The sequence below is a fragment of the Heptranchias perlo genome, chromosome 19, assembly GCF_035084215.1.
Source record: "Heptranchias perlo isolate sHepPer1 chromosome 19, sHepPer1.hap1, whole genome shotgun sequence".
Lineage (NCBI taxonomy): Eukaryota > Metazoa > Chordata > Chondrichthyes > Hexanchiformes > Hexanchidae > Heptranchias > Heptranchias perlo.
Genome location: NC_090343.1, coordinates 48,092,890 through 48,153,837, shown reverse-complemented (window position 1 = coordinate 48,153,837; position 60,948 = coordinate 48,092,890). Strand labels below are relative to the sequence as shown.

Genomic DNA, 60,948 nt, shown 5'->3' with positions numbered 1-60,948 from the left:
GTACTTTATACCAGGATTTTTGTGCCACATTTATGCTGCTTTGGTTTAAATACAGCGTCTAAATCCCAATTATAGAGCTGTCAAATCAAAGTGAAGCAGTTCCATTGTATTAGCTATATCATACCCACCCAAGGTGGTTGTGTAGCATCGTGTGAACCGCAGTGTGACATCAGGAAAATACATCCTAGCACTAACTGGAGCTGCTGTTCATACCTACCTCAGTCCAGCAGATGATGTGCCAGTAGTTGGCTGTACCTTGTATGCGGCTACACATGCTGGGTGCTGTGGCTGTGACGAATAGGGTGTTTCAGTCACATTTATAATTTTTAGAAAGAAAGACATTGCATTTGGTTATTTCCGATCACAACCTCGGGACATCCTAATGAATTACTTTGTAAGTGTAGTCACTGTTGTAATGTAGGAAATGCGGCAGCCAATTTGCACACAGCAAAATCCCACAATGAGATAATGGCCATTATCTATTTTAGTGATATTGGTTGAGTGATAAATGTTGGCCAGGACAATGGAAGAACTCCCCTGCTCTTCTTTAAATAGTACAGTGGGATCTTTTACATCCGCCTGAGAAGTCAGACAGAGTCTCGGTTTAATGTCTTATCCAAAAGACGGCACCTCCAACATTGCAGCACTCCCTCGGTACTGCACTGAAGTGTCAGCCTGGATTATGTGCTTAAGTTTCTGGAGTTGGGCTTAAACCCACCACCTTCTGACTCAGGTGAGAGTGATACCACTGAGCTAAGGCTGACACTAGAAAATCAATATATATTTAACATCTGTGTTTAGGAAACTGACAGTCACATTCAATGTTACTGCTTCCTTGGGCTGCATAGAATACACATTACAATCATGTGCAAGAGCTCATTTCAAAGGCTTGATTCCTTACAAGCATTTCTGATACCTATCTGCTTGGGAGTCAGTTTATTCAGTCTGACTGTTTCCTTGATACCTCGGTTGGGAAGGGGTAGCCAGGCTACGAAATCAGTCAGATGTCTTTAAACCCTACTGTAAGTTGCAGCTGTAATTGTGTAGGCAAACACTGTTTTGACTCACTGGGAAGCAAGTGTAGACGAATCACATTTTTTGGGGGGTTGCCATTTCTTTGTTTGAAAGACAGCTCTGCAGTCAGGAAGTACCTGGTCTGGTTTGAATTTTGGCATCCTTCACCCAACTCACCAGTTTCAACTGCGCCCTTCAGGTGATGGGATGGAAGCTCCGTGAAAAGTAAGGAGTGAACCCCACATAACGTTATGGTCGGGGACACTGTCTCATGTCCCGTTTATTACTTTGAGTTTTAGTGCAGGGGCCTGACAGGTTAACATTTTCTACAGTTGAGGAGGGATCGTTATAGTCTGTGTATTGCTGTGAATCTAAGTTCTCGTACAATTTTAAGCATAACTGAAGCAAAACTCAAATAATCAAATATCACTCGAATAATTAAAACTATATATTAAACCATCAATTTCAAAAATTGGGATCAAACATTTTCTTTTCCTCTACAGAGCCAACAATACATTTATATAAAACATTAAATATTCTAAGTGTTGCTGCAACTACCAACGCTGGGGTCGTTTTGAATTCTGGAGTACATTCGCGGACCGTGCAGTCGATGTGCGGGTTCCGGCTTCCGTCCGGCTAATCGTCATCGAGAGCCGCCGGCGGGGAGGCCGTGACCCAGTAACCGAGGCCGGGGAGCAGCGTGAGCCGGGGACCAGTCACCGAGGCCGGGGAGCAGCGAGAGCCGGGGACCAGTCACCGAGGCCGGGGAGCAGCGAGAGCCGGGGACCAGTCACCGAGGCCGGGGAGCAGCGAGAGCCGGGGACCAGTCACCGAGGCCGGGGAGCAGCGAGAGCCGGGGAAGGGGATCAACGGGGGACGGAGCCCAGTAACTGTGAGCCGGGAGGCAGCAAGAGCCGACTGTGTGTAGCAACCAGCCGCAGGTAGGGATCGGAGGCTAGGGAGGGTGATGGAGATCCAGCACTAGCCGTGGGAAGCTCTCACTGGGATCTGTGTGCCCCCCCCCCCGTCTCTCACTGGGATCTGTGTGCCCCCCCCCCGTCTCTCACTGGGATCTGTGTGCCCCCCCCCCGTCTCTCACTGGGATCTGTGTGCCCCCCCCCCGTCTCTCACTGGGATCTGTGTGCCCCCCCCCCGTCTCTCACTGGGATCTGTGTGCCCCCCCCCCCGTCTCTCACTGGGATCTGTGTGCCTGCCCCCCCCCCCCCCGTCTCTCACTGGGATCTGTGTGCCCCCCCCCCCCCAAACTCTGTCTCTTACTGGGATCTGTGTGCGCCCCCCCCCCAACCCTGTCTCTTACTGGGATCTGTGTGCGCCCCCCCCCCCCAAACCCTGTCTCTCACTGGGATCTGTGTGGCCCCCCCCCCCCCCAAACTCTGTGTCTCACTGGGATCTGTGTGCGCCCCCCCCCCCCCAAACCCTGTCTCTCACTGGGATCTGTGTGCGCGCCCCCCCCCAAACCCTGTCTCTCACTGGGATCTGTGTGCGCGCCCCCCCCCCAAACCCTGTCTCTCACTGGGATCTGTGTGCGCCCCCCCCCCAACCCTGTCTCTCATTGGGATCTGTGTCCCCCCCCCCCCCAACCCTGTCTCTCATTGGGATCTGTGTGCACCCCCCCCCCCCACCCCACCAAACTCTGTCTCTCACTGGGATCTGTGTGTGCCCCCATCCCCGTTTCTCACTGGGATCTGTGTGTGCCCCCCCCCTCCCTGTTTCTCACTGGGATCTGTGTGTGCCCCCCCCCAACCCTGTCTCTCACTGGGATCTGTGTGTGCCCCCCCCCAACCCTGTCTCTCACTGGGATCTGTGTGTGCCCCCCCCCAACCCTGTCTCTCACTGGGATCTGTGTGTGCCCCCCCCCAACCCTGTCTCTCACTGGGATCTGTGTGTGCCCCCCCCCAACCCTGTCTCTCACTGGGATCTGTGTGTGCCCCCCCCCCCACCCTGTCTCTCACTGGGATCTGTGTGTGCCCCCCCCCCCCGCCCTGTCTCTCACTGGGATCTGTGTGTGCCCCCCCCCCCCCCCCGCCCTGTCTCTCACTGGGATCTGTGTGTGCCCCCCCCCCCCCCCCACCCTGTCTCTCACTGGGATCTGTGTGTGCCCCCCCCCCACCCTGTCTCTCACTGGGATCTGTGTGTCCCCCCCCACCCTGTCTCTCACTGGGATCTGTGTGTGCCCCCCGCACCCCCCCCCCCAGGTCTCTCACTGGGATCTGTGTGTGCCCCCTCCCCTTCTCTCACTGGGATATGTTTGCCCCCGCCTTCTCTCACTGCAGGCTCTGTCCCCCTGCCTTTGCAGGATCTGTTCCCTCCCCGTCTCTCACTATGAGATCTGTATTTCTCTTCTTCCCCCCCCCCCGCCCCAGTCACTGCAGGATCTGCCCGTTCCCCCCCCCCCCCCCTGCGGAGTCTGTGTCTTCCCGTCTCTCATTGTGGGATCTGGCCCCCACCCCGTCTCTCACTGCGAGGTCTGTGTGTGTGTGTCCGTCCGTCTCTCACTGCGGGATCTATGCCCGCCCGCCCACCGTGTCTCATTGCAGGATCTGTGCCCTGCCCCTCCCCACTGCGGGGCCTGTGTCATCCCCCCGTCTCTCACTGTGTGTGTGTCTGTCCCGTCTCTCACTGCCGAATCTGTGTGTGTGTCGTCCCCCCGCCCCCATCTCTCACTGTGGGGTCTGTCCCTTTGCATGTTATCATGGGATTTCTCTGCTGCACATTACTAGGTGTTAGCGATGTGTCCCTCTCTTTGACAACATTCCTAACCGAGGCATTATTATTCCCCTGGTTTTGAAGAAAAAAGATGCAGTGGCATTAATGAACATGAGGTGTATCTGTGCTTAATATTCGGTGCTTGACCGATCCACATTCAGTGAGATGCTTCACTCCAGGCACAAGCTTTGTTAAAAATAGAAGCGACTTGACTGTACCCACAGCTTCTTTTAATTGTTAGCTAGGTATACTGTTATAGAGGAAAGTGTTTCTTAACTTTGTCACGTTTTTAAAAATATTCACTTGATTACCTTGTGTGATTCCTCCCATATTTAACTTTAACGAACCTGCTGTTTGGTTGTTGTAACTTGTAATGTATTTTGTGATGTAGCAAACGTACTTGCACATTTCAGTGGCCATAAGGAACTGTCCTATGCATAGTAAGCTATATTATTCTTCATGTGACTTTAAAATTCATTGTTTGCAGAGCCTAAAATGAGTATATTTGGAACAAGTGGAGGGTTTGGAACAGGGAGCATGTTTGGAGGGACAGCTACAGACAACCATAATCCTATGAAGGTACGGTACATTGGAAAGGGTCGAATACATTTGGCCACAAAGCAGGCAAATAGAAACTGCGACTGTTTATAAAATCTATTGATCACTTGAAGTACAAGAGAGAGATTGTTTTATGGCGGAGCAGAATTTTAAGAATAGTAAGTTGCATTCATTAATATGGGCAGGGTTGGTGAATCTCAAATGTTTTTGAAGAAATTAGAACGTGTGTGAAGAGTTGCACATGAAGGTTTCAACACTTGTCACAGAAACTTACCGTGAAAATGTACGTCCAAATCAAATAATAATACTGTCCCTTTGTTTATGTCTTCAAAATTGTGTTTGGGATTAAACGGCAAATGTCCAGTTGAGCTGAAGTCTGTACTTTAACTAGAGTGAATCAGGATGATCGCTGCATGTTTCAGATATTCAGCTATATGTCTTGTTGGGCAAAGCGTCATCTTGTTAAGCCTAGCCAATGTTACCCTTTCAGATCTAGGCTTTCACAGTAGGGGGAGAGAGGGCAGCTTCTCAATTGGGAGTTGTTTTTACTGTAGGAACGTTGGAATAATTAGAGATTTAAGCCTTGGTGGAAAATTTCTACCTACACTTGTGGTCTTGTGGCACTGGGGTTCGGTGGTGTAGTGGTTATGTTACTGGACTAGTAATCCAGAGGCCTGGGCTAATAATCCAGAGAATGAGTGTTCACATTCCACCATGGCAATTTGAGAATTTGAATTCAGTTTTAAAAATCTGGAAATAAAAAGCTGGTATCAATAAAAGTGACCATGGTTGGTAACTGGTTCATATTAATGTCCTTTAGGGAAGAAAACCTGCCGTCCTTACCTGGTCTGGCCTATATGTGACTGCAGTCCTGCACCATCATGGTTGACCTTTAACTGACCTCTGAAATAGCCTACCACTTAGTTGTATCTAGAGATGGGTAATAAATGCCGGCTTTGCCAGTGACCCCAAATCCTGAGAATGAATTAGAAAAAAAACACCTGTCAGTCTAGCCGCTGCATAGTGATTGGATCAGTCACATTGGTATTAGAAGTAGTAATAAGAAATTGCAACGTGTGGGCAGATTATCTGAATCCATAGAAGGTTTTTTTTTTACAAACTTCTTTTAAAACACATTCATCCACAGACAATTTTTAATTTATTGTGAGAAGTTTGAGGGGTTTTTATTGTAACTGAAGAGTTATATCACAAGAGGATACAATACGGAAAAATTGTTTATAGACAGAAAATGCAGATCAGTCAGCATCTGTTGTTGAGAGGGTTTGGAGGTAAGAGGATAGGCCCCGGAAGTAGAATAGACATGGTCGAGTGTCCTGTCAACAAATCTGTGCCCAGCAGAAGGATAAGATACTTCTCCTGAAGCTTGCATTGAGTTTTATTGGGACAGTGCAGGAGACCAAACATGGAATGGTCAGAGTGGGAATGGGAGGGGGAGTTGAAGTAGTGAGGCAGAGGGAGATTAGGGTCACACTTGCAGACAGAACAGAGTTGTCCAGCGAAACAGTCACCTAATCTGCACTTGGTCTCCCCAGCATAAAGGTGACCACGCAGTGAGCAGCAAATACCATATGTTAGATTAGAGGAACGACAAGTGGATTGTTGTCTTTGAATGGAAGGAGCATGTGTGTCCCTGGGCAGCAGCTTAGAGACAGTAAATGGGCACTTTTTTTAATTCATTCATGGGATGTGGCGTCGCTGGCGAGGCCAGCATTTATTGCCCATCCCTAATTGCCCTTGAGAAGGTGGTGGTGAGCCGCCTTCTTGAACCGCTGCAGTCCATGTGGTGAAGGTTCTCCCACAGTGCTGTTAGGAAGGGAGTTCCAGGATTTTGACCCAGCGACGATGAAGAATCAGCAATATATTTCCAAGTCGGGATGGTGTGTGACTTGGAGGGGAACGTGCAGGTGGTGATGTTCCCATGTGCCTGCTGACCTTGTCCTTCTAGGTGGTAGAGGTCGTGGGTTTGGGAGGTGCTGTCGAAGAAGCCTTGGTGAGTTGCTGCAGTGCATCCTGTGGATGGTACACACTGCAGCCACAGTGCACCGGTGGTGAAGGGAGTGAATGTTTAGGGTGGTGGATGGGGTGCCAATTAAGCGGGCTGCTTTGTCCTGGATGGTGTCGAGCTTCTTGAGTGCTGTTGGAGCTGCACTCATCCAGGCAAGTGGAGAGTATTCCATCACACTCCTGACTTGTGCCTTGTAGATGATGGAAAGGATTTGGGGAGTCAGGAGGTGAGTCACTCGCCACAGAATACCCAGCCTCCGACCTGCTCTTGTAGCCACAGTATTTATATGGCTGGTGCAGTTAAGTTTCTGGTCAATGGTGACCCCCAGGATGTTGATGGTGGGGGATTTGGCGATGGTAATGTCGTTGAATGTCAAGGGGAGGTGGTTAGACTCTCTCTTATTGGAGATGGTCATTGCCTGGCACTTATCTGGCGCGAATGTTACTTGCCACTTATCAGCCCAAGCCTGGATGTTGTCCAGGTCTTGCTGCGTGCGGGCTTGGACTGCTTCATTATCTGAGGGGTTGCGAATGGAACTGAACACTGTGCAGTCATCAGCGAACATCCCCATTTCTGACCTTATGATGGAGGGAAGGTCATTGATGAAGCAGCTGAAGATGGTTGGGCCTAGGACACTGCCCTGAGGAACTCCTGCAGCAATGTCCTGGGGCTGAGATGACTTGTTGCATCTCCTACAGTTGCATGGATAGGTGCCAGGGGAGGTGCAGCTGGAAATAGGGGTGGTGGATAACAAAAAGGGGAGGTGGACAATGTGCTTGTTGATCGGACTATATTGATCTCTAAGGGTTGTCTGTAACCAATTCATGGTTTTTAGTTAACATGCTCTGTGGTCTATATATGCTTGGAGTTCTACATTAGATTTTTTTTATTAAGACCAAGGTGACACTTGGATGGAAGCTGAGGTAAATCAGGATGTAGTGGTTCATGATGCCAAGTTTGGGTTTTAAAAGCTGGTCGGTTTTAGGAGGAAAAGAAGGCTACGGATGTGAAGAGTGGAAGATAGAACGAGTCTTGATTTCAACACTTTGAGGGTGAAGGGAGGGGAGGAAGATCATGTAAGTGTCTCCAGAGGATGGGTTATTACAGACAAATTGCTCCTTCAGTTCTAGATCTGACATAAATTCTGTGAAAACACAACAGACAATTGAGTTAACTGAATTGTCATACCCTAATTTAATAATGTTGTTTCCACAGGATATTGAAGTGACGTCGCCTCCCGATGACAGCATCAGCTGCCTGGAGTTTAGCCCTCCCACGTTACCAGGAAACTTTCTGATCGCTGGATCCTGGGCCAATGATGTGAGTAATGAACCCGATGGCGATGCCCTTTATTTGTGGTCCTCTGTATCCTGCTGCTGTCTCCTCCCTGCACGGCATTTATTTGCTTAGCTTCCACTTCACATCATTGCCTCCTATCTAAGTTCCATGCTCGGATAACAGACTGGAGCTTCAGTCGTGGTTTCCTTCTGCTTTGACATTAGCCCAGGTGTTCTCAAATTTGGTAAGAGACTCAAGTCACCCCCCTGTTGATTCACAGACAGGGGAGGTGTCACCCCCATGACGACTCCCCTGTCTGTGAATCAACAAATCAGAAGAAGGACATTCAGAAGTAAGGCACCAGGCACTCCCACAAAATAAAATGCTGTATCTGGATGAGTTTGTCAGTGATTGTAATTGTCAGAGGGAGAATATAATGGTACCAATAAAATCTGCAAATGCAGGTCCACCAGCATCTGAGTAAAGAGATGGATTTATGTTTTAGGGGTAGTTACATCGAGACTATAGCACCATTCAGCCCAACTATGGTCTATGCCGGCGTTTATGCCCTACACGAGAGCCTCTTTTTCTCCCCCCCCCCCCCCCCCCTTTTCATCCAACCCCATCAGCATATCCTTCTATTCCTTTCTCCCTCGTGCTTATCTAACTTCCCTTGAATATATCTAGGCTGTTTGCCTCAACTACTCCTTGTGTTTGCGCATTCCACATTCTTGCCACTCTTTGGGTAAAGAAGTTTCTCCTGAATTCCCTAGTGACTCTTATATTTATGACCTCTAGCTTTGGACTCCCCCACAAGTGGAAACTTTTTCTCGATGTCTACCTTTCATTATCTATCAGATCACCCCTTAGCCTTCTCTTATTTAGAGAAAAGAGCCCCAGCCTGTTCAACCTTTCCTGATAATTATATCCTCTCAGTACTGGCACCATCCTTGTGAATCTTTTTTGCACCTTCTCCAATGCTTCCATATCCTTTTCATAACTATGCACAGTACTCCAAGTGTGGCCTAACCAAGGTTCTGTACAAGTTAAACATAACTTCTCTGCTTTTCAATTCTATTTGTGCAGTCAGAGCCAAGACCATAGCACCATGGGTAGCTCAGCTGTATGGGGGGTGGGGGGGAAGAGAAAGTTCAGGAGAGCAGTAGTGAAAGGGGACTCTATAGTTAGTGGAGCAGACAGGCGATACTGCGGCCGCAGACATGATTCCAGGATGGTATGTTGCCTCCCTGGTGCCAGGGTCAAGGATGTCACTGGGCGGCTGCGGAACATTCTGGAGGTGGAGGGTGAACAGCCAGATGCCATGGGCCATATCTGTACAAACAACATAGGTAGAAAGAGGGATGAGGTCCTACAGGCAGATTTTAAGGAGTTAGGAAAGAGATTAACAAGAAGAACCTCAAAGATAGTAACTCTGGATTATTCCCGGTGCCACGCACTAGTGAGTTTGGAAATAGGAGGGCAGTGCAGATGAATGCGTGGCTGGAGAGATGGTGCAGGAGGGAGGGCTTTAGATTCCTGGGGCATTGAGAACGGTTCTGGGGAAGATGGGACCTGTACAGGCCGGTCGGGTTGCACCTCCACGGAGCTGAGACCAGTGTCCTCGTGGGGAGGTTAGCTAGTGCTTTGTTGTGGGGCGGGGGGGGAGGTTAAACTAATTTGGCAGGGGGATGGGCACCAAGCATTGGAAAGGAGAAGCAAAGTGCATAAAGGATTGGGATAGAAAGATAGCACTAGAATAAGAAATAGTGCGGTATTAGGTGGGATCAGACTAAGAGAGAGTACAGAAAAGTCTAAGATAGGTTTGCAGTGCATGTGTGTAAACGCACAAAGTGTGGTAAATAAGGTCGGTGAGCTGCAGGCGCAAATAGTCACATGGGAATATGATGTGGTGGTAACGGAGACCTGGCTCAAAAAAGGACAGGAATAGGTACTAAATATTCCTGGATACAAGGTGTTCAGGAAAGATAGGAAAGGAAAGAAAGGAGGAGGGTGGCATTACTGATTAAGGAGAATATTGCAGTGCTAGAGAGAAAGGATGTCCTGGAGGGGTCAAGGACAGAATAGAGTTAAGAAACAAAAGAGGTGCCATTACACTACTGGATGTATTCCGTAGGCCACCAACTAGTGGGAAGGATATAGAGGAGCAAATTTGCAGGAAATTACAGAGAGGTGCAAAAGCCATAAAGTAGTGGGGAACTTCAACTATCCTAATATAATTGTAAACAATTTTACAACACCAAGTTATAGTCCAACAAATTTATTTTAAATTCCACAAGCTTTCGTCAGGTGAACGGTGTGGAAATGAAATTTTCGAATCCTTCGCATTTGAAAATCACAGAACAATGCCTGGTGATTACTGCCCGTTGCCAAGGCAATCACAGTGAGCAGACAGAAAGGTGTCACCTAAAAGGCCACCGAATATACAAACCCCCCCCCCCAAAAAAAAGAGAGAGAGAGAGAGAGAGAGAGGAGGAAGAAGGCTATATCCTAATATAGCCTGAGATGGTAATAATATAAGGGACAAAGAGGGGGAGGAATTTTTTTAAGTGTATTCAGGAGAACTTTCTTGACCAGCACGTTTCCAGCCCAACGAGGAAGGAGACATTGCTGGATTTGGTCCTGGAATGAGGCGGGCCAAGTGGAGCAAGTGTCAGTGGGGGAACATTTAGGGAACAGCGATCATAGTATCATAAGGTTTAGAATAGCTATGGAAAAGGACAAAGACCACTCTAAAGTAAAAATACTCAATTGGAGGAGGGCCAATTTCAGTGGGTTGAGAACTGACCTTGCCTGGGTAAATTGGAATCAAAGATTGACAGGCAAAACTGTAATTGAAAAATGGGTGGCCTTTAAGGAGGAGATGGTTCAGGTACAGTCTAGGTACATTCCCACGAGGTAGAAAGGTAGGGCAACTAAAGCCAGAAGCTCCCGGGATGACAGAAGAGATAGAGAGTAAGATGAAGCAGAAAAAAGGGCCGTATGACAGATGTCAGGTTGATAACACAAGTGAGAACCAGGCTGAATACAGAAAGTTCATTGGGGAAGTGAAAAAGGAAATAAGAGGGGCAAAGAGAGAGTATGAGAATAGACTGGCGGCCAACATAAAAGGGAGTCCAAAAGTCTTCTATAGGCGTGTAAACAGTAAATGGGTAGTAAAAGGAGGGGTGGGGCCGATTAGGGACCAAAAAGGAGATCTACCCATGGAGGAGAGGGCATAGCCAAGGCACTAAATGAGTACTTTGCATCTGACTTTACCAAGGAAGAAGATACTGCCAGTATCTCGGTAAAGGAAGATGTAGTTGAGATACAGGATGGGCTAAAAATTGATAGTGGAGATACTAGAAAGGCTGGCTGTACTTAAAGTAGGTAAGTTACCCGGTCCGGATAGGATACATCCTAGGTTGCTGAGGGAAGTAAGGGTGGAAATTGTGGAGGTACCGGCCATAATCTTCCAAACGTGCTTAGATATGGGGGTGGTGCCAGAGGACTGGAGAATTGTGAATGCGACACCCTTGTTCAAAAAAGGGTGTAAGGATAAACCCAGTCATTTTAACCTCAGTGGTGGGGAAACTTTTAGAAACGATAATCCGGGACAGAATTAGCTGTCACGTGGACAAGTGTGGATTGATTAGGAAAAGACAGCATGGATTTGTTAAAGGCAAATAGTGTTTAACTAACTTGATTGAGTTCTTTGATGAGGTAACAGAGGAGGTAGATGAGGGCAATGCGGTTGATGTGGTGTATTTGGACTTTCAAAAGGCGTTTGATAAAGTGCCGCATAATAGACTTGTCATCAAGATTGAAGCCCACGGAATAAAAGGGGCAGTAGCAGCATGGATACAGAATTGGCTAAGTAACAGGCAACAGAGTAGTGGTGAACGGTTGTTTTGCATACTGGAGGGAGGTGTACAGTGGTGTTCCCTAGGGGTCGGTACTAGGACCACTGCTTTTCTTGATATATATTAATGACTTGGACTTGGGTGTACAGGGCACAATTTTAAAATTTGCAGATGACACAAAACTTGGAAGTGTAGTGAACAGTGAGGAGGATAGTGATGGACTTCAAGAGAATATAGACAGGCTGGTGGCATGGATGGACACATGGCAGATGAAATTTAACGCTGAAAAATGCGAGGTGATGCACTTTGGTAGGAAGAATGAGGAGAGGCAATATAAACTAAAGGGCACAATTCTAAAAGGGGTATAGGAACAGAGAGATCTGGGGGTGTATGTGCACAAATTGTTGTAGGTGGTAGGGCACATGGGATCCTGGGCTTTATAAATAGAGGCAGAAGAGTACAAAAGCAAGAAAGTCATGACGAACCTTTACGAAACACTGGTTCGGCCACAACTGGAGTATTGCGTCCAATTCTGAGCACCGTACTTTAGGAAAGATGTGAAGGCCTTAGAGAAAGTGCAGAAGAGATTTATTAGAATAATTCCAGGGATGAGGGACTTTAGTTACTTGGAGAAATTGGGGTTGTTCTCCTTGGAACAGAGAAGGTTGTGAGGAGATTTGATAGAGGTATTCAAAATCATGAAGGGTCTAGATAGAGTAGATAGAGAGAGACTGTTCCCATTGGCGGAAGTGTCAAGAATCAGAGGACAAAGATTTACGGTGATTGGCAAAAGAACCAAAGGTGACATGAGGAAAAACATTTTTACACAGCGAGTGGTTAGGATCTGGAATGCACTGCCTGAGGAGATGGTGGAGGCAGATTTAATCATGGCTTTCAAAAGGGAACTGGATAAGTACTTGAAAGGAAAAAATTTGCAGGGCTATGGGAATAGGGCGGGCGAGTGGGACTAGCTGGATTGTTCTTGCATAGAGCCGGCACGGACTCGATAGGCCGAATGTCCTCCTGCCTTACTGTAACCTTTCAATGATTCTATTCCTCTAGAAATGAACCCCAGTGCTTGGTTTGGCTTTTTTTATGGCCTTATTAACCTACATCATTACTTTTAGTGATTTGTGTATCTGTACCCCTTTCCTCCTCTATCCCATTTAGACTCTTATTATCCAAGCAGTATGTGGCTTCTTTATTCTTCCTACCAAAATGCACCATGTCACACTCATCTATATTGAAATTAATTTGTCAATTACATGCCCATTCTGCAAGTTTATTAATGTCGTCTTGTATTTTGTCGCATTCTTCGTTTGCGTTAACTACACCCCCCAATTTGATGTCGTCTGCAAATTTTGAAATTGTACTTCCGATTCCCTTTAGGTTAAAGGTAGAAACCTTTACCAGAAATGGTCTACACTCATTTAACCAGAACAAGGAGGCACCATCTTAAAATTGAAGCTAGGCCACTCAGGAGTGAAATCAGCAAGCACTTTTTCTCACACAGGGTAGTGGAAATCTGGAAAACACTCTCCCAAAAAGCTGTGAATGCTGGGTCAACTGAAATTTTGAAGACTGAGATTGATAGATTTTTGTTGGCTATCAAGGAACATGGAGAACATGGCAGATAAATGGACTTGAGGTACAGATCAGCCATGATCTGATTGAATAGTGGAACAGGCTTGAGGGGCTGAATGGCCTATTCCTGTTCATATGTTCTCTTTACAGATGCTAACAGGCCTGCTCTGTATTTCCAGTTATCTTTTTATATTTGAAGGTATGTTTGGTGAAGACTGTGCAGGTTGTGTGCTACTGTTCACTCATTAAGTGTTCCATACCTCATGGTGAGGTCCAGTCTTGTAGGTATAACACAAAATTAACACCAGCTTAAATAGACCCCAATACCAGCAGACAGAAATTCGTAAAGTTCCAAAAAATTTTGAGAATAGATATCAAGTTCAGCTGGTGAATTCAACATCTAACTCTCGGAGGGTGGGGCCGGGGGGGGGAGAAAGAACCGAGTAGCTTCCCTCATGCCGCACACTTGTGCTAAACAAACAACAGTGTTAGATTGAAGCCTCCCCACTCAGCAACAACCAATGACAAATTGGTGAGAGGCGTACCTGTATCGTAGCTCCAACCAATCACAGCTGGGAAGCAATCCAAAAAAAATTATCCAATAACAGCAGGGGCTGCTGTCGGCTGCAGCCAATTACGAGAAGGACAACAAAACCATCCAGCCGTGCTCACACCTCACCAGAAAAACGTGCCTCACCCTGCCCCGTATCCCTCGCTTCCCTTCTGCCTCATGCATGAATCAAGCCTCCCCTTAAATGTGTCTGGCTAACCCAGCACCAACTAGGAATTGAATCTAGGACCTTCTGGCTTCGTTTGGCACTGGGCAGTGCCATTTATCCACTATTGGTGGTAAGGGGCAAGCCCCCTGAGTTTTAATTCTCCTTACTCCAGTGCACTCTTGTGGAATCTGATGGCTCTTCCAATCCGATAAATTTCAAATTACCCCCAGAGTTGCTCAGCTGTTTGGGTGAGAGGGGGGAAAGTGTCTTATGATGCTTTATTACTGAGTTGTCTTGCTTTCATTGATTTACCTGAGGTTTGAGGAGCTTTCAACAAGTTTTTCTCACCTGTGCCCTGCTCACCCATCAATTAGGCTTCTGTGAAGCACCTTGGGACATTTTCCTATGTTAAAGGCGCTATATAAATGCAAGCTATGGTTGTTGAGCTTGAACAGTGTAAACATAGGAATTTCAAAAAAAACTTCAGATCTGAGGTTAGAAACAAAATGCTGGAAGTGCACAGCATGCCATTTGACAATTGAAAAGTGAATAATACAGGTTATCATTTCAGCTAGGACCCTTAATTAGAACTGATTGAGTCAGATCTCGAGGGAGTGCACTGGAGTGAGATTGTGAAGGATCATTGAGTTCCCCGATGGCCTGCTCGATTCAGCTCTGGCGAGATTCCAAGAATTTTTACCATTGTTTTTGAGATTGCCTGAGTGATTCTGTCCACTTATCATTGAGGCCACTGATACATGGTAACCAAATATGTCGTGTCCTGTTTTTATTGCCAGATTCCAGGTGCATTGTATTCTGTGACTCTATACGTTTTTCCTGTGAAAACCAGTAGCTTTTGATTGGTCAGTATGTGCGGGGAGAGTACGTTGGTACAGTAGGTTGTTTGGCAGGGAAGCACAGGCACGGGCTGGGAGCACATCAAGTTACATCGAAACTACAGCACAGAAACAGGCCATTAGGCCCAACTCTGCCGGCGTTTATGCTCCACACAAGCCTCCTCCCTCCCTACTTCATCTAACCCTATCAGGATACTCTTCGATTCCTATCCCCCTCATGTGCTTATCTAGCTTCCCCTTAAATGCATCTATGCTATTTGCCTCAACCACTCCTTGTGGTAGCGCGCTCCACATTCTTGCCACTCTTTGGGTAGACAACTTTCTCCTGAATTCCCTATTGGATTTATTAGTAACTATTTTATATTTATGACCTCTAGTTTTGGACTCCCCAACAAGTGGAAACATTTTCTCTATGTCTAACCTATCAAACCCTTTCATTATCTTAAAGACCTCCATCAGGTCACCTCTCAGCCTTCTATTTTTTAGAGAAAAGAGTCCCAGCCTGTTCAGCCTTTCCTGATAAGGATATCCTCTCCGTTCTGGGATCATCCTTGTGAATCTTTTTTGCATCCTCTCCAATGCCTCTATATTTTTTCTATAATATGGAGACCAGAACTCCATGTGGTCTAACCAAGATTCTATACAAGTTTAACATTAAGTTGCTTTTCAATTCCATCCCTCTAGAAATGAACCCAAATGCTTGATTTGCCTTTTTTTATGGCCTTATTTACCTGCATTGCTACTTTTAGTAATTTGTGTATCTAGATCCCTTTGCTCCTCTATCCTGTTTAGACTCTTATTATCCAAGCATTATGTGACCTCCTTATTCTTCCTACCAAAATGCACCACCTCGTGCTTATCTATATTAAAATTCATTTGCCAATTACACGCCCATTCTGCAAATTTATTAATGTCGTCTTGCATCTTGACGCATTCTTCTTTTGTATTAACTACACCCCTCAATTTGGTGTCATCCGCAAATTTTGAAATTGTACTTCCGATTGCCAAATCCAAATCGTTAATGTAAATTGTGAACAACAGTGATCCCAGCATAGATCCCTGTGGTACACCACTTCCCACCTTTTGCCATTAGCTACCCTTAACCTCTACTCTCTGTTTTCTACATGGGATTGGAGCACATGCACGGGAAGCAATGCTTATTTAATGATTGAAGCAGTTCATCTGGTGTTGATCCCTGGCATCTAGTTGAGGTGGGTTAACTTGGGTTGGAGCAGTGTCTATTCAGTGGCCCCGTTTATTGGAACAATCGTCCTTGACTTACCTCCTCTCCTGCATTGGTTTACTCTCTCCTCTTGGGAGTAGTTTTCAGTCACTAATATTAATTAGCTGCTCACCAGTACAGCAATGTCCTTTTATAAAAAATTCTCAATGATCTCGGTTGTGTCTGTCCACAGTACCATCTTGAGCTGTTATTTCATTATAAATATCTTTCCATTCCTGCAGTGTTGTAGAAACTTTTTTGTTTGTTTTTGAAGGTGCGTTGCTGGGAGATTCAGGATAACGGGCAGACTGTTCCAAAGGCCCAACAGATGCACACGGGTCCAGTGCTGGATATCTGCTGGAGTGATGTAGGTCTATTTATTAACCTTATTTTTTTGGTTACAAATTCTTTTGTTCTACTCTGCGTGGAATAGAAGATCCAGTCAGGAAAATTGTTAGGAAACTTCCTGTACTCTTTCTCTCCCCTCCCTCCTCCCTAGGGCAGCCAATACAGAGTCAGTTCAAGTATTTTAAGAGCGAATGGGAGCAAGTTCTGACTCGATGGAGGTTTTGGAGGGAAGAAGTAGTCAGTGCAGTTATTGCAAAAAGGACTTGGATGACAGACCAAACTCAAGTGGGCTGAATTAAGCTCCCCGGTTCCTTTATGTTGCACTAGTTACATTAACTCCTAACACATGTTAGGGAGTGAGGGAGCACGGAGTAGCAGCTATCGATGGAGTCTGGTTTCGACAGAGTCTATAATTGGGAATTTGGTGAGTGAGGGGATTCGGTGCAGTAAGGGGTGAGGTGCATTTGTTTAGACAGCAGAGCGGAGCACACCGAAAGCGGGTCACAGCAACAACAAAACAAAACTGCAGTGTGACGTCACAGGTGAGGCAGGTAGGTGGTTGGTGGTGAGTATCTCTTGTGCTTTCTTCTTTCTTGGGACTTTGGGCTAAGTAACTTATAGCATAAAACAACATTTTTTTTTAAAAAACTAAACTTAATTTATTATAGCAAGTAGTGTTTTTTGGTGAATCAAGGTCCCGAGTGTAGTTAACATTCTCTAAATTAAGAGTAATTTAAAGGAGTAAACTCCTTAAAGGGAGTAACTAACGAGCTTAATCTAAGGCAAGTCATGGCAGCAGAGCTCGCACCCGTGATATGCTCCTCCTGCGCTATTTGGGAAGTCATGGGCACTACCGGTGACCCTGGCGACCATGTGTGCAGGAAGTGTGTCCAGCTGCAGCTACTGGCTAACTGCATTTCGGAGCTGGAGCTGCGGGAGGGTTCACTGTGGAGCATCCGCGATGTTGAGATTATCATGGATAGCACGTTCAGTGAGGTGGTCACACCGCAGGCAAAAAGGAAATGGGTGACCGCCAGGCAGAGTAAAAGGACTAGGCAGGTAAAGCAGGAGTCCCCTGTGGCCATCTCCCTCTCAAACAGATATTCAGCTTTGGATATTGTTGGGGCAGATGGCTTATCAGGGGAATGCAGCAAGAGCCAAGACCGTGGCACCATGAGTGACTCAGCTGCAAAGGGGGGGAGGAAAAAGAATGGGAGAGCAATAGTGATAGGGGATTCCATTGTAAGGGGAACAGATAGGCGTTTCTGCGGCCGCAGTCGTGACTCCAGGATGGTATGTTGCCTCCCTGGTGCTAGGGTCGAGGATGTCACGGAGTGGCTGCAGGACATTCTGAAGGGGGAGGGTGAACTGCCAGAGGTTGTGGTCCATATCGGTACTGACGACATCGGTTAAAAAAGGGATGAGATCCTGCAAGCAGAATATAGGGAGTTAGGAAATAAATTAAAAAGCAGGACCCCTAAGGTAGTAATCTCAGGATTACTCCCAGTGCCACGTGCTAGCGAGAGCAGAAATAGGAGAATAGACCAGATGAATGCGTGGCTTGAGAGATGGTGTAGGAGGGAGCGGTTTAAATTCCTGAGACATTGGGACTGATTCTGGGCAAGGCGGGACCTTTCCCAGAATCGGGACCAAGCAGAACCGGGACCAATATCCTCGCGGGGGCATTTGCTAGTTCTGTTGGGGAGGGTTTAAACTAGTATGGCAGGGGGATGGGAACCAAAGGGCAGGTACAGATAGGGCAAATTCAGACCAGGAAATAGTAAAGCAGCTAGTGACGTAGTTAGCAACTCTGAAAGGCAAAAGATGCAAAGGTTAAATAGCACAGGAATTTGATGGGGGTTAAAGGGTATATTCTTCAATGCAAGGAGTATTACAAACAAAGCAGATGAGCTAAGGGCACAGATTGACACATGGCAGCATGATATCATTGCTATAACGGAAACCTGGCTTAAAGAGGGGGATAATTGGCAGCTCAATATCCCTGGATATCGAGTTTTTGGGCAGGATAGAGTGGGTGATAAAAAAGGAGGGGGGTAGCATTATTGGTTAAAGAATCAATTACAGAAGGGCTGATATGCTCAATGGATCATCAATCGAGGCCATATGGGTTGAGCAAAGAAATAAGAGGGGCAGTCACACTATTAGGAGTGTACTATAGACCCCCGAATAGCGAAAGGGAGATAGAAGAACAAATATGTAGGCAAATTTCTGAGTGCAAAAATAAGAGGGCAATAATAGTAGGGGACTTCAACTACCCTAACATCAACTGGGATTCAAACAGTGTGAGGGGCGCAAAATTCTTGATCAGTGTCCAGGAGAGCTTTTTTAGCCAGTACGTGACAAGCCCAACAAGAGGGGATGCAATTTGAGATTTAGTCCTGGGAAATGCAGATAGGCAAGTGGGTGAAGTGACAGTGGGTGACCATATTGGGGATAGTGACCACAATTCAGTTTGTTTTAACATTATTATGGAAAAGGACAGAGTTAAATTAGGAGTAAATGTTTTAAATTGGGGGAAGGCAAATTTTACAGAACTAAGAGGTGATTTGGCAGAAGTGGACTGGACACAACTACTTGAGGAGAAATCAGTGGCAAGCCAGTGGGAGGCACTAAAAAGTGAAATTCTATGGGTACAATGCAGACACGTCGCCTCAAAGAAAAAGGGTGGCACTGCCAAATTTAGAGCCCCCTGGTTGTCTCGAAGTATACGGAGCAAGATAAAGCAAAAAAGAAAGCTTATGACTGTCACAGAAAACTAAATACTGCAGAAAGCCTAGAGGAGTATAGAAAGTATAGGGATGACATAAAAAAGGAAATAAGGAAAGCAAAGAGAGGGCATGAAAAAATATTAGCTCGTAAGATTAAAGAAAACCCAAAGATGTTTTATTAGTACATTAAGAACAAGAGGATAGCTAAGGAAAAGGTGGGACCTATCAGGGATGATAAGGGTAACTTGTGTGTAGAAGCAGAGGATGTGGGTAGGGTTTTAAATGAATATTTTGTCTCCATATTCACAAAGGAAAGGGATGATCCGGATGTAGTAGTTAAAGAGGAGAGGTGTGAAATATTGGATACGGTAAACATTGCGAGAGAGGGAGTGGAATCCTTGAAAGTTGATAAGTCACCAGGGCCAGATGGATTGTTTCCTAGGCTATTGGAGGAAGCCAGGGAGGAAATAGTGGATGCTCTGAGGATCATTTTCCAATCCTCACTAGATACAGGGGAGGTACCGGAGGACTGGAAGACTGCAAACATAGTACCATTGTTTAAAAAGGGCACGAGGGAAAGGCCGAACAGGTATAGGCCGGTCAGTCTTACCTCGGTGGTGGGCAAACTATTAGAATCAATACTGAGAGATAGGATAAACTGTCACTTGGAAAGGCATGGTTTAATCAGGGATAGTCAGCATGGATTTGTTCAGGGAAGGTCATGCCGTACAAACCTGATTGAATTCTTTGAGGAAGTGACCAGGAGGATTGATGAGGGTAGTGCAGTGGATGTTGTCTACATGGATTTTAGTAAGGCATTTGACAAGGTCCCACATGGCAGACTGGTCAGAAAGGTAAACGCCCATGGGATACAGGGAAATGTGGCAAATTGGATCCAAAATTGGCTCAGTAACAGGAAACAAAGGGTAAAAGTCGATGGATGTCTTTGCGAATGGAAATCCGTTTCCAGTGGTGTGCCACAGGGCTGAGTGTTGGGTCCCTTGCTGTTTGTGGTATATATTAATGATTTGGACTTGAATGTAGGGGGCATTATTGGCAAATTTGCAGACGACACAAAAATTGGCCGTGTAGTTGATAGTGAAGAGGATAGCTGTAGACTCCAAGAAGATATCAATGGGTTTGCGGAGTGGGCGGAAAGTGGCAAATGGCAACCCGGAGAAGTGTGAGGTAATGCACTTAGGGAGGGCAAACAGTAAAAGGGAATACGCAGTAAACGAGAATATATTGAGAGGGGTAGAGGAAGTGAGAGACCTTGGAGTGCATGTGCACAGGTCCCTGAAGGTGGCAGTACAGATAGATAAGGTTGTGAAGAAGGCATACGGAATGCTCTCCGTTATTAGCCAAGGTATAGAATACAAAAGCAGGGATGTAATGTGCGCAGTTCTGGTCACCACATTATAGGAAGAATGTAATTGCTCGAGATAGTGCAGAGAAGATTTACAAGAATGTTGCCAGGGCTTGAAAATTGCAGCTATGAGGAGAGATTGAATAGGCTGGGGTTGTTTTCCTTGGAGCAGAGGAGGCTGAGGGGAGATTTGATTGAGTTGTAGAAAATTATGAGGGGCCTAGATAGAGTTGACAGGAAGTACCTGTTTCCCCTAATGGAGAGTTCAAGAACTAGAGGACATAGATTTAAGCTGATTGGCGGAAGGATTAGAGGGGACATGAGGAAAAACTTTTTTACCCAGAGGGTGGTGGGTGTATGGAATTAGCTGCCCGAATTGGTGGTGGAGGCAGGAACCCTCAACTCTTTTTAAAAAGTACCTGGACCTGCACCTAAAGTGCTGTAAGCTGCAGGGCTACGGACCGGGTGCTGGAAGGTGGGATTAGAATGGGCACCTGGTTGTTCTTCGAGCTGGCACGGACACGATGGTTCTATGGTTCACGTTGGTATCGCACACACGACTTCAATGCCTGTTTGTAGGTGCCCAACCAAAAGTCCTGTTAGCCATTTTATGGCCTTATCTACTTGCACTGCCACCTTTAACGATCTGTATATCTGCACATTAAGGTCCCTCTGCTGCATTTAAATTCCTCAGTTGCTGACCTTGCCTGTGCTGCTGTAGGAGGAAAGAGGGGATGCTGACTAGATATGACTGAGGAGAAAAGCTCACGGGACAGTTGTGGGGATCAGTAGGTACACTGGCTGATTTTCCTCCTTACCCCATCTCAGCCCCAGGACATCTCTGCAGGAGTTCTTCAGGGCAGCGTCCAAGGTCCTGCTATCTTCAGCTGCTTCATCAATGACCTTCCCTCCATCATGAGGTCAGAAGTGGGGATCTTAGCTGATGATTGCAGAGTGTTCAGCTCTATTCGCAATCCCTCAGATAATGAAGCAGTCCGTTCCCGCATGCAGCAAGACCTGGACAACATCCAGGCTTGGGCAGATAAGTGGCAAGTGACATTTGCGCCAGACAAATACCAGGCAATGACCATCTCCAACGAGAGCGTGCTTAACCGCCTTCCCTTGACATTGAATGGCATTACCATCGCTGAATCCCCCACCATCAATATCTTGGGGGTCGCCAATGACCATTAACTCAACTGGACCAGCCACATAAATGCTGTGGCTACAAGAGACGGTCAGAAACTGAATGTTCTATGGCCAGTGGCTCACCTCCTGACACCATAAAGCCTCTCCACCACCTACATGGTACAAGTCAGGAGTGTGATGGAATACTCTCCACCTACTTGGATGGGTGCAGCTGGAACAATACTCAAGAAAGTCGACACCATCCAGGACAAAGCTGTCCACTTGATCAGCAGCCCATCCACAGCATTAAACATCCACTCTCTCCACAACCTTACGGTGCACCGTGGCTGCAGTGTGTACTATCTATAGGATTCACTGCAGCAACCTGCCAACGCTTCTTCTCAGGGTGTGGGCGATTCTGGCAAGGCCAGCATTTATTGCCCATCCCTAATTGCCCTTGAGAAGGTGGTGGTGAGCCGCCTTCTTGAACCGCTGCAGTCCGTGTGGTGAAGGTTCTCCCACAGTGCTGTTAGGTAGGGAGTTCCAGGATTTTGACCGAACGGCAATATATTTCCAAGTTGGGATGGTGTGACTTGGAGGGGACCTTGGAGTTGATGGTGTTCCCATGCACCTGCTGCCTTTGGAAAATAAAGTGTACATTCACTGTGAGAGGGGTTTTATGTAGGATACATGAGATAAAGTGTACACTCACTTTATTGAGGGCTATTATGTACACTCACTGTTGCAGAGGTGTTCTGCAGGCTATGTTACAATGTGTTTTTGTTGCAGTTTTGTGTGTATTGTGTAAGAACTGTTTATATCTCCAACTATATGTCTGTAGTTAACCCTGTGACATAATGTGTTTTCATATCTTTAAAGGACGGAAGCAAAGTGGTCACAGCGTCATGTGATAAAACTGCAAAGATGTGGGACCTCAACAGTAACCAGGCGATACAGATTGCACAAGTAAGTGGAAAATAAGCTATTGAGCAGCACTACTTGTAGGAATGTTCAGGACAAGATGTGTACGAGGCAGAATGGGCCCCTTCACTTGCTTTTAGATTAAGCGCATTTCTTGTCAAAATGGGTGGATTCACAAGCATGGTGACTACTGAAATGCTGATCAGCCGTGAGCTAGACCGTAACTTCTGTGCGACTACGACGCGTTAACTTGTGCCTGTGTTATTGGGACAGCATGGGGGAGCAACTGTAGCTGTGGAGTGGCATGGCACGGATTCATGTCCACGATTCACGACCGGCAAGTTCCAATCTAAATTCTGCTGTCAGGCAGCAGAGCAAGGGACTTCCCGCAGGCTTGGAAAATCGGAAGGAAAGTCACTCCACACTGCTCGCTTGAATCCCCTGGGGGTAGCGGGGGATTCTTACGAAGGAAGGACTCAGAGCTGGAAGGTGGTGTCCTGGCCTTCCGTGTCCCTTGGCACAAACATGGATCAAAAATACATTCGCATCGTTGACCAAAAGTAAATTTAAGCTGAAAACCTTGCTGATAACTTTTGCATGTTCACAGTTTCTGTGTGGTTACTGATGCTTTTGGCTTTGGAGAGGGTGCAGCGCAGATTCACCAGAATGATACCAGAGCTTAAAGGGTTAAATTAAGTCCAAGTTGATTACACTTGGCTTGTATTCCCTTGAGTTTAGAAGGTTGACAGGTCACCTAATCGAGGTGTTTAAAATGATAAAGGGACTCGATAGGGTAGGTACAGAAAAACTATTTCCTCTGGTGAGGAATCCAGTACGAGGGCATAATCTTAAAATAAGAGCTAGGCAATTTGGGAGTGAAATCAGGAAGCACTTTTTCACATAAAGGGTAGTGGTATTATGGAATTCTCTTCCCCAAAAGGCTGTGGATACTGGGTGAACTTAAATTTTCAAGACTGAGATTTGTAGATTTTTAGTTATCAAGGGATGTGGATCAAAGGTGGGTAAATGGAGTTGAGGTACAGGTCAGCTATGATCTAATTGAATAACGGAACAGGCTCGAGGGGCTGAATGACTCCTCCTGTTCCTGTGTACAGCACTGGAAGTACCAGCACCTTACGGAACCACTTCAAGTGGGAGTGGTTCTGTAACACAAGTTCAGTGTTAAAGAGGCAGATTCCCAGGGCTTCCAATCACTGCTTGATTGTACATGAAGGCTGGGCGGAATTAGGCTATACCAACCTACTGTTTACAGGGGAAGGTGTAAAAATTGAAAATGGCTGCATGGCGTGGGGAGGACCCTATTGCGTGACTTCTTTAAATAGTACAGCACTGGTAACGATATCTGTTTGAACCGCAGCACGACGCACCCATTAAAACTGTTCACTGGATCAAGGCACCTAACTACAGCTGTGTAATGACAGGAAGCTGGGACAAGACGTTAAAGGTATGATATGACTGTTTGTTGACATTCAACTTGCAGGTGTAGTACATTCTGCTATACAACAGCCTGTGAGTATTGTAAGCAGGCTGCTTTTGTTTCTTTGTTTTTTTTTCATTCTCAGGATGTGGACCTTGCTGACAAGGCTGGCATTTATTGCCTATCCTTTATTGCCCTTGAGAGGATAGTGGTGGGCCTTCTTCTTGAACCGCTGAACTATGGTGAACGTGCTACCACAATGCTGTTAGAGAGGGAGTTCCAGGGTTTTGACCCAGTGACGATGAAGGAACAGCGATATATGTCCAAGTCAGGACGGTGTGTGACTTGGAGGGGAACTTGGAGGTGATGGTGTTCCCATGCACCTGCTGCCCTTGTCCTGATTCAGCAGCCTGTGAGCACTGTAGACAGGCTGCTTCTGTTTTTGATAAAGTAGGAGTCACTGGAAAATGATCAGGAGTGGGAATTCTGTCTCGTGCCCTTACTAGTCCAGGGACACTGTGGCCAAAGGTAGCACCTTAACCCCTGCCTTGATTGAGATCAGTTAACTCAGCACCTGGGATTAAACCTGGATAAGTACCTATTTGAAAAATGCTCATGAAACAAGCGGAGTTAACACCGAGTTAGCAAGCCGCAGTGTTAAGTTGTTTTTGAACGCATGTCTCTTCGTGGTGAACAGCCTGTAATGGGGCAGGGATGCTAAATTGTTCCTCTTGTATTTCAGTTCTGGGACACGCGTTCTCCAAACCCCATGCTGACATTGCAGCTGCCGGAGAGGTGTTACTGTGCTGACGTGGTAGGTATTTACATTATAACAACACCCATACAGACACAGGATGGTATTGTCACACGTGGAGATCTGTGGGTGGTCCATTGAGCAAGAGAGCAAACTTAAGTCCTGCTCTATCACCCTGACCCCAGTGTACATTCAGGTGCCCATAAATTAATGTAACTTGTTTCACTCACAACAGGAATAAACTGTTAGTGAACCGTTGTTGTTTTCGTATCTTCACACTCTTCCCCTAGAGAACAGTGTGAAATAGTGGAAGGATTAACAGCCTGACAGGCTGCGACATGAACGCTCCTTCCATGGACGTAACCATCTCTATACCAGCCAATAGGATGGTTAGTCCTATATGGCGGGAGGATTCTATGGGCTCCCACAACCCGTATGATGAGGGAGGGACCACCCACACCCACCGGACACAAGTATCCCACGGGATTCAACCCAGAATTCAGAGCCAGAGCTCCGGTCTCCACTCGCCGGGACTGGGTTCAAACCCTGCACCTTCTGGCTCAGAGGCAGGAGTGCTACCACTGAGCCATGGGCTCACTCGTTGGTGAACTGTGAAGCTCCATGATATTGCTGCCTGATTACCCTTGTGTTCTTTGCATACTGAAACCTGACTCATCGCTGAGTGTTCAGTTTCAACCCAAGAACGAGCTCAGCCTGTCCTGATGGTGGTGGGGGAAGGAAGGGGGTGTGGCTGAGCTCCTGCCACCTCACTCATTGCTGCCTAGCTTTTGACTTGTTCTAGATGTTCATTCTGAGATAGTAGTGTTTGGGAACCAATGCAATAAAGGCCTTGTAACAGGACTCTTCGCTCATAACGTGTGCCTTTAACTATGAGATGGGGTAATAAAAAAAATACATAGTCATCAAGTTAAGATGCATTTTTGTGCAGTGATTAACAAATATGGAGATTCAGTAAATGATGGGAAAATGCACATATTCCATCAATGGTGTGAATACAGTGTACAGTCTCCACTGCATAGTATAGGAAAGCATTAGAATGAAGGAGGGGGAGGTCTTTTGAACGGGGGGGGGGGGGGGGGGGAAGACAAATGTATTGGTTAAGAAGGCGCAAGGGTTTTCATTAGCCCGGAATTTGCTCTGAGTGGTGAACGAACAGCACCCGCCACTCATTAGCTTTAAACTTACCCACAACGATCCTCAGGCTTTTGTGGGGGAACTTCCTGTAATGGTGAGGTGTAAAAAGTGCAGCATCCTTTCCCGGGAATCTGTGAGAGCAGGGAAAGGATCTCTCTGTCCCCTCAACCAATCAGATTGAAGCATCCTTGACAAGCCGCAGAGTCAGAACCAGGAAGTACAAACTGCAACAGTAAATTCAATGTAAAATCAGTTAGAGAAAGCGAAATATAGAGAGGGTAAAAACACTTGAATTAAAAGACAGAGATAAAAAAGACAAAAATAAAATGTTTTTAAAAAATTAAATCACCAATAACAATTAAAATGGGAAGTAATGAGACTCCACATTTTTTAAAGTTAATTTTCGGTGCCAGAGAAGTTGTTTGACAGTCATTAAGGTCTAAACATAAGTTAGTTTAGACCTAAAAAAAGAAACTCAGCATACCTTTTTCTGTGCAGATTAGTTGGTTTAAGAACATAAGAAATAGGAGCAGGAGTAGGCCTTACAGCCCTTCGAGCCTGCTGCGCCATTCAATAAGATCATGGCTGATCTTCTACCTCAACTCCATTTTCCCGCCCAATCCCCATATCCCTTGATTCCCTTAGTGTCCAAAAATCTATCGATCTCAGTCTTGAATATACTCAAGGACTGAGCATTTATAGCCCTTTGGGGCAGAGAATTCCAAATATTCACAACCCTGAGTGAAGAACTTTTTCCTCATCTTGTTCCTAAATGGCCGACCCCTTATCTTGAGACGATGACACCTAGTTCTAGATGCTCCAGCCAGGGGAAACAGCCTCTCAGTATCTACCCAGTCAAACCCTTTAAGAATTTTATACATTTCAATGAGATCACCTCTCATCTAAACTCTAGAGAATATAGACCCATTCTACTCAACCTCTCCTCATAGGACAGCCCTCTCATTCCAGGAATCAATCTAGTGAACCTTTGTTGCACCCCCTCTAAGACAAGTATATCCTTCCTTAGATAAGGAGACCAAAACTATACACAGTACTCCAGGTGTGGTCTCACCAGAGCCCTATATAAATGCAGCAAAACCTCCTTACTCTTATACTCCGACCCCCTTGCAATAAAGGCTAACATACCATTTGCCTTCTTAATTGCTTGCTTATACCTGCCTGTTAATTTTCTGTGATTTGTGTACAAGGATACCCAAATCCCTCTGAATACCAACATTTCTTAGTCTTTCACCTTTTAAAAATATTCTGCTTTTCTAGTCTTCCTACCAAAGTGAATAATTTCACATTTCCCCACATTATACTCCATCTGCCGCCTTCTCGCCCACTCACTTAACCTGTCTATATCCCTTTGCAGCCTCATTGCGTACTCCTCACAGCTTACAGTTTTCAGCTGGGCAGTGTAGCAACTTTGCACCGGTCCATTCACTTCACTGGCGAGCTGTCCTTCCCACGCAGCTTTCAAACGAGCAGGGAATCTGATTGTGCAACTTCCGGATTTGCGTGTTTGACTGCGCATGCACACTCGCCGGAAGATGCTGTTCCATTTGCCATTAAATAATGGTGAGCGCTGTTCAGCTCTCCGTTATTTTTGGAGCAAGTTCCTGGCCAATGTTTCAACTTAGCTGAGTTACTCCAGGAAATGGACATGCAAGATTCCTTACTTTTTTTCTCTCTATGTATTTTAAATGACAGTTGTATCCCATGGCTGTGGTCGCCACTGCAGAGAGAGGTCTGATCGTTTACCAGCTCGAGAACCAGCCCTCCGAATTCAAGAGGATAGACTCTCCTCTCAAGCATCAGGTACAATGACAGCTGCACCTGACTGCTCTTTCAGTTATTAATTTCATCTGTGTTCTAGACTTTCTGATGAGGCATTCAACCGAGGCCCCATCTGCCCTCTCAGTTGGACGTTAAAGATCCCATGGCACGTTTCGAAGAAGAGAAAGGGATTTCTCCCGACACCCTGGCCACCATTTATCCCTCAATCACACAAAAAATCACATTATCTGGTCATTATCACGTTGCTGTTTGTGGGACCTTGCTGTGCGCAAATTGGCTGCCACATTTCCTACATTACAACAATGACTGCACTTCAAAAGTACTTCATTGGCCGTGAAGCGCTTTGGGACGTCCCGAGGTTGTGAAAGGTGTTATATAAATGCAAGTCTTTTTTTTTTAGACAGTTGTACAGGTACAGGTCCACGTCCACACTCGCCTAGTACACCTGAGTTCAACGGCTGCAAGTTGTGGCCTTCTCTGTTATATGTAGGGTTTCTGGCTTTTCAGTGTTTTTTTTTTAATGATTTCCAATAATTATTTTTACCCATTCTTTGTTTCCACTGAATCAGGAGTTTTATCCATAAAATCCATCTGTTCTTTTTTAAGGAAAATTTAAAATCAGAGTAAATTCAGATGAAGCACTTGCCACGTGCTGGATTCTCGCAGGTGCCTTATGTAAGTGTACACATGAACTGGATTGAAAATTCCTCACATTTTGCTGTCACTGGGGAGTCAATCCAAGAGTCGTCCCTACTGTGGCAAAAAGTTGGCGGTGTTCAGTTATCAAAACATTTGACTCAGTTGGACCGCCTTCATCTGTGTGCCTAGACATCAAGGCTCAGCCAGGAATCTAACTGGAGAGCATCATAACCAAGCCCGATCCTACCCTGGCCCAACATGCAGACACGCACAGCTCAAGTAAAGGTCACTGGAGAGGGGTCAGAAGCAGGGTCCCTGGCTGAGTTTCCCCTCCATAACTCGGGGATGTTATAGCCAATCTTAGTGTCCCAGCTGCTGCCCAGGGTAAGATCAGCCAACTCAGCACAGATCATTTGTCCCACTACCCAACGTGCAATGAAAATAATTGTTTCTAAAAGCACCCACACCTCCACCTACTCCCAACACAGTTCGCCAAGACTTCTTCGGCAGCACCTACCAAACCCACGACCACCACCACCTAGAAGGACATTGGCAGCGGGTGCATAGGAACACCATCACCTCCAAGTTCCCCTCCAAGTCACACACCATCCCTACTTGAACGCATATTGCCGTTCCTTCATCGTCGCTGGGTCAAAATCCTGGAACTCCCTACCTAACAACGCTGTGGGAGCTCCTTCACCACATGGACTGCAGCGGTTCAAGTAGACGACTCACCACCTCCTTCTCAAGGGCAACTAGGGATGGGTGATAAATGCTGGCCTTGCCAGTGATGCCCACGTCCAGAGAATGTAAAAAACTGCAGCTAGTGGCGGGCGCATATGTTGGTTGTAATCTGTAATGCACCAGTTCGTATGAAACCCTTCCTAAACCATGTCCTAAACACCTGTTAAACCATCTTTTTCAGCATCGCTGTGTGGCCATCTTCAAAGACAAACAGAACAAGCCCACAGGATTTGCGCTTGGAAGCATTGAGGGGCGAGTGGCCATTCATTATATAAACCCTCCCAACCCGTAAGTAGCCACAGTCTTTGACCATTTCCTTGTGTGTTTTTGATGTGCTGCTTTAGCGACACGTTTAATAACACATGGGATTTTCTTCAAATTAGTGCTAAAGACAACTTCACCTTCAAATGTCACCGATCTAATGGAACAACCAATACATCTGGGCCACAAGATATTTACGCTGTGAGTATTAAAGCACAAATCTTCAGACATGTTTATGCTGCAGAGCAGTCATTTATTTTCTCTTGTGAATATGATCATTTGGGAAAAAGACTGAGCTGATAGTGAACTCAAGACATTTGCAGTCTGGCCGTGATTATCAGCGCTCCCATTAATTGTGCACCCAATTACCCACTAACTTTTTCAGTGGATTTACAACCTGGTGAGGAAATCAGGGGAAGTCGGCGCTGAAATGGAGAACACCAATACTTAATAACCAGCTTCTGGTTATTGAGATTTCAGCACAGAAGTAGGTCATTTAGCACCTCATGCCTGTGATAGCTCCACATCAGACCTAACCAGTTTAATCCTGTTTCCCTGTGATTAGAATGCATCCACAAACTCGTTGTCTATCAGTGTACAGTTTTGATCTTGTTGGGATGATTGGGTACAGGGTTTTTTTAGGCCCTATGATTGTCTAACTATTTGTCATCTGATGACTTTTAACACACAAAAGATAAATGATTATAACCTATTTCAATCTGCAATTCAGTCCATTAATATATTAAATAGAGATGGATGCATGCTGATGCAAAACCAATGCTGTACCTCGATTAGCAATCTAACCGCAAACTGTACTAAGGTTGAGAAGTGTGAAACCTGTTTAAAGGAGGTGCAGACACGCATGCACAGTGCTCCATAATCACTGCTCAGAGCATGCAGGAGCCAGCAGTGTAACCCAGGGCTACAGGCCCAACATGGCACTCTATAACATTGTTGTCCAATAGAAATGCTGATCAGCCACAGGCAACACTGTTTCAGCCACATGCACTAATTTTAGTAGAAAACGCCATACACACACTCACACAATACAGGTAAAAGTACTTCATGTGTACATTTAATTAACAAACATCTACTACCGTTCAGTAATCAAGGAAGTAAAGCACTTTCAACAATCAAAAAACACTCGCATACTCTGCTTTTCATCTTATCATTTTACCAACAAACGCACAAAAATATTAAAGTTTACATGCATACACGGTGCGAATATGAGTATTGAGATCACACGCCCAACAAGGGTGTCTATTACTCATTTTTATTTACTAATCAGAAATTAAATTAGCCACACCGGGATTCCCAATTAGCCACATGTGGCTAACTTATTGGACAACACTGCCTGAGGTACCAGCCTGAGACCCAACCTGGCCCTTTAACATATTGTAGAAACCCTTCAAATTCCACAGCTACAACCCAAAAAGTGCAGTTGTGACCAGTGTGCTCTTGATTTAGTGCAGGGTCTCCTGCCCGTTTCTCCGAGTTGCCATATAACTCCGTTGTTCTTTGCTGCTTCTCCCAGGTGAATGGAATTGCATTCCACCCGATACACGGCACTCTCGCCACTGTAGGATCCGATGGTAGGTTCAGTTTTTGGGACAAAGACGCTCGCACGAAGCTCAAAACATCGGAGCAGCTTGACCAGCAAATAGCTGCCTGCGGCTTCAACAACAACGGGAACATCTTCGCGTATTCGTCAAGTTACGACTGGTCAAAAGTAAGTACAAGTGTCCTGCCATCTGTGTAGATACCTGAGGGAGAGGTAACGGGTGACGAAAATGGTACCTTTAAGAATCATAAGAAATAGGAGCAGGAGTAGGCCATACGGCCCCTCAAACCTGCTTCGCCATTCAGTAATATCATGGCTGATGCTCGACGTCAACTCCACTTGCCCTCCCGATCCCCATATCCTTTGATTCCCTTAGATTCCAAAAATCCATCGATCTCAGCCTTGAATATACTAAATGACTGAGCATCCACAGCCCTCTGGGGTAGAGAATTCCAAAGATTCACAACCCTCTGAGTGAAGAAATTCCTCCTCATCTCAGTCCTAAATGGCGGACCCCTTATCCTGCGACTATGCCCCCTAGTTCAAGACTCTCCAGCCAGAAGAAACAACCTCTCAGCATCTACCCTGTCAAGCTCTCTCAGAATCTTATATGCTTCCATGAGACCACCTCTCATTGTTCTAAACTCCAGAGAATATAGACCCATTCTACTCAATCTCTGCTCATAGAACAACCCTCTCATCCCAGTAATCAATCTAGTGAACCTTTGTTGCAGCACCTCTAAAGCAAGTATATCCTTCCTTAGATAAGGAGACCAAAACTGTACACAGTACTCCAGGTGAGGTCTCACCAAAGCCCTGTACTCTTGTACTCCAGCCTCCTTCTAATAAAGACCAACATACCATTTGCCTTCCTAATTGCTTGCTGTACCTGCATGTTAACTTCTGTGTTTCATGTACAAAGACGCCCAAATCTCTCTGAACGCCAACATTTAATAGTTTCTCACCATTTAAAAAATATTCTGTTTTTCTATTCTCCCTACCAAAGTGAATAACCTCACATTTCCCCACATTACATTCCATTTGCTATCTTCTTGCCCACTCACTTAACTTGTCTATATCCCTTTGCAGGCTCTTTGTGTCCTCCTCACAGTTTACTTTCCCACCTAGCTTTGTATCATCAGCAAACTTGGGTACATTACACTCTGTCCCTTCATCTAAGTCATTAACATAGATTGTAAATAGCTGAGGCCCAAGCACTGATCCTTGCGGCACCCCACTAGTTACAGCCTGCCAACCTGAAAATGACCCATTTATTCCCTATTTTCTGTCCGTTAAGTAATCCTCTATCCATGCTAATATATCACCCCCCATCCCCAGGAACCCTTATTTTGTGTAACAACCTTTTATGTGGCACCTTATCGAATGCCTTCTGAAAATCCAAATATACCACATCCACTGGTTTCCCCTTATCTACCCTGCTCGTTACATCCTCAAAAAACTCTTAATAGATTTGTCAAGCATGATTTCCCTTTCATAAAACCATGCTGACTCTGCCTGATCATATTATGATTTTCTAAGTGCCCTGTTTACCACTTCCTTAATAATGGATTCTAGCATTTTCCCTACTACTGATGTCAGGCTAACTGGCCTGTAGTTCCCTGTTTTCTCTCTCCTTCCTTTCTCGAATAACGGGGTTACATTTTCTACCTTCCAATCCACTGGAACCTTTGACCAGGTAACTTCTCGCGAGCTTTTAACAGGCTTAGGTCAGCTGTGGTAAGAGCTGGATACAGTAGGGAGCGAGCTCCTAGGACATAGGAACAGCCATTCAGCCCCTCGAACCTGTTCCGCCATTCAGTGAAATCGTGGCTGATCTGTATCCTAACTCCATTTACCTGCCTTAATACCCTTGGCTAGCTAAAATTTATCGATCTCCGATTTTAAATTATTAATTGAGCTAGCATCTACTGCTTTTTGTGAGAGAGTTCCACATTTCTACCACCCTTTGCTTGAAGAAGTGTTCCCTGACTTCTCTCCTGAATGGCCTGGCTCTGATTTTAAGGTTATGTCCACATGTCCTAGACTCCCCCAGCAGTGGAAAAGGTTTCTCTCTATCTACCCTATCAATTCCTTTCAAAATCCTAAAAACCTCAATCAGGGAATACAAGCCTAGTTTATGTAATCTCTCCTCATAACTTAACCCTTGGAGCCCTGGTAACATTGTGATGAATCTGTGTTGCACTCCTTCCAAGGCCAATATATCCTTTCTAAGGTGCGGTGACCAGAACCGTACACAGCACTTCAAATGTGGTCTAACCGGGGCCTATGTATAGCTGCAGCAAAACTTCCTCCCCTTTATATTCTAGCCCTCTAGATATAAAGGCTAAAATTCCATTGGCCTTTTTGATTATTTTTTGTACCTGAATACTGCATTTTAGTGATCTGTGTACATGGGCCCCTAAATCTCTTTGGACCCCCACTGCTTCTAGCTTTTCACCATTTAAAAATACACTCTGATCTATCCTTTTTTGGTCCAAAATGGACGACCTCACACTTATCTGCATTGAAATCCATCTACCACAGTTTTGCCCACTCACTTAATCTATCATCAACTCTTTGTAATTTTATGCCCCCGTCTACAATACTTACCAAGCTACCAATCTTTGTATCATCCGCAAACTTGGATATATGGCTCTCTATTGTGTTATCTAAGTCATTAATAAATATAGTGAATAGTTGAGGCCCCAGCACAGATCCTTGTGGGACACCACTAGTCACTTCCTTCCAATTCGAGTACATGCCCATTATCCCTACTCTCTGTCTTCTACCGCCTAACCAGGTCAATAATTTGTATAATTAAATGAGCTTTAATTTTAGCTAACAGTCTCTTATGTGGAACCTTATTGAATGCCTTCTGGAAGTCCATATAAACTACATTCATAGCTCCAGTAGGGGGTGCTCTCCTACAGCTGGCATATTAATTTAAATTAAAACAGTAACCCAGTAGGAGAGTATTTCCTTTCTCTGCCAGTTTGTCCCCAGCTACTGCTTTACTGAAGATTTCCTTTGCTGTGATGGCGATCCATAGGTATTGGGCAGACTTTGATACTTCTGGCTATTGTTCATGTGCGAACTTTGTCAGCGGGTTACTTGGCTGTGGTTAGGAGTGGCTCAGAGGCAAGCCCATCCTGCCCCTCGCTGGGCCCTGCACATGCATGCACAGTAGACTTTACTGGATAGCGGTCAGGAGTGGGACTTCTTGATGATTTTGCCCACCGTATCCCACTGGTCGAGGCTGATTCTACCGCTGTGCTGTCTAGGATCAGCTAACTTGGCACAGGTCGAGGATCAAACCCGAGACCAGCTGCTAACTAGGTAAACTGGCTGATCTATCGGTGGTCCTTCACACAGCATTCGTTGAATACAGTAGTGATCAATACCCTTCCCTGGCAGGCACTGTATTGGAGCACGGGGATCAGCTGTTGTTGATCCCTACTGTATGTAACGAGAGCTGGAAGACCAAAGACGTGTCTTTCACATGCACACCTTTCGACTGTCCTAGTAATGCTGGTGAATTTTAATCCTGACCTGAGAACAGCATTTAGAATTTTAAAAGTGTCGTCCAAGCCTAAAACTGCTATTCCCAGAACTTCTTGCAGTTACAGAAGTTGGGAGAGATGTAAAGTTTGATTTAGTCTTTTCACACTTTTTAATCAAAGGAACTAACGCATTACTGCATTTTGATACACAGTTTTTGATTTAACCTATGTTAATCTCTCTGATTAGGAAGGGTTTAAAACAAATAGCAAGCACATACCAGACCGAAACTTCCTTAATTTATACTTGAAGTTGTGAAACCACAATACATTAAACTCAATGTAACGACATACATAATGCAAAATATATTATATTGTTAGTTAGTCTCTCGTAACATTGCTTCTAGATAGGCATGGAGTGCAGTTGTGATTTTTAATGCTAAGATAGAGCTATGTTTAACGTGACCTGTCCCTATAAGGTTAACACTCAGGTGGGGATGTGGTCTGAATAGGCACGTCCCATGGGAAATTAATGGATGAATGCGGAGAGAAGTTTCTATCAGTGGGTCAGATGCTTGTAAATCCCTAGCTCCTGTTCGTGGCAAGAGGGAAGGTTATAACGAGTTTGTGCCTCCCAAACAAACTGTTCACCTTGTGCTTTTACCTTCACTCCCAAAGAGACTTTTCTGTTATTACAGTTTAGTTGATTAAACTAGTCAAGTCACAAAAACATCGAACCTCTTGTTTTCAGGGTCATGAATATTTTAACCCACAGAAGAAAAATTACATCTTCCTACGTAATGCTGCAGAGGAGCTGAAACCCAGGAACAAGAAAGGGTGAGTACCACAGACAGGCTTCCTACAGGCAGCCAACCCTCCCAGCTACCTTCTGATTACCCAAGCCTGTTCATTTAACATCAGGGGGAGATGGGTGGAATTAAAGTGGTGAGCCTGACAGTGGGACATGATTATCTGGTGCTATATTTATCTTGTGTGCAATTGTTGCACTAAAGCGTACAAATCTTTACATGGCGGAAACTGCTGATTCTCTCCTGGTTGGCCTCCCATCTTCCACCCTCCGTAAACTTCAGCTCATCCAAAATTCTGCTACCCATATCCTAACTCACACTAAGTCCTGTTCTCCCATCACCCTTGTGCTCACTGACCTATATTGGCTCCCAGTCCTGGAACACCTCGATTTTAAAATTCCCATCCTTGTTTTCAAATCGTTCCATGGTCTCACCCCTCCCTATCTCTGTAACCTCCTCCAGCCCTTACAACCCTCCAAGATCTCTGCGCTCCTCCAATTCTGGCCTCTTGCACATCCCTGGTTTTAATCACTCCACCATTGGCAGCCATGCCTTCAACTGCCTAGGCCCTAAGCTCTGGAATTGCCTCCCTAAACCTCTCCACTTCTCTACCTCTCTCTCCTCCTTTAAGACCCTCCTTAAAGCCTAGCTCCTTACCTGTCCTAATAACATCTTATGCAGCTCGGTGTCGAATTTTGTTTGATAACGCTCCTGTGAAGCGCCTTGGACGTTTTACTATGTTAAAGGCGCTATATAAATGCAAGTTGCTGTCGTTTCCCAATCAGCCGGGCCCATCATTTATCACAAGATCAGATACAAATAAAGTAAGTCATTTAGCCCCACATTAGCTCATCCATCTAGAAATACTATTTCTCCCCTCACAGTATCCGAGTCTCTCCTAAATTAGACGGTGTTCACATGGCCTCGAGTTCCAGGCTGCTCCGCCCCATTCGCACTGATTATTTGCTACTTTGTCCTGTTCGAATTCTGTGGGTCGGGAGGTTTGGAAAGTGGCTGTTCATGGTGCTGTTACCTTATTGGCGGATAAATCCTCAATCAGAAAGCCAAGATCAGTTAGAATTGATAACTTGGGATAGGTGGAAATTAATGGGAACGTGGATTTAAACTTTAAATCTGGTTTCCAAGGCTCCTTGGGACACATGAAGACAAAAGGCGCAGAATCCCTGGTGTTAAATGATTCTAAGGCCATTGCCTCCATTACACTGTCTGCGGTCCATTCCAAATGCTGAGTGTGAGGAAGCTTCTGATATCCTAGTACTCGGCCCGACAAGTAGTGTCAGAAGGTGGAAGGGGGAATGTTGGTATTTATGCCTGAGTCTCGGTTTACCACAGCTTTAAATGTCTTTACCCAGGTCTCCCGTTTCAACCCAGTGAGTTACCCATGTGGAAATGGTCTCCAATTCTTGATATAATGTGAATTTACCAGCGTTTTATGAAACCAGACCATTGCCAAGAATGATTTTTTTTCTATTTCCGTTAACTTTTTTTTGCTGAAACAGCAGTGCTCACACCCTCTTCAGAGGCAACCGGCTCCAAAATCCTACTGAGCCTAACAGTGCAAAGGAGCTAAATTATCAGCTGCAGCAGAGATAGACTAGCAGAGATAGACTTGTGAACCCAGGATGTTTATTCAATGACTGTACGAGGGCTCCACCTGCTGTTCAGCTCACACACACACACACACACACACACACACACAAGATCCTGGGGCCGATCCCTGGTCTGATATGGGTTGGCTGGGCTCAGTTTTGATGGCATTGAGAGGGGGGAGCACTGCAGTTAGCCTTGTTGCATCTGAGAGGGGAGGGGAGAATTGGGCAGGGTTATCGTTCTTCGTTGCTGTCTTGGGCTCCTGCTGGACAGTGCGCACGTGGGCTAGGCTCGGCTGGGATCCAGTCAATTAGCAGGCCAGGCTAGCGCATGAAAAATGGCCACTTCGGCACGGTACTAGAGGGTGCCTGTGGAATCCTGCCCCCGTAAGAGTCGGTACCTTCAGACGGGGAGGGGAGAAACAGATAGCGCGGCCTATCTTGTGAGGTCCTCCCTCTCGGTTTGTTGGATTCGCTAACTCCTCCCAGCTCCCTCCCCTCCCCGACACTCACTGTTCTCAAACCTAAAGCACACAGGCGTTAACGTCAGTCACCATTGTAACTGTTTGTTTTTTTTTCTTCAAAAGACGTACAGTTGGTGATATCCGTTCTTGAGTTGAAGAATGCACAGTAAGTACGCTGTACCGCCTCTCTCCGGTACAGCACCAGACGCTGCTCTAATCTCCCACCGGGCAGCGCTGCCGTTGCCCCAAGAAACCGAACCTTTGGCAAAGATCTTTGGCCTTAATTATTCGACACCTGCGGGATTTCTTTCTAGCAACTTCTCTAGGGGCTCATTAGCTGCCTATCTTTACTGGTGTTGGAGATGTCTGGTGGTGTCACTATTACTACATCCAAGTCCACTCGGTACCTGTCAGGGGAGTACAAGTTAACAATTCAAACCCCCTTTTCTACCTGCACCCATTGTTTTTATTTCTATTTAATTTTAAAACAGTTCACTCCTTTTTTAGTGAATGTTTCCCACCTGGATTGCACATCTTGTCTTCTTGACAGACTATACAGCGTCTATTGTGTGACTCTTTATTCCGATTGCTTACATTTCAGATAGTCTTTCCCCCGTCTCAAAAAGCTCTGGCAGTTGAAAGCATCCTAAGTGTTTTGGGATAGAGTGTCGTCCTGTCCCCAGTGGGTGTGGGCCCCACAACGTAAAATCTTCAGTGTAACTGGAGGACTTAATTCAGAGAGATTACAGGAGAATGGGAAATGCCACACTGGGACAACAGAGGGCACTCTTCTGAGGTTGGTATTGCGGCACAGTGATAGGGCACAGCACAGGAGATTACGGGAGGAATCTCCTCGACCGTTTACCCCATTTACAGGTGTAGGCGGGAGTTTCCGCCGAAATTGCATTTGCGGAACGGGAGAAACGCCGAGGAGATTGGCCCCCTTGCGTTGGTCATAACCTGTGCTGTGCCCAGCCTGGGATTGCTTGGTGCTTACATAAGGTGTCCGAAGAAACACACTTAATTTTAACCTGCCAGGAGCGGTTAGTCCCCAAAGGGTCAGAAAAGGATTCGGTTCACTGGCAGCTCTGTGTAATGCTCTGGTTTTCTTTTCCTCCCACTCAGAATTTGAATGCCAGCAGCCAGTGATTTCCGAAATCGTTTCAGAGGTGGAGCCGTTGGAGAAGGATGTTTTAACATGTGGAACCATAGCTACAGCCCCTGTCTGATTTGTTGCTCTCACTGTCTCCCTCCACTACACAGCATGTCTTGTATTAGATTTCCTTGTTTTGTATATTTTCCCTTAATAAAGTTTTCATTTAATTAGGTTGGGCTATTTTTGAAATGTGCAGACGGCGGGGGAAGAGAGAATTCATCCGCGCCCCACTGTCCGTTGTACACCAAGACACAGTGTTAGCCCTTATAGCAATAGCAGGGAAGCCGTCAGGTAGATATCGGGAGCAGAGTCCGGAGCTAATTTCTTTTAAGTGCCAACTGTTGGAAAAGGCATTCTAGCAGTCGGCCACTGCAGCATTTGCACCACTGCCCTTTCACTCACTGCTGCAGGTCGGTTACAACATTTCCACCACTGCCCTTTGACTATCACTAAAGTTTAAAACAGTGCTGTTGCTGCAAAACTCTATTACTTCAGAAGGATATCTTTCTGTGGTTCAGATTAAAGCATTCACTCCACATAATCTGAAAGGGAGTTACGTGGGAGCCCAGTGTGTGCTGGCCGGCTGTTACACAATGGGCATCATAGCTGATCTGAATCTTTCTCTCGCCTGACGACAAAGGATACTTGTAGATAAGGAAGGCCATTCGGCCCATCGTCTCGTTCATCCAGAATGACCCTAAAGTCCCCATGCAGCAGCATCAGGTTGGACTGTACATGATTTACGCACACTTAGCAGCAGAAGGTAATGGTAGTGACCAGGAGTGAATATCTTATTTCTGCACCTGAGCAGCAGCACTGAGCTCATGTTTCACTGTCACTGATGTCAGGCTGTGATCAGGTGTCTGTTTTTCACTCATTGATGTCAGGCTGTGATCAGTTATCTCGATGCAGACCTTTCATTGAACCTGGGTGCCTCCACGTTTGTCGTACGGAATTCAGCCATTTTGGAGCTCCTTGTTTTTCCAATTTAAAAATGCAATTGCGTTTACTGCAAAAAAATTTTACCGCTTGCTTGTAGCATCGGTCCTTCACTGGAGCTTTAGTCTCACAACTTGATGTCTTCTCCACCACTCACTCCGCTGACCCACACTCAGTCATGTATTGCTTCATATGTATTGCTTCATATGCAGTGTATCCCTCACCATTTATGTACTCCAGGTATGTGAAGTAAGCTGCAGTAGATGGTGTACTGGAGAAACACTTGGGCAGACCAAGTGCCATTCAGTAACATTGCCTTGTGACAAATGCAAGTGAAATGAGGACAGCATTGCAGGGAGAGTGCATGGAATTAATGCTCGCTGTTGATTACAAGACAGCAGTCACGGGCTGTGAAAGTCATAGACGCCAAGCATGATGCTCAAGTGCCTTGCTTGATCAGTGATTTAGGACCTTGCTGATCAGTGATTTAGGACCTTGATGCAAGAAAAAGAAAGAAGTTGCATTTATATAGCGCCTTTCACAACCTCAGGATGTCCCAAAGCGCTTTACAGCCAATTAAGTACTTTTGAAGTGTCGTCACTGTTGTAATGTAGGAAACGCAGCAGCTGATTTGCACGCAGTAAGCTCCCACAAATAGCAATGAGATAAGTGACCAGATAATCTGTTAGTGATGTTGGTTGAAGGATAAATATTAGCCAGGACTCCCCTGCTCTTCGAAATAGTGCCACGGGATCTTTTACGGGAGGGCAAACGTCTCATCCAAAAGATGGCACTTCCGACAGTGCAGCACTCCCTCAGTACAGCACTGCAGTACTCTGGGGGCAGAGAAGGAGCTCACAGGATAGTGAGTTTGTTGTGACTCTCAGTATTTCATCTGAGACTATCCCTGCTGGATTTCACACTTCACATGTTACTGGACTGTGGGTTCACTGCAACATGTGTCCTGCTACAGCATAATACTTGGCTCTTGAAGGTTGGTGTTGTAAGAAGAGGACGCAGTTTAAGGATAAAACAGTAGGTGGCAATCTAACACTATTATATCATTAGACAGCAAATTCTGTCAAAACTTACTGAGCAAATACACGTTGGCCCAGAATTTGCTGTAGCCAGTCAACAAACAGCTCCCGCTGTTATGATGTGGAGATGCCGTTTTTAGTTAGACTAGCCCTTGTCCATTTAATCTCCATGATATTTTGTGCTGCAAGTTGCTGGAAATCGGAGAGGGAGACTGTACACGCCCCCTAAAGGGCATCTGGGATCAGAGTGAACAGGGCATCTCCTTAACGGATCAGATTGAAGGGTTGCGAAATTAACAGCGGAAGGACTGAGAAGGGGGTGTAAATTAGAGTGGTTTAATTCAATGTCAAATCAGGTACAGAAAAAGAAATAAAGAGAAGGAAAGAAAGACTGGATTAAGAGAGAAAAAAGAGACAAGAATTTTTTTTTGTTTAAATTTAAAATTTTACATTTTTAAAATCTCCAACAATAATTAAAATCTGAAGGAATGAGACTCCACACTTGTAACAGTTAATTTTCAGCAGCAGAGAGGTTGACTGGCAGTAATTAACACTGATCATGCTGTTAAAAGAATACTTAAGCTGGAACAGACAAGACTTGACTTTCTGTGGCGAGTTTAGTTCGTATCTACCACGAAAATACAGTGACTTCACGCCTTTCAATGGTGAGGCAGACAGCGAGATGCTGTTTTCGCGAAGCTAATGGCGGAGTGGTGCATCTCGGACAGTAACTTTTGGATTTTCGCGTTTGCCTTCGCCTGAAGTGCTGTAGCATTTGTGCATAAATAACGGTGAGCACTGTTAGCCTCACTGTTACTTTGACAAAATTCTGGGCCATTGTTAGGTTATGTACCTAGGAGAAAGGCCATTGAGACAGACACATTGTCCCCATTTCTCACCTCATCCTCATGAGCCTATCCTTTCTCTACCTCCACCCCCCTCCCCACTTCAATGAAAAAACAAGGACCCACAACCAATTCAGGAATCCTCAATGAAAAAATCCTCATCAACCCCTCACAGGCGATCAGCAAAGCCTGAGGGGTCCCCAAACTTGTCATTCAGTCCCTGGAATAACTTGTCGTGCCTTCCTCCAGCCGTGATCACCTTGTTTTCCAAAAGTACGCCTTCTTGAAGGAGGGCAAAGAGCCAGTCGTTCACTGTCCCCTCCGAAACTCTGATCCATTGCTCAGTCACTCTACAACAGCAACTTGCATTTATATAGCGCCTTTACCGTAGTAAAGTGTCCCAAAGCATTTCACAGGAGCGATAATCAGACAAAAATTGACAAGGAGATATTAGGACAGGTGACCAACAGCTTGGTCAAAGAGGTAGGTTTTGAGGAGCTTATTAAAGGAGGAGAGAGAGGTGGAGAGGTTTAGGGAGGGAATTCCAGAGCTTAAGGCCTAGGTAGCTGAAGGCACGGCCGCCATTGGTGGAGCAAAGAAAATCAGGGATGTGCAAGAGGCAAGAATTGGAGGAGCACAGATCTTGGAAGGTTGTAGGGCTGGAAGAGGTGACACAGATAGGAAGAGGCGAGGCCATGGAGGGATTCAAAAAAAAGGATGAGAATTTTAAAATTGAGATGCTGACGGACCATGAGCCAATGTAAGTCAGCGAGCTGACGGGTGAGTTAGGAAACGGGCAGCAGAATTTTGGATAAGCTCAAGTTTATGGAGGGTGTAAGATGGGACGCCAGCCAGGAGAGCATGGAATAGTAGAGTCTAGAGATAAGAAAGGCAGAGATGAAGGTTTCAGCAGTAGATGGGCTGAGGCAGGGACGATGTTGCAGAGGTGGTAGTAGGCGGTCTTGGTGACGGAACGGATATGTGGTTGGAAGCTCACCTCAGGGTCCAATAGGACGCCAAGGTTGTGAACGGTCTGGTTCAGCCTCAGACAGTAGCCAGGGAGAGGGATGGAGTCGGTAGCAAGGGAATGGTGTTTGTGGCGGGAACTGAAGACAATTGCTTCGGTCTTCCTAATATTTTACTGGAGGAAATTTCTGCTCATCCAGTACTGGATTTCGGACAAGCAATGTGACAAATCAGGCAGTGAAGGGGTCGAGAGAGGCGGTGGTGAGGTAGAGCTGGGTGTCGTCAGCTTGCATGCGGAAACTGACTTTGTATTTTCAGATGATGTCGCCGAGGGGCAGCATGTAGATAAGAAATAGGAGAGGCCAAGGATAGATCCTTGGGGGACTCCAGAGGCAACGGTGCGGGAGCAGGAAGAGAAGCCATTGCAGGTGATTTTCTGGCTGTGACTATAGATAGGAATGGAACCAGGTGAGCGCAGTGCCAGTCAGCTGGACGACGGAGGAGAGGCGTTGGAGGAGGAAGGTGTGGTCAATTGTGTCAAAGGCTGCAGACAGATCGAGAAGGATGAGGAGGGATACCATTGTCACACTCACATAGGATATCATTTGTGACTTTGATAAGGGCCAGTTCTGTGGCAGGGGCGGAAAACTGATTAGAGGGATTCAAACATGGAGTTGCCAGAAAGATGGGCACGGATTTGGGAGGCAACAACACAAGGACTTTGGAAAGGAACGGGAGGTTGGAGATCGGGCTGTAGTTTGCAAGGACAGAGGGGTCAAGGATGAGTTTTTGGAAGATGGGGGTGACGACGGCCGATTTGAAGGGGAGGGGGACAGTACCTGAGGAGAGGGAACCGTTAAGAATATCATCTAACATGGGAGCCAGGAGGGAAGTTGGTGGTCAGCAGTTTGGTGAGAATAGGGTCGAGGGAGCAGGAAGTGGGTCTCATGGACAAAATGAGCTCAGAGAGGGTATGAGGGCAGATAGGAGAGAAACTAGAGAAAGATGTGAGTTCAGGGCTAGGGCAGGGTGGACCCTTAGCGGAAGGGAGGGAAGCAGCCGAGGCAGCTGAATGGATGGGCTCAATCTTAGTGACAAAGAAGTCATAGAATCATAGAAGTTTACAACATGGAAACAGGCCCTTCGGCCCAACATGTCCATGTCGCCCAGTTTATACCACTAAGCTAGTCCCAATTGCCTGCACTTGGCCCATATCCCTCTATACCCATCTTACCCATGTAACTGTCCAAATGCTTTTTAAAAGACAAAATTGTACCCGCCTCTACTACTGCCTCTGGCAGCTCGTTCCAGACACTCACCACCCTTTGAGTGAAAAAATTGTCCCTCTGGACCCTTTTGTATCTCTCCCCTCTCATCTTAAATCTATGCCCCCTCGTTATAGACTCCCCTACCTTTGGGAAAAGATTTTGACTCTCTACCTTATCTATGCCCCTCATTATTTTATAGACTTCTATAAGATCACCCCTAAACCTCCTACTCTCCAGAGAAAAAAGTCTCAGTCTATCCAACCTCTCCCTATAAGTCAAACCATCAAGTCCCGGTAGCATCCTAGTAAATCTTTTAGTAAGTCCATGAGCTCCTTGCACTTTTGTTGGAGGTGAGGGTGGAGGAGGCAGGGGAGAGAGGTTTAAGAAGACGGTTTGTAGTGAAGAGAAGCTGGGGGTTATCTTTGCATTCCAGAATGACCCTGGAATAGTGAGCAGTTTTGGCAGAGGAGAGCAGGGCCCGATAGTGCTTTATGTGATCCAGCCAGATCCGGTGATGAATGGCTAAACCAGTTGTCCGCCATAAACGTTCAAGTCCCTCCTGTGCACCCACCCTCACTCCCCACACCCTCAGTTTAAATGGCTGGCCCCTAGTTATACTTGACCCCATCACCTCAAACAGTCTGTCCACTTGCAGGTTACCGATGCCCTTAATAATTTTACATACCTGACTCAGATCAGAAACAGCCAATGAATTTTCCCAAGAAAGAATATATGCCCCTCTGTTCTTTGTAAACACATTTGCTGCATTATATTGAGGTTCCCAATGTCCTTCACCCGTACCTCCAGTTTTACATTTAAAACATTCCAGGGCGGGGTGGAGGGTGACATTTCGCAACGACGAGCCTACCGATCTTGCGAACAGCTAAGGACAACAGACTGAATTTCTCAAGCGATGATTGTCAGTTAATCAAAGAGCGCAAGCTTAATGAGTTTGCTTCAGGTTTGGAGGCCCATTCACACTAGCACCCCAAAACCAGATCAGAGCCTATGATGGTTCTTTCGCTGGTGATGGCACGATGCACGCACACAGGTAGATTCTGGGAGGCGGTTTAATTATTCTTAGGGGCAACCACTGGAGTAACGATTTCAGAGATAAGTAATCTTTCCCTCCATGGTCCCGGCTGAACATTGCTCTTTGGGATCTGAGGTGCAGAAACCCACAGTCTGTGGTCTGCACCCCCCAAGTTTGGAGGGCTCCTGGGGATTAGTGGATCACCTTAGCGGGGTTGAAGCAGAATTTTCAGTTCCAGTGATATCAATTGAACTGTATACGGGGTAGGGTGTATACTGGTGGGGTGTATACTGGGTGGGGCGTATACTGGGCAGGGTGCATATCGGGCTGGGTGTATACCAGGCGGGCTGTATACTGGGTGGGATGTATACAGGGCGGGGTGTATACTGGGCGGCCCTTGCAATACTACACAGGATGTATTTCTACCCCCTACAGTTCCGATCTGAACCCGCCTGGAATAGTTCTTTTTCCCCAGGCCAACTGAAGCAAATCCATCGCACTCTGCCCGAACTGTTGTGTTCAAATCGCCAGCATTCTTCAGCTTTAGATGCTTTACACGAGTTGCACACAGGCCCCGTGCACATGTGTGTTTGTGCACACTTGGCTTTGACTCTCTCTCTCTCTAGCTGGCCCTCCAGTACCTCTCCCCCTTAAAGCTGAAGTCTGATATAACTCGAAGTACGACTCATTATCAGAGCAGGCTTTCATTTTTAAATACTAGTATTCTTATTGAGGCTGGAAGAGCCAAACCCGTTTCATTAAATGTCCGCATACAATCCATTACAATCGTATTCATTGGACTGCCTCAGTTATACAGCACATGTTAATTTAAATCTTATTCTACAACTTAGTGTGCCAGCCGTGACTCAGTGGGTAGCACTCTCACCTCTGAGTCCGAAGGTCATCGGTTTAAGTCCCACTCCAGAGACTTGCACAAATAATCCAGGCTGACGCTCTGCAGTACTGAGGGAGTGTTGCACAGCCAGAGGTGCCGTCTTTCGGGTGAGATGTTAAACCGAGGTCCCGTCTGCCCCCTCAGGCGGACGTAAAAGATCCCATGGTACTATTTTGAAGAAGACCAGGAGAAGTGTCCTGGCCAATATTTATTTCTCAACCAACATCACTAAAACACATTATCTGGTCATTGTGGGACCCTGCTGTGCGCAAATTGGTGCCGTGTTTCCTACATTAAAGCAGTGACTGTACTTCAAAAAAGTACTTAATTGGCTGTAAATCACCTTGGGACGTTCTGAGGTTGTGAAAGGCGCTCGAGAAATGTAAGTCTTAATTTCTTTACAACTTCACCTGAGTGCTCCAGATCCTGAACTTTTTCTCTTCCATTTCTACCCCATTACACTGTCCAAGATAAACCACCAAGAGCCCTTGTGATAACGAAAGGGAATTTGGAACCTCAGCTCTCTGGTCGATGCAAACAGATTTAAGCCAGAGAGGATCTGTATTTGACACTGACACTCAACCACCAACTGCTTTTAACTGTTTTGGTTCCGTCCCAAAGCTGAGGATGAAAGAGGCTTCCCTGTACACTGTTTGTGTACAGGAGAGTCTGGGCAGGGCCCTTGGGCTGCAATGTATTCTATTCTTGTCATTTCTAATACTGGGTTATGCTGCTTCCTTATAGCTCCAGGTTCCAGAGACATTCTGCATATAAACGGGATTTTATAAATAGAGGCGTAGAGCACAAGAGCAAAGAGGCAATGATTGATTTGTAGAAGGTAATAGTTAGGCCACAGTTAGAGTTTAGTGTGCAGTCTGGGCACCCCATAATAGACAGAACATTAAAGTCATAAAGAGCATACAGCATAGATTCACCAGGGTGATGCCACGGTAGCTATAGTTATGAGGAGATACTTGGGACACTGGTTGTTGGAGCGTGGAATGTTTTGTCACGGAGTGGTTGAGGCAGAGACCATTGGACCTTTCAAGGGACAATTAAAGGTCTAGTAAACCAGAGGCCTGGACTAATGATCCAGAGAACGTGAGTTCAAATCCCACCATGGCAGTTTGAGAATTTGAATTCAATTTTTAAAAAATCTGGAAATGAAAAGTTGGTCTCAGTAAAAGAGACTAGGAAGCTGTCGAATTGTTGTAAAAATCCAACAGGTTCACTAATGCCCCTTAGGGAAGGAAACCTGCCGTCCTTACCCAGTCTGGCCTATATGTGACTATCTGTGGTTGACTCTTAACTGCCCTCTGAACTGGCCTCGCAAACCACTCAGTTGTATCCATCCGCTAGGGATGGGCAATAAATGCTGACCTTGCCAGCGATGCCCATATCCTGAGAATGAATAATAAAAAACAATATTTGAAGCAGCGGGAGATGCAGGGCTATGGGGAGAGAGCAGGGCAGTGAATAAATTTGGATTGTTCTCGCAGCCAGTTGGCACATGATAGGCCAAATTACCTTCTTGGCTGTCAACTTCAATGATTCTATGGTTATATAACAGCACACCATTTGTTTTCAGAGACACTGTGTACATAACAGTACAGGGACACTGTGTATATAATAGTACACAGACACTGTGTGTATAACAGTACATACACACTGTGTGTATATAATGTACATAGACACTGTGTGTATATAACAGTATACAGTGTGTGTATAATAGTACACAGACACCATGTGTATAGCACTACACAGACACTGTGTGTATATAAAAGTATACAGTATGTGTATAATAGTACACAGACACTGTGTGTATAATAGTGCATAGACACTGTGTGTGTATAACAGTACACCGACAATGTGTATATCTAATAGTACACATATACTGTGTGTATATAACAGTACGTAGACACTGTGCGTATATAACCGTACATAGGCACTGTATACATAACAGTACATAGACACTGTGTATATAACAGTACATAGACACTGTGTATATAACAGTACACAGACACTGTGTACATAACAGTACAGATACACTGTGTGTATATAACAGTACACAGATATGATGTGGAGATGCCGGTGATGGACTGGGGTTAACAATTGTAAACAATTTTACAACACCAAGTTATAGTCCAACGATTTTATTTTTAAATCCCACAAGCTTTCGGGGGCTTTCCCCTTCCTCAGGCCATTTTCCACACCGCCTGAGGAAGGGGAAAGCCCCCGAAAGCTTGTGGGATTAAAAATAAAATCGTTGGACTATAACTTGGTGTTGTAAAATTGTTTACAAAAGTACACAGATACTGTGTGTATATAACAGTACAAAGACGTGTGTGTATAACTGTACATAGACACTGTGCATATATAACAATACGTAGATGCTGTGTGTATATAACAGGACATAGACACTGTATATAACAGTGCACAGACTCTGTGTATATGACAGTGTGCAGACACGGTCCGCTATGTGTGTTTAACAGACACTTTGCTAACACTGTGTCAGCCTTGGCACTTGTGCAGTAGCACTCCTGCCTCTGAGTCAGATGGTTGTGAGGTGAAGCCCCACTGCTGGGCTTGGGTAGATAATTTAGGTTTACACTCCAGTGCAGTACTGAGGGAGTCCCGCACGGTCAGAGGTGAATGAGACGCCTGCTCAGGTGGATGTTAACGATCCCCTGGTTCTATTTGTCATGGGCCAACGTTTATCCCTCAACCAAGCCCACTGACACAGATTATCTGCTCATTTATCTTATTTGCTTTCTGTGGGATCTCGCGGTGTGCAAATTGGCTGCCACGTTTCCCCACAAAGCAACAGTGACTGCCTTTCAAAAGTAATTAATTGACTGTGAAGCACTTTGGGACGTCCTGAGGATGTGAACAGTGCTAAGTAAATGTATGATTCTTCCTGAGACCTTCTTGGTCTATATGGCTCAGTACTGGGAAGTGTATTTACACACTGAGCTATTACAATGGATGATCACAAGATACTGACAGATGAGGAAGGCCATTCAGCCCACCTTAATTCATCCATCCTGAAGAACCCGACACTCACCCCATTGCCGCATCTACAAGATCGCACAGAGATTTATGCATTGACTACTGTGCACAGGGTATAATGATGGGTTAATGGCTGACTATGGCTGATTAGGAACAGTTGAAATGAAAAGTTTGAGCTAAGCAGTTTTCGCTTCATCTCTCAGAACAGGAATGATGCAATTGGAATATAAAGTCCAGCCTTTTGCGCTGACACACTTGTGATCAGTTGGACAATGGCGGGAGATTAGCTTTCTACCAGGCAGACAAAAGCCAGTGTAACTTTTCCCTTCGCACACAGTCGCACCATGTGGTATTTCTGGTATATATACTCATTCATTGTCAATGTAGCCCCAGCAACAAATACTCGCTCATACTTTAACCTATTCGTCACCTCACTCCACTCAACTATCCAGAGCTTTCCAAGTGCAGGTAATCTCTGTGGTGGAGAGTGTCCGGCTTTCATTCTTATCTTAGCTCCCTCGCCTCTGAGTCCGAAGCCCCACTCCAGAGACTTGAGCCCATAATACAGGCTGACGTTTCAGCCCAGTACTGAGGGAGTGCTGCACTGTCGGAGCTGCCGTCCTTCAGATGAAACATTAAACCAAGATCAGGTCTGCCCTCTCAGCTGGACGTAAAAGATCCCATGGTAATATTTTGAAGAAGGGCACGGGAATTCCCCCTGTGTCCTGGCCAATATTTATCCCTCAACTAACATCACCTATACATTAACTGGGCATTTACCTCATTTACTATTTGTGGGATCTTGCTGTGCACAAATTAGTTGCTGCATTTGCCAACAGTGACTACAAAGGTTGTTCATTGGTTGTGAAAGACTTTGGGCAACCCTGAGAGACATGAAATGCTCTGTACAAATACAAATTCTTTCTCCTTCATCCAGTCCATCAGCTCTGACTTTTGATCCCTCCCACTCGTGTAAACTGCTGATCTGCCCTGAGCTCATGGGAATTAAAAAAATAAACCACAGTGCTTCAGGCTTTGTCAGAAGGAGTGGGCTGAATTGATAGGTATCTCTTGCTCCCAGTATTCTGCTCACCGGCTTCAGGCTTTGTCAGAAGGAGTGGGCTGAATTGATAGGTATCTCTTGCTCCCAGTATTCTGCTCACCGGCTTCAGTTGGGACCTGCCTCAGGAATGCCCCAACCGAAGGAGGAGAGCAGTACTGCTGGGAGAGGGAGCTACAGATCAGCTCAGTGTTCTCCTGCTGACAAAGACGGGACTGCTCTCTGTGATATTTGTTCAAGTCACACAAGATCATGTCACACATCATGTCACACATCATGTCACACAAAAACATGTCGCACGAAAACATGTCACACAACATCATGTCACACTTGTTAAAAAAGGATGCAAGGATAAACCCAGCCACTACAGGCCATTCAGTTTAACCTCAGTGGTGGGGAAACTTTTAGAAACGATAATCCGGGACAGAATTGACAGTCACTTGGACAAGTGTGGATTGATTAGGGAAAGCCAGCACGGATTTGTTAAAGGCAAATCGTGTTTAACTAACCTGACAGAGTTTTTTGATGAGGTAACAGAGAGGGTAGATGAGGGCAATGCAGTTGATGTGGTGTATATGGACTTTCAAAAGGCGTTTGATAAAGTGTCGCATGGTAGGCTTATCATCAAGATTGCGGCCCATGGAATAAAGGGGGCAGTGGCAACATGGATACAGCATTGGCTAAGTGACAGGAAACAGAGAGTAGTGGTGAACAGTTGTTTTTCGGACTGGAGGGAGGTGTACAGTGGTGTTCCCCAGGGGTCCGGGCTGGGACCACTGCTTTTCTGGATATATATTAATGACTTGGACTTGGGTGTACAGGGCACAATTTCAAAATTTGCAGATGACACAAAACTTGGAAGTGTAGTAAACAGTGAGGAGGATAGTGATAGACTTCAAGAGGATATAGACAGGCTGGTGGCATGGGCGGACACATGGCAGATGAAATTTAATGCAGAAAAATGCAAAGTGATAAATTTCAGTAGGAATAATGAGGAGAGGCAATATAAACTAGAGGGCACAACTCTAAAAGGGGTACAGGAACAGAGAGATTTGGGGGTATATGTGCACAAATCATTGAAGATGGCAGGGCAGGTTGAGAAAGTGGTTAAAAAAGCATACGGGATCCTGGAATTTATTATTAAAGGCATAGAGTACAAAAGTATGGAAGCCATGATGAACCTTTATAAAACACTGGTTTGGCCACAACTGGAGTATTGTGTCCAGTTCTGGGCACCGCACCTTAGGAAAGATGTGAAGGCCTTAGAGAGGGTGCAGAAGAGATTTACTAGAATGATTCCAGGGATGAGGGACTTTAGTTACGTGGATAGATTGGAGAAGCTGGGGTTGTTCTCCTTGGAACAGAGACGGTTGCGAGGAGATTTGATAGAGGTATTCAAAATCATGAAGGGTCCAGACAGAGTAGATAGAGAGAAACTGTTCCCATTGGCAGAAGGGTCAAGGACCAGAGGACATAGATTTCAGGTGATTGGCAAAAGAACCAAAGGTGACATGAGGAAAAACTTTTTTACACAGTTCCATATGCACTGCAGGCTCCCAGTGCGATTCCTGCCATCAAGCGAATGCCCACCAATGCGACCAAGGACACTCCAGTGGTGTAGCAGCCGGTTTAGGTGAGGGACCTTAAAGGGGCAGAAGCAGCCCAAAGATTGGATTCAAAGCCTCTACAGGAGGCCTTGGCCAAGATTGAGGCCCTCAGCTGCTAAGTGTTGGGCCTGACTTGGAGTGGGAGGAGGGCACCACAAGGCCCTCTCCCTCCACCTTCCGCACAGCGGCCCCAGGAATCAGCAGCAAGTGGTGCAGACAGGAGGGAAATTCGCTGATGCCCCAGATCCTGCCTCCTCCCCCTCCATCACCATTTGCATTCAACTGGCAGGGAAGGAGCAGCCAATGGCGATCCTGGAGGGAAATCCCGTTTGGGGTAGTGAGGTGGTGGTTTGCCTCACTGGTCTGAGTTTCCCATCATTTGCTGCCGTAGTCCTGCCTGATTTGGGATGGGTCAGTGGAGGAGAATTTCCCATCCTCCGCCATTGTTGGAATGCTACTCCCTGGGGGAGGGTTCAGTATCTGGTTATTGGCTGGTTTTCAGTACTGGCAGACCTACTGTATGTTTCCAGGATTTCTGGCTTTCATTTCAGATCTCCAACATCACCTTCTTTTCAATTTCGCCTCCCCCCGCCCTTCACCTCTCCCCCATCTTCTATCTATTCAAAGTATGCGCTATTCCCAGACTTTTCACCATCTTTGCTATTCACGCATTCTTTTGACCTTGTGACCTTGACCTAACTGAGGTGATCTTTTATACCATCCACAGATACGAGGAAGCACAAGCCTCAACCAGTGTTAGTGTCGAACGGTGCCGTAGGTACGATGAAGCAAAGATGGTGGTGGCGTTTTTTTTTATTCGTTCATGGGATGTGGGCGTCGCTGGCGAGGCCGGCATTTATTGCCCATCCCTAATTGCCATTGAGAAGGTGGTGGTGAGCCGCCTTCTTGAACCGCTGTAGTCCGTGTGGTGAAGGTTCTCCCACAGTGCTGTTAGGAAGGGAGTTCCAGGATTTTGACCCAGCGACAATGAAGGAACGGCGATATATTTCCAAGTCGGGATGGTGTGTGACTTGGAGGGGAACGTGCAGGTGGTGTTGTTCCCATGTGCCTGCTGCCCTTGTCCTTCTAGGTGGTAGAGGTCGTGGGTTTGGGAGGTGCTGTCGAAGAAGCCTTGGCGAGTTGCTGCAGTGCATCCTGTGGATGGTACACACTGCAGCCACTGTGCGCCGGTGGTGAAGGGAGTGAATGTTTAGGGTGGTGGATGGGATGCCAATTAAGCGGGCTGCTTTGTCCTGGATGGTGTTGAGCTTCTTGAGTGTTGTTGGAGCTGCACTCATCCAGGCAAGTGGAGAGTATTCCATCACACTCCTGACTTGTGCCTTGTAGATGGTGGAAAGGCTTTGGGGAGTCAGGAGGTGAGTCACTCGCCGCAGAATACCAACCTCTGACCTGCTCTCGTAGCCACAGTATTTATATGGCTGGTCCAGTTAAGTTTCTGGTCATTGGTGACCCCCAGGATGTTGATGGTGGGGGATTCGGCGATGGTAATGCCGTTGAATGTCAAGGGGAGGTGGTTAGACCCTCTCTTGTTGGAGATAGTCATTGCCTGGCACTTGTCTGGCACGAATGTTACTTGCCACTTATGAGCCCAAGCTTGGATGTTGTCCAGGTCTTGCTGCATGAAGGCTCGGACTGCTTCATTATCTGAGGGGTTGCGAATGGAACTGAACACTGTGCAGTCATCAGCAAACATCCCCATTTCTGACCTTATGATGGAGGGAAGATCATTGATGAAGCAGCTGAAGATGTTTGGGCCAAGGACACTGCCCTGAGGAGCTCCTGCAGCAATGCCCTGGGGCTGAGATGATTGGCCTCCAACAACTTGGAGATAAAAATCTGGTCTCAGTAAAAGTGACCATGAAGCTGTTGGGTTGTTGTAAAAACCCAACTGGTTCATTGATGTCTTTTCGGGACAGAAACCTGCCATCTGGCCTATAGGTGACTCCAGTCCCACACCAATGTGATTGACTCTCAACCATCCTTTGGAATGGCCTAGCAAGCCACTCAGTTGTACCAAAACCCCTACAGCGGTTCAAGAAGAGGGTTCACCACCACCTTTTCAGGGACTAGGGATGTGCAATAAATGCCGGCCTTGCCGTTGACGCCCACCTCCCGAGAATGTATTTACATGCAGTAGAGGGCAGGCAAATGGCATCTAAAGAAGCCCGCCCACAGCGAGCAGGGCAGAGGAAAACAGTAAAGGGAAGTGTTTGGGGCGGACCTGCCAACCTCTCTCCGCCCACCAATTATCCCTCAATGAACTTTCTGGGACCAACTGAGACTGTGCTGATTCCCGGAGGAGAATCCAGCCCAGGAATTCACACCACCCGCTAAAGAACGGTGTTCATTGAAAAGCTGTTTCAAACACAAGGAAGCTGAGCTGAGGTAAATCTGATTCAGAAGACTATAAATCCTGCAGTCTGACAATTGACGGTTGCTCGTGTGGTCTTTTAACAATGTAATTACCTTGTTTTCCATGGTAAACAGACACTTTAATTAGTACACACAATGTACATGAGGCACTGCACTCAGTGTCTGCCGTTTAGTTCCAGTTCACTGAGCACTGGACAAGGGACGTTAAGTGAACACAGAATACCAGTCGCAGCTTTTGAGATTACCTCTTAGCTGAATTACCACCCCCACCGAAGCTTGTGTCAAGCCAGCATTGTGTTTGCCAAGGTTACAAGGACAAGCTAGGGAGACTCAGGATTGGCCCCATGGTGTTGTCACTCCATTGAGGTCCTTGACCCCACAGGTGCAGAGAGGTCAGGAAGAAAAAAGAAAGACTTGCATTTCATAGAAAATTTACGGCACAGAAGGAGGCCATTCGGCCCATTGTGTCCGCGCCGGCCAAAAATGACCCACCCAGCTTAATCCCACTTTACAGCACTTGGTCCGTAGCCTTGTAGGTTACGGCACTTCAAGTGCACATCCAGGTACTTTTTAATGAGTTGAGGGTTTCTGCCTCTACCACCCTTTCAGGCAGTGAGTTCCAGACCCCCACCACCCTCTGGGTGAAAAGCTTTTCCTCCGCTCCCCTCTAATCCTTCTACCAATCACTTTAAATCAATGCCCCCTGGCTATTGACCTCCCTGCTAAGGCAAATAGGTCCTTCCTATCCACTCTATCTAGGCCCCTCATAATTTTGCACACCTCAATTAAATCACCCCTCAGCTTCCTCTGTTCCAAAGGAAACAACCCCAGCCTATCCAATTTTTCATCATAGCTAAAATTCCCAAGTCCTGGCAACATCCTCGTAAATCTCCTCTGCACCCTCTCTAGTGCAATCACATCCTTCCTGTAATGTGGTGAACAGAACTATATACAGTACTCAAGCTGTGGCCTAACTAGTGTTTTATGCAGTTCTAGCATAACCTCCCTGCTCTTATATTCTATGCCTCGGCTAATAAAGGAAAGTATGCTGTGTGCTTTCTTAACCACCTTATCTACCTGTCCTGCTACCTTCAGGGATCTGTGGACATGCACTCCAAGGTCCCTCACTTCCTCTACATCTCTCAGTATCCTCCCATTTATTCTGTATTCCCTTGGCTTGTTTGCCCTCCCCAAATGCATTACCTCACAATTCTCCGGATTGAATTCCATTTGCCACTTTTCTGCCCACCAGACCAGCGCATTGATATCTTCCTGCAGTCTACAGCTTTCCTCCTCACTATTCACCACATGGCCAATTTTTGTGTCATCTGCAAACTTGTTAATCAAGCCCCCTACATTTAAGTCCAAATCATTAATATATACCACAAAAAGCAAGGGACTGAGTACTGAGGCCTGCGTATCCCCACTGTAAACAGCCTTCCAATCACAAAAACACCCGTCGACCATTACCCTTTGCTTCCTGCCACTGAGCTAATTTTGGATCCAATTGCCACTTTCCCTTAGATCCCATGCGCTATTTATATAGCACCTTTCATGACCTCAGGACGTCCCAAAGCGCTTCACAACCAATGAAGTGTAGTTACTGTTGTAACGTAGGAAACACGACAGCCAATTTGTGCACAGCAAGATCCCACAAAGAGCGATGTGATAAAGATCAGATAATCCGTTTTAGTGATGGTCACTATCAGCCAGGACACCAGGGAGAACTCCGTTGCTCTTCTTTCAATAGTGCCCTGGGATCTTTCACATCCACCTGAGAGGACAGACAGGGCCTCAGTTTAACATCTCATCCAAAAGACAGCACCTCCGACAGTGCAGCACTCCCTCAGTACTTAGAATGTCGGCCAAGATTGTGCTCAAGTCCCTGGAGTGGGTTGTGAACCCATGACCTTTCTAACTCGGAGGGAGAGGCTGAGGCCCTTAAAAAACACTCTTAAAAAACAAACTGTTGTCTTCTGGTGAAAACAGGGGCCCTAACAGCCCAGGGTGGGCTGAGGGTGAGCGGGTGAGTGAGTGAGTGAGACCCAATGGAAGCAGGGCTGGCTGGGTAAGAAAGGAAAGGCATGCAGGCATCAGTAGGTCCGAGTGGGACCAGTCCCTGGTTTGGCCCCCCCCCTCACCCCGTGAATGGAGCGCATTCAATGAGTGATAGGCCTAGGTGGTGGCCAAAAGGCAGAGATTGGGGTGGGAGCAGGGTTGACCCTTAAAGGTAGGGCACGCCCAAGATAGAGAATGAACGGGAAGCGGAGTAACCCCAGGGTCAGCAACAGAGCCGTACGTTTAAAATTAAATTACATTTAGTTTTAAATTAAATTGAAATAAATGAGGAAATACAACTGAACTGCAGCACCATCTGGAGCAGTGGCCTGGGACACGGACCTTAGAGAATCAGCAGAACCACCTAGTGGTGGGAGGATTGAAAGATAAGTGTACGGGTAAGTGTACCTACCCACAATTAAAGGTTAAGCCCAGGCCTGGCAAAATTATGACACATTTGACAAAACAGGAAGTTTGAGCTAGATGCACGAGTTTTATTAAATTACAGCGGTCGTAAAAATTTTACTTTCAGCACAGGAGCCTCAATCTGAATCCTTGTCAGCGGTCCAGATGAATAAATGCAAAGTGTGTGGCAGACCAGCAAGGCCCGCATTCTTTCCCTGGACTGTGCTAAGCTAGCTGATCTCACCCGGGCTAACAGTAAGGGCTCAACAATTGTCCTCACTCCCCCGAGTTAGAGAGGCAATAAAACCAGCCAATTTCTTGCTCCTGTTATCTGCCACCGTGACCTCTGCTGAAAATGCATGTGTTGGTTGTTGAGTAAGGACAGGATTGGGGTCCACTGTGAGGGTTGAAAGGGCTCTGGACACTCAGAGCTGGAGTTTCTTCCATCCCCCAGCCCCCACCCCGATCCTGCCAGGACTCTGGCCCGGATTCCTGGGTTGAGAGTCATTATCTATCCACGACAGGCTCCTGGCAGGATTCCCAGCAGCTAGTGGAAACCCACCAGTTGCCCCCATCTGGATAATGGTACTGCCAGCTGGACCCCTGCTGCCACAGCAGAAGAGGGCCGAGGAAAAGTTAAAGGGGCCACAAGCCCCGAAGGTGACAAGAAGTCATCCACTGAAGGCCTCAGGGGTCGGAGGCGGGGGATTGGAGGGTGAGGAGGTCTCATCTAGGCCCTCTCCCTCCATTTGCCATGTGTAGGACTATTCCCCCCCATTCTCCCTACTAGCAGGCTTGATTTGGTTAAACACCTCAACTGAAAGACTGCGCCTCCGACAGTGCAGCACTCTCTCAGTACTGCACTGGAGATTTTGTGCTCAAGTCCCTTGGAGTGGGGCTTCAACCCACAACCTTCTGACTCACGATGGCTGCTTGGGTGAGTTAGCAAAGATTTCTAGTCCCTGTAGAATTGCAAGAGTGGGAGCCTCCAAGACAGGTAGGAAAAGGAAGAGGGTGGTTCGAGAAGGGGCAGAATGTGGACGCAGCACACAGGGAGCCTCCATTCGCTGCTCCCTGAGGTGATAGCACTCAAGGTTAAGCCCACATTTCCTGTCCAATGAGCTTCAAATCTCAGCAACGAGATTGTGAGTGGGCACAGATCCGAGACTAGACACAAACCCACAGAGAGGGAGGGAGAGAGTCACCCAAGGCTGCATCCTTAACTTGCAGAAGTAAAGTTATCAATTCATTTTGGCTTAAAAGTTGCAACTGTTTTATGTGTCTCCTTTAAAAATAACCCAATAACAACAACAACTTGCATTTATATATGCCTTTCACGCACTAAAACCAAGGCACTTCACAGGAGCGTTATCAAACACAATTTGACACCAAGCCACATAAGGAGATATTAGGACAAAAGCTTGGTCAAAGAGGTAGGTTTTAAGGAGCGTCTTAAAGGAGGAGAGAGAGGTAGAGAGGCAGAGAGGTTTAGGGAGGGAATTCCAGAGCTTAGGGCCTAGGCAGCTGAAGGCACGGCCGCCAATGGTGGAGTGATTAAAATGGGGGATGTGCAAGAGGTCAGAATTGGAGGAGCGCAGGAATCTCGGTGGGTTGTAGGGCTGGAGGAGGTTACAGGGATAGGGAGGGTCAAAGCCATGGAGGGATTTGACAACAAGGGTGAGAATTTTAAAATCGAGGTGTTCCCTGACCGGGAGCTAATGTAGGTCAGCGAGAATAGGGGTGATGGGGGAACCGGACTTGGTGTGAGTTAGGATACGGGCAGCAGAGTTTTGGATGAGTTCAAGTTTATGGAGGGTGGAAGATGGGAGGCCGTCCAGGAGAGCATTGGGATAGTCAAGTCTAGGGGTAACAAAGCCATGTATGAAGGTTCCAGCAGCAGATGAGCTGAGGCAGGGGCGGAGAAGGGCGATGTTACATGGACATGAAGCTGAGTTCGGATCGGTCAATCCCCTGTGGGTGGCGGAGAGGGCCCAGGGGCTGAGTGGCCGGGTCCTGCTCCTACTTCTTGTGTTCTTTAGATTTGTGGTTGGGATCAGATCAGCCATGATCTTATTGAATGGCGGAGCAGGCTCGAGGGGCCGATTGGCCTACTCCTGCTCCTATTTCTTATGTTCTTATGTTCTTAGGTGGAAGTAGGTGGTCTTAGTAATGGAACGGATATGGGGTCGGAACCCATTTTGAAAGGGATTTGTGACTAATTATCTCACTCTGATCTTCAGACCCACCCCTGACACTTCCCCAATTGTGACAACAACAACAACAACAACAACTTGCATTTCTATCGAGCCTTTAACACAGAAAAACATCCCAAGGTGCTTCACAGGGGTGTAATCAAAAAAAGTGGCAGTTCTCCCGGCTGCCTGTTTCAGTGGAATCCTGGGAGAGACTAGGAACAGTCCCATCGAGGCTGGCAATAGTGCAAAACATGGAGAAACCTGAGAACGGAGAAAGGGGAAAAGACTCAGAAACTGACCCTAACTCTAACTTTAAATCTCAATCTAACAGCAACACTAACTCTAACTCTGACCTCAATAATACACCTAAACAAACACTAATACAAAAACATATTTTAACTCCAACAGTAACTATAACCTAATGCTATTTCTAACCCCAACACTAACAATAATGCTATACCTTATACCAGCCCTAATACTAACACTAACACCACCCTAAACCCAAGATAACCCTTAACACTAATAGTAATGCTAAACCTTACACTAACCCTAGTCCTAACACTAATACTAATATCAACACTAACCTTAACACTAAGACTACCCTTAACACTAACAGTAGTGCTAACCCCAGCATTAATACTACCATTAACTCTACTAACCTTAATACTAACAATAACAGTAATGCTAACATTAACACCAAAACTAGTACTAACCATAGTATAATCCCTAACATTAACACTAACCTTAACATTACCACCAACAGTATGGCTAGTGCTAGCACTAACCCTAATGCTAAGGCAGACCTTAGCACTAACCCTAACACAAATACTGGCCATAACACTAACACTACCACTAAAAGTATGGCTGGTGCTAACACTAATCTTAATATTAATCCTAACACTAATACAACTTTAGTACTAACCCATACACTAGTCCCAACACTAGTACTGGCCTTAGCACTAACACTACCACTAACAGTATAGCTAGTGCTGACACTAACCCTAATCCTAATCTTATACTAACCCTAATACTAGCCCCAACATTAACACTGGCCTTAACATTAAAACTACCACTAACAGTATGACTAGCACTAAAACTAACCTTAGCACTAACCCTAACACTAATACTGACTTTAACACTAACATTATCACTAACAGTATGACTAGCACTAATACTTAACGTTAACCATACCAGTAACTCTAACACCAATACTGACCTTGATCTTAACACTAACAATGTGGCTAGCGCTAACCCTAGCCTTAGTACTAACCCTAATACTAACACTAACCACGAACAGAATAGCTCGCACTAACACGATCACTGACATTACCAATAGACGAATGCGGCTGGATGTGGAGTGAGGAGGCGGTCAGCGAGGAGCGGCGGCAGGTGGGACTGAGCCAACTCTCTCCCCTCCCCGTCCTGGCTGTTTCCCAGGTGTGTACAGGTGTGTTCCCTTTGCCGCCAGTCCGCACAGCCCGACCTGTGAGCACTGGCGGGAACGATTCCAGACACCAAACACAAAGATGCAGATCCCATAAGTGAGGTCATTCTCGAAGTTGAGGCACTGCACAATCTTATCAAAAAGGGAGAGAATTATGGAGCAGCACACGGGCTGTAGATAACACAGGCTCTGTATAGAACAGCACAGGGACTGTAGATAACACAGGCTCTGTATAGAACAGCACACGGGCTGTAGATAACACAGGCTCTGTATAGAGCAGCACACGGGCTGTAGATAACACAGGCTCTGTATAGAGCAGCACACGGGCTGTAGATAACACAGGCTCTGTACAGAACAGCACACGGGCTGTAGATAACACAGGCTCTGTATAGAGCAGCACACGGGCTGTAGATAACACAGGCTCTGTATAGAACAGCACACGGGCTGTAGATAACACAGGCTCTGTATAGAGCAGCACAGGGGCTGTAGATAACACAGGCTCTGTATAGAGCAGCACAGGGGCTGTAGATAACACAGGCTCTGTATAGAACAGCACACGGGCTGTAGATAACACAGGCTCTGTATAGAGCAGCACAGGGACTGTAGATAACACAGGCTCTGTATAGAGCAGCACAGGGGCTGTAGATAACACAGGCTCTGTATAGAGCAGCACACGGGCTGTAGATAACACAGGCTCTGTATAGAACAGCACACGGGCTGTAGATAACATAGGCTCTGTATAGAGCAGCACACGGGCTGTAGATAACACAGGCTCTGTATAGAGCAGCACACGGGCTGTAGATAACACAGGCTCTGTATAGAACAGCACACGGGCTGTTGATAACACAGGCTCTGTATAGAACAGCACACGGGCAGTAGATAACACAGGCTCTGTATAGAGCAGCACAGGGGCTGTAGATAACACAGGCTCTGTATAGAACAGCACACGGGCTGTAGATAACACAGGCTCTGTATAGAGCAGCACACGGGCTGTAGATAACACAGGCTCTGTATAGAACAGCACACGGGCTGTAGATAACACAGGCTCTGTATAGAGCAGCACACGGGCTGTAGATAACACAGGCTCTGTATAGAACAGCACACGGGCTGTAGATAACACAGGCTCTGTATAGAGCAGCACAGGGGCTGTAGATAACACAGGCTCTGTATAGAGCAGCACAGGGGCTTTAGATAACACAGGCTCTGTATAGAACAGCACACGGGCTGTAGATAACACAGGCTCTGTATAGAGCAGCACAGGGACTGTAGATAACACAGGCTCTGTATAGAGCAGCACAGGGGCTGTAGATAACACAGGCTCTGTATAGAGCAGCACACGGGCTGTAGATAACACAGGCTCTGTATAGAACAGCACACGGGCTGTAGATAACACAGGCTCTGTATAGAGCAGCACACGGGCTGTAGATAACACAGGCTCTGTATAGAACAGCACACGGGCAGTAGATAACACAGGCTCTGTATAGAGCAGCACACGGGCTGTAGATAACACAGGCTCTGTATAGAACAGCACACGGGCTGTAGATAACATAGGCTCTGTATAGAGCAGC

The 60,948-nt window shown here is 46.2% G+C and overlaps 1 protein-coding gene across 2 annotated transcripts; it reads left to right on the top strand.

The window, feature by feature from the left end:
* The first annotated feature begins 1,545 nt into the window (after window positions 1–1,545).
* Window positions 1,546–38,395, top strand: rae1 (ribonucleic acid export 1). Of its 2 annotated transcripts, XM_068000726.1 has the most exons (14): window positions 1,546–1,955; window positions 4,229–4,320; window positions 7,541–7,645; window positions 16,120–16,212; window positions 22,296–22,382; window positions 23,716–23,802; window positions 24,518–24,589; window positions 27,398–27,505; window positions 29,049–29,155; window positions 29,251–29,329; window positions 30,663–30,857; window positions 34,938–35,023; window positions 37,193–37,235; window positions 38,195–38,395. In XM_068000726.1, the coding sequence occupies exons 2-13, from the start codon at window positions 4,237–4,239 to the stop codon at window positions 37,218–37,220; spliced, it is 1,131 nt and encodes a 376-aa protein (XP_067856827.1). In that variant the 5' UTR covers window positions 1,546–1,955; window positions 4,229–4,236; the 3' UTR covers window positions 37,221–37,235; window positions 38,195–38,395. The 2 variants fall into 2 exon arrangements, with proteins under 2 accessions (XP_067856827.1, XP_067856828.1); XM_068000727.1 differs by lacking the exon at window positions 37,193–37,235 and having other exon boundaries at window positions 1,549–1,955.
* The last annotated feature ends 22,553 nt before the right edge of the window (window positions 38,396–60,948 follow it).

Bases quoted from the DNA above. Each gene is read 5' to 3' on its own strand.
- rae1 (XM_068000726.1), top strand. From the start codon at position 4,237: ATGAGTATATTTGGAACAAGTGGAGGGTTTGGAACAGGGAGCATGTTT. The intron at 7,646-16,119 runs GTGAGTAATGAA...TTGTTTTTGAAG, and splicing joins CTGGATCCTGGGCCAATGAT to GTGCGTTGCTGGGAGATTCA. The intron at 22,383-23,715 runs GTAAGTGGAAAA...TTTGAACCGCAG, and splicing joins AGGCGATACAGATTGCACAA to CACGACGCACCCATTAAAAC.